Source organism: Rhinolophus ferrumequinum, chromosome 17, assembly GCF_004115265.2.
Source record: "Rhinolophus ferrumequinum isolate MPI-CBG mRhiFer1 chromosome 17, mRhiFer1_v1.p, whole genome shotgun sequence".
In the NCBI taxonomy this organism is placed as follows: Eukaryota; Metazoa; Chordata; class Mammalia; order Chiroptera; family Rhinolophidae; genus Rhinolophus; species Rhinolophus ferrumequinum.
This window is the reverse complement of record NC_046300.1, coordinates 37,501,089-37,561,209: the sequence shown is the minus strand read 5'-3', so window position 1 is coordinate 37,561,209 and position 60,121 is coordinate 37,501,089. Positions and strand designations below refer to the sequence as shown.

Here is a 60,121-nt window from a genome sequence, read left to right as displayed (position 1 = left end):
GTCATCAGCCAGCAGCATAGCTGCAGTACCCGTGCCCTCACCAGTGCCCCACACAACCTCTGTGCGCCAAAAACACCAGAATTGCAGCAATGCCAACCACAAAGACAGAACAAAAAGTCTGGACTTATTTATTTTTTTGATGGGGGGAGGGAAATGTTATATCAACAAAAAACAGTTCTAGTACCCTGCATCGAGCAAAGGCTCCTCCAGGCCTCCTTCCAAGTGAGTAGGGCCAAGGTGGGGGTCCCTGAGTGTGGGGTGCTCCCCTAGGCAGGAGGCCAAAGGCCCCCAGAATGCACATGCCGCCTCTGGGGTCTCACCCACTCTGCTAACTGCTGGGCTGGCCTGGCCTGCCTCAGAAAGAGGCTGGAAGACAGCAGCAGGAGGGCCAGGACTGGAGGTTGTGCCCCTGGGAGGAGGCCCAGTACAGAAGCTCCAGAAAATGACAGAGCTAGGTTCAAAGTGCTGCTGTGAGTCACCAGGGGAAGTGAATGTGCATTTAGCTCCCTGGAGGGAGGCGGAAGGAGGCCGGGATGTGGGAGATGCTTTGAGAGATTTTCCTCCCACAAGTTAAAATGAGAAAGGGTGGGGTAGCTAGCTGGGGTGAGCTAATGCTCAGTGGGGTGGGCGTGGAGGTGGTACACTGAGCACGGCTGTGGAGACGATAGAACTGGGTGCAAGTTCAGTCTCAGTACCAGCTGTCCCTGGATCTTATTTTCCTTTCTCTAAAACAATCACCATCACACCTACCCCACAGCGTTCCTGCCCTTGAGGATTAAAGGAGGTAATATGTATAAAGAGCATTGTGCTTGGTTTACAAAACAGTCTCTGGTCACTGGTATTTGCTGTGCATCCCTCCATGCCAAGCCCTCTGCTGAATGTGTAACGTGGATTAGCTAATTCGGGGTTCACAAAGCGTGGCACCTGACCAGCAACATCACAGCCCCGAGTAGCTGTGTACGTGCAAATTCTCGGGCCCCACCCCAAACCTGCTGAATCAGAAAATCCAGCATTTTAACCAGCTTCTCGGGTGATTATGATGGTTGATAACATTTGAGAACCACCACCTATTTATAGTGATCAGTACAGTCATAGAACAAGGGGAACATTTTTATTTTTAGTAGGAGGATGACTAACTGTCCTGGTTCGCCCGGGACCGTCCAGGTGTTAGCACTGAAAGTCCCACGTCTCAGGAAACCCCTCGGCCCCGAGCAAACTGGAAACTTTGGTCAACAGTTAGAACCGTACTTCAGCCTAGGAAGAGATCATGGGATTGTGGCAAAAGAAAGCCAACCAGCCGGGGTGAGAGAATCTGAGGGGGAGGAGTGGAGAGGTAGAGGCTCTAGTTTGGCAGGGGGTGAAGGCCAATCAGAGGCCATGGTTGCAAAGTGGGGGGGCCATCCCTGGGACTCCCAGACCTCAGCAAAGCTCAAGGATAGCTATGGCGAGTGGGCTTTCTTTGTGGAAACTGAGGAAGGAGCTGAACTTCAGAGTAGCAAGGCCATGGAACAGAGACAGACGTGTAAGTCACTGTGAGAACCTGACCTTCGGGAACTATTTGAAGCCTGCAGCTGGCCTTGGGACTGCCATAGGCCATGGGGTTGGGGGTTGGAGCCATTTTGACTTAGGTTTTAAGGCAGGAGGCTCCTGCTGATATCTGTAATAATTATTAATTCACTCAATAAACATTATGTTACCTTTATACCACCAGGCCCTCTCCTGGTCCCGGAGATATAAAACTGGAAGGAAGGTGAACAAAGAAGTATCATGATAGAGTGTGACTAGATGAATCAATAACTCAAGCCAAGCTCCGAGATGACCTGCTGTAATGAAAAGAGAAGACGCCTTGTGGTCAAGTATTCACTTACAAAGGGCTGGGAAACTAGAGTCCTCCAGTAACGTCAGACATGCGCTCCTCCAGGCAGCTCTTTCTTTTATTAACCAATCATCAGTGAGAAGCCATAGTATTCAAGGGACCAGAATAACAAGGAACCCGCTAGTGGTCGCAGCCCTGGCTGTAGAGTTGAATCACCTGGGGAGTTTAAAAAGAATTCATACTTAGGCCCCAACCCAGGCTGATGGCACCGGATTCTGTAGGGGTGTACCCCTACGGGGTAGGGGTGAGATTTCCCCTACCCCGAACCTCCAGCAGTGACTCTAATACTAATACACAGTCCTTTGGAATCACTGGCCGACCTAGGTGGTTACAAATTCAAGGCGATGGCTTTGGACCTTGGGTGCCTTTGCTACATGCCTCACATCCCTCCTCTGTCCCTGTTTCCCAGCCAGGCTCCCACCTAGTGGTGGGTTGCCAAGTCGTCCCCAGGCTGTCGCAGCATCTCAAATTTCCTCTCTCCTTTTGCTAATTCTGGACCAGGGTGTTGGGGCCTGAGCGGCAAGTGGTGCTAACCATGGTGGGGGAGGTGGTGGGTGAGTCATATACTTAGTCATGAGGGGGATTTGGGAGAAGAATGGCGGCTGGTCCCCTCCCTCAGTATGTTGTAGGGGCGAGTTCAGGGATGTGTTAACCAAGTGAAGAATGTTGTCAGAGCTTCTTAGAAGAGTAGAGGTATCTTTGCTCCTTTCATTTCCTCTTCCCGCTCACAGTGGCTGTGAAACTACCAGAAGGATCTGAGGTCAGAAAAGGAGGTTCAGGAGCCAGTTCATTTTTTTCTCTGGGTAACACACAGTGGTACAAGATCTGATCAAATGTGATTATCCCCCCGGAAGAATGCATGTATTTGCTCAATTTTGCATATGATTTCAGGGGGAGGGTGTCAGCCACCCTTCCTGTCACCCCACAGAGCCAAGGTTAATTTACCCTGTCCTGGGGTCCCTGGCTTCCTGACCTTGAGGGACCTTCCTTAATGAGATGCAGGAAGGAGAGGTGTAGGACCTGGGCAACTTTGCTCAGAGAGCCAGCTGCTGTCTTGCAGATGAGAACAATTCAAGCTGCCATTTACCTTTGTGTGGTAGGAACTTTTATTTTTACCTACATGTAGTAATTCAGGGGTTCTCAAACCTTAGGGAGCATCAGAATCTCCTGGAGGGCTTGTTAGCCTTCCTCCACTCAGAATTTCTGGCTCAGTGGGTCTGAGATGGTGCCAGGTAATTTGCTTTTCTAACAAGTTCTCAGGTGACAATGAAGCTGCTGGTCTGGAGACCAAACTTTGAGAACCACTTATCCAGTTATTTTACTCTGCTCATCAGCCCAGGCACAGATCCCATGACGGACTAGGAAGCTGGATTTGAGTCAGTTAATGGTTTACATCATGGCCAGGAGGTACATTCTACTGAAAGCTTCCATCAGTTCTTGGCTTCGCATGAACTCAGCTTTTTGTTTAAATTTTCACATTACCACGATAATGAGCTATTTGGCATGATGTTGGAGCCCAGAAGTGAAAAGTCCTGGGGAATGAGAGTATCTCCAGCTTGCACAGAACATCAGATTTTTAGTGTGCCTGAAGAACAGAGCCTTTAAGTGTTCTCAGCTCAGATTGTTGAGTTCTTGTCCTTTACATTGAACACAGTTGTCCACATTTTAAGAAAAATGCTAGAGTGTTTGAGAAGCAAACTGGGAGCCCACTTACCTTTGCGTAAATACTTCTCATAATTAAGGCAACCACTTGCTGACTGTGGGGATACTTCTGAGCTCACTGCCTTGCCAGGCAGAACTGAGCAGCCGTTGCAGACAGAGGAGCAAACTAATTGCTGAGATGAATGCCCATGAGGCTTCCTCTGGTTGGATAAGGTTGAACTGGGCCCTGACGCACAGTGAGTCCAGGGCTGGATTTCATTCTGATGTTGAGTTGGTGTTCTAGGGTAATGATGCTCGAACTTCACTGCATACAGGAATCACCTGAGGATCTTGTTAAAATGCAGATTCGGATTGAGTAGGTTGGGACAGGGCCCAAGAGTCTTCATCTCCAACAAGCTCCTAGGTAATGCTGATTCTGTGATGATGACATAGGTGACACCTGGGAACTTTTATCCACTGCAAAAGTGTGTGGACATGGAGGTGGAGTTTATTTTAAATAGTCCTCGTATGGACAGGGGAACCTTTAGAGTGAAACCTTTCATCTTCAAAAGTAATGGAATTAGTGGGCCCCATAAGTGACTGAAATGTCCATCTAGTTAGTGAAAAACCTCCTCATACAACTGGGTACAAGGTCTATGATAGTCCCCTTTCAGTTCCCCCAGGTTAAGGGATTCCTTTTTTTTTGTTTTTTTTTAACAGGATTTTATTGGGGAACAGTGTGTACTTCCAGGACTTTTTCCAAGTCAAGTTGTTGTCCTTTCAATCTTAGTTGTGGAGGGTGCAGCTCAGCTCCAGGTCCAGTTGCTGTTGTTAGTTGCAAGGGACGCAGCCCACCATCCCTTGCGGGAGGTGAACCGGCAACCTTGTGGTTGAGAGGATGCGCTCCAACCAACTGAGCCATCCGGGAGCTCAGCAGCAGCTCAGCTCAAGGTGCCGTGTTCAATCTTAGTTGCAGGGGGCGGAGCCCACCATCTCTTGCGGGACTTGAGGAGTCAAACTGTCATTCTTGTGGTTGAGAGCCTGCGCTCCAACCGAGCCATCTGGCACTGGCCCATGTGGGAATCAAACCGGCAGCCTTCGGCGTTAGGAGCACGGAGCTCCAACCGCCTGAGCCACCAGGTCGGCCCAAAAGGACTCCTTTTAATGCAGATCATAATGGTTCATCATCTCTGTTAGGCTGTCCTTGTGACACAGTGACTGGGTTTTAGTGTCCTCTGTTGTCCTGATGTGTGGCTCAGAGCTCAGTTTTGTTGCCTAAATGAATAGACATATTTGGCTTCCCTTCTCTTGTGGGTAATGAACACCAGCCCATTACTCAGAGTTCAGTGGCATAGTCCACTTTGACATGTCTTAAATATGAGAGGGGGAGCCATGGGGGTGGGGAGGTTTGAACAGAGTGGAGACATAATTTGACTTCCATCTTACCAAAGTGTCTCTGGTTATTGTGTTGAGAATGAAGTGCAAGGGGACTAGATAGAGTGAAACAGGCATGGATGATGGTGCGTTGGGCTAGAATGTTAGCAGTGGAAGTGATGAGAAATGGGTGAGTTCTGCATATATTTTGCAGGTAGAGTCGGCAGGATTTACTGACAGATTGGGTGTGAGGAGTGAGAGAAAGAGAGGAACTAAGGATGACTCCAAGGCTTTTGGCCAGGGCAACTGGAAGCATGGAGCTGACATCAACTGAACTGGCGAAGGCTAAGATAAAGCAGTCACGCGAGGCTGATGATCAGGAACTCAGATTTGGACAAATTAACTCTGAAACACTCTACTTGAGATATCCAAGTGGAGATATCAAGTAGACAGTTAGGTATATGTGTAGGCTTTGGGAGTTTCAAGCTGGAGATATACCTTTGGGAGTCACCAGCACATAAAAGATAGTTAAGTCTCAAGACTGGATGAGATCACTAAGAGAGTGAGTTTAGGTAGAGAAGAGGGCCACGGTCTGAGCTCTGGGGTGCTCCAAAGTTAACAGGTTAGATAGAAGAGTAGCAACCAGTCAAGGGGATCAGGGAGTGACTAGAGAAAGGAGAAAAAACAAGAGATGGCATCATCCTAGAAGACACTGGAAGAAAGTTTAAGAAAGAGGAAGTGATCAGCTGTGTCAATACTGCAAGAAGATCAAATATGAGAAGACTGGGAAGCAACCACTGACTTCAGCATGATGGAAGCCATCGGTGACCTGGAGAAGAAGGGTGGTGGTGATAGAATGATGGGTGAAAGCCTATTTGGAGCAATTTAGAGAGAAAGAAATGAGAGGAGTTCATAGCAGCGAGTACACATTACTCTTTTAAGAAGCAAGCGGTATCTAGCAGAGGTGGGTCAAAGGAAGGTTTTGTTCTCGTTTGTTTTAAGATGGGAAAGATCCAGTAGAGAGAGAACTGATCATGCAGAAGAGGGAGGCTCAGCTTGGTCAGGTACCCACCAGGTTCAATCAGTAGAGAAACAAACTCACATTGGACAAAAGGCTGTAAGCTCGTGGAGGCGGGCAGAGGGCAGTTTCCATGAGAAGCAATGCCAGACAAGCCAGTAGGCATCTATAAAAAGCACCGTTTCAGGGCTCATTACCCTGAGCTCCCATGCTTAGTGTTAGCCCTCAGTGTGTTTCGAAGGTGAACCCTACTGTGCCATTTACAGGCCAGGCGGACGCTGAATATCAAAGCAGGTAACTTGCTCAAAGGCACAGAAAGGTCGGTGGCAGAGCTCGAATACAGGGCTGCTTGAACATCAAGAGGCTGTGCTCTCTAAACGCTGTGCTCACCTGCCTTCCTCCTCTGGCTGCGCGTGGGAAGGAGACACCCACAGGGCCCCTGGTGGTCTCCTCCTTACTGCAGGTCTGCCTGTCAGAGGGGATGCCCTGGGCCACACACTGTCAACCTTCAATATTCTCAGCAAAACTTCAGGGCTATCTGAATAAGAGCAAATAAGACAGGCAAGTGCTCCTCTTCTTTTCTTTATTAATGAGTTGAGATACACAAAGACTTAATAAAAAGTTACATAAAAGGCTCAAGCATCATGGAGATCTTCAGGCATCACTCTCGTTTCACGACAATGGCCACCTGTTAATTCTGTGTAACAGAATCTGGGCGCTCACAGGCGCGCCATAATTCAAGTATCTTTCCTTCTGAGTAAACCCGCCATGGAATTTCTAATCCAGTGGGCTGCTAGTGGAGGGAGCCTGTCCATGGCTCTGGATTTACTGTAACACATGAAGGGTTTCTGGGTTAGAGCTGCCACGTGTTAGGGGTTCACATCTCCTGGCAAAGTGAGACAGGCCATACTAGGCTACCAGGCACTCTCCACAGCAAGCGCCCCAGGAAGGTAGGGGGCAGAGTCCAAAGAGAAACCACCCTGTGTCTGTCCCTGTGTGGTGAAGTGCAGAGGAAGTCAGTGGCCACAGCCGCAGGCTGTGTTGGGGAGAGAGGATGGCTAGGATTACCTATTGGGGAGAAAAGGAGCCCTCAAGGGGCGGGGGTAGAATTTTAGAAGAAATCTGAGCACAGTGGCAAAGGCATGGAGGGGAGTTCAGGAAGTGTATACTCCAAGGGATGTGAAGGTAGCATTATTCACGTGAGCTGGAAAACCAGTGGGAATACCAGGATGTCACCAAAGACTGAAGTCCCATTGAGCTCCTCCGTCATGGAGTAGCACGGCCACTGGTTCCCCAGATTGCCCCTGCCAGGTACCCATGGAGAAAACTATTGGGGATGTCCCAGGGCACATTCCATTCTGACCTCTCTGGAAGCCGCCACTGCCACAAAGGCCCCTGGTTCCCCAAAACATAAAGAACTGACTTTTACAAGTGTTATTTACCCATCTCACCTATGGAAAAATGAGGTCACGGGAGAGGAAGGCTGACCACTGGCTCAGCAGCAGGGGCTGCAGAAGCCCATTCCTTAACCAGTTCCTCTCTCAGGCACCGTGGATTTACGCTGAGGCTGCGTGCCAGACAGAGGCCCTGGAAGAGGGGGCACTGCCCCTGTTGGGTGGTGGTGGGGGAGACTAGAAGCGGTTGGAACCCCTTTTCTGGTACCTTCATGGCTGAGGGCTTCGATCTAGGTCAGCTGATCTGCTTCCAACCAGACTCCCCATGCAGTGACCTCAGGGCGTTGCCAGCTCCACAGCGGGCAGGGGTGTGCTGGCACGACTCATGCCCGGTAGAAGTGTGCCAGCAGTGGACGCTGCCCTGTGTGCCGGGCTTCTTGTCCCACTCCGCCACTCCCTCAACACAGAGCATCTCCATCCTTACTTCTTCCCACCTGCCTTGCCTCTTCCTCGTCTCCAGCCTTCAAACTGCCCTTGGGCTGCTGCGATGTGGCTCAGAGGAGCCTAAAGGTTGGAAAGAGCCTTGTTCTCTTAGTGTTTAAAACGCCCATGAACATTACAGGATCGTGGGAAGCTCTGAGGTGCCTGATCTGGAATGTTTCTTGTTATCCTTCCCTTTAGGGTGAGAAAAAAGAGCCATTTAGACAAATAAAGAAGTTTGATTTCCAACTAACGAAAGTCCCCAAGTTTCATCCTGCAGCAGAGTCACTCTTCAGCTGGGCCCCTCTGGGCTGGTGATCTTGCAGAGCTAGGAACTCAGCACACTTTCAAAACTGGAGAAGGATCCAGGTGTCCCAATGTCCAGTTGGACACTCACTTTCCCCAGGGTTCTTTCTGCAAACAGTGGCCAGGCCACCTGCTGGGTATGTTCTAGTTTGCCTAGTGGCCGGATAACTAACCTGTGGAAAATGAGGTCACTAGTCATGCCACGTCATCTTCTGCCCTTCTCTCAGAGGTGCACGGATGTCCTACTGCCCTTCCACCCCCACCTTGGCCCCCCAAATCCAGTCTTTGGCTCCCACCAGCAACACTTGAGAGGAAGATGGGCACTGTCAGGGAGCTGGGGGACTGTCCCCTGGTAGAAACTGGTGTATGAGAGCTATGGCATCACCCCAACCTTCCTTTCTCCTCTAATCCGAGAGGTTAATAAAAGTGTGCGCCGGAAAGGCAGCCTAATGCTCAGTTTGCAAATGCTTAAGGGGGTTGTCCCTTTGCTGGGCTTACGAAGTGGTCATCCGTTGACTCAGGGAAGATGGCTTCAGTCTTGGTGCGGTTTTAGTAATAACAGTATTGGATTACTTTTGGTTAAGACTCAGCACGAACTAGAATGTCCTGATGGTGTTTCCAGCAGCTGACTCTGACGTGGAGAAACATACATGCCTGTGTCAGTGTGTCTGTTTCAGGGAGGTACCAGGCCGCCCAGGTGATGTGTGGAATTCCTCTCACCCAGCCGGGAAGAACAGAACTGAACCCACACTGTCTGAAAAAGAAATGAACACTTCCACAAAGCCAATCTGCTTACTTTATACCTTTTCAGGATCATGAAAACCCCTTTTAGAACTGACATCCTCACGCCAGCCTCTCCCCTCAGCAAAATACAATTGTTTCCTAATATCTGTAATAAAACCCTCCAGGTAAACACATCTCTCTCCTCTCTAGATTATAGGCCATGAGCAGGGTCTGTTTCTCAGGAGGCCTCCAGCAACCGTCCTCATTAATTTCCCGTCGCTCAGTCACTGTGGGTTCATATTGAGCTGAGTTTTGGCACCGCTGGGGAAACTCAGTTGAAAAACAACCACCACCACCACAATATTCCAGACATGTTATCAGAGAGGTCTGCTGAAGCGTTGAAACTTCACCAGGCAGTGGATACAGACCCCTATGATGCAATTACAATCACTAAAATAATTTAAAAATCTACAAAAGACACCCGAGCTCAGACGCCATGGACTGGAGACGAGGGGGGAGCTTGATCATGGCTTGTTTTGCTCTCTGCACGTGGATATACACGTCCACACCAAACCAACACTATGCAGCTCAAACAAACAATACAGCCACCAGGAGAGCGGGAGGAACTGGGCTGACAACACGAGGGTCTTGGAGGCTACTTCTCTTGAGCGTTGGTTCCTTGTGTCTGATAAGACGTGGGAAAGCCTGCGCCCTTTCGGCAAAGCCAGACCTTATTTCCACCCCGCCTACCCTCCCTTTCTGCCTTCCTGTGCCAAGTCCTCGGGTCCAGGGTCGTGGTTAGAAATGGTTTTCAGTGAGGTCAGGCGGTGGGGATGCCGAGGGCTGGCCAGTTCACCGTCACAATATCACGCACTGCAGTCTGTGGGTGCCAGTGGCCCGGTCTCCCCGCCATTTGGTTTTCTTCTTCTTCTTCTGGCTTTTTTCCGGAATCTGTTGCCTTTGGAAACAATGAAAGGCAGAAAAACAAAGTCAGAATGGGCTCTGCTTCTCCCTGCCTTTCTTCTCCCTGCCCCTGTGCCTGAGGCAGGGAGGCTTGGGGGGGTCCCAGATGCTGGAGGGGGGTCTCGCCTGGGCAGCCTCTCTGAGGCAAGCGGGGAGGGCGAAGGGCAGGGCACGCCCTGTCATGCTGCTGGTGAGAATTCCTGCCATGATGCTGCAACTACATTCATTTAAATTGTAAGCTACGTTATGTGTTATAGAGCGTTGGCCTCTATTTCCATGTTTCCGATTTTAAATAAAATGACAGGTCAACTGAGTACAAAAGCTTTTTACATGTTTTCTGTTAATTCTTCTTATGTCAAAAACCTGCCCTTTGTTATTACAGGTCTGTAATTAAGACCTTACCACTTCCTGGTGATAGCATATCCTAACTGGGGGCAAACTGCCCACAAGAAAATAATTTCAAGAAAATAATTTCAAGAGTGCAGAACTGCCAGGTACAGCGTGAGGTGAAGGCTGCAACGTCACAGTCCCTGTTGGGGAATAACGAAAAAAGGAGGCTGTTGAGCGTACATGTGTGTATGCCTGTCTGGGTGTGTGTTCTGTGGGGGCAGGAAGGACCCTGAAAGAGCCCTGTATGTGATTTCATAACTAACCAGCAGACCAACAGCTCCCCAGAGTAACGCAACACACTAAATGCATGGTGTTGAGAACCACGGGTTAGGCTGCGCTGTATGTGGAAGACTTTGGAAATGGGAAAGGTGGGTGACAGGGAGACCAGCCAAGACGCTGTCTCAGTCATCTAAGCATGAGGTGATGAAGGTCTGAACGCTGAAGGTGCAAAGGAACGCACAGGAGACTGCTGATCGGGACTTCCGACAAGCCCTGGAGACTGACAGCGTGTGGGGTCTGGAAAGGAGGCACGTGTAGTGCCTCGGAAATTTGAGCCTGGGAATCAGAATGTTGTTTGTTCAGGTAAAATGTCAAAGGACACTCTGCATCAGAGCACAGAAGAGGAGAGGGCCCTCCTTTTTACCGTGTTGACTTCTGCCGTGTTAGGCGAACACCAAGAGCAGGATGGAGGGGGCTGCCTCAGGGAGGGCAAGCTGCAAAACTGAGGGAGGCTGAGCTGCTGCCTCCGGCAGGAAGGCACTTCCCTTTAGCTAATGATGGGCTTCACTCACAGGTAGTAGGGCCAGCAAAGGTAGGTAGGAAGGGCAAGGGAAAGAAATGAATGGAGGTATAAGAAATCCAAAAGCAGGCCCAGGAGCATCCGGCCCTGGCCTCGGATCGAGGGGCTGTGTTCCCCCCAGCACTCCCACTGCCCGTCGTGGGGCAGAGGGCCCCTTTCTAGGGAGGCAGTGCTCACCTGATTACTCTAACCAGGTCATGGAAGGCTTTGTCGACGTTGAGAGGTGGGTCCTTGGCACTGGTTTCTATGTACGGAATCTGGAAGGCAAAGCTCACTTGGTAAAAGTGGCCCTGAGATCCACAAAGTCTTGTTCCCTAAAAATGCAAATTCTCAGCGACTCTGAGTAGCCCTGTGCTTTTAAAGCCCCCACAGAGCCGTGGCTCCAACAACCCATATCCCTCGGTGGCTTCTCACTTTTTAAGGTTGGAAAGTTTTACTGACAGCTTTTCCAATTCCCTCTTGTTCTCTAGTCACAGTGATATTTAATAGCTCCCTAAAAATAGAATTAAAATGATCTTTTTTACATACTTGAAGACGTTCATTTATCAAACTAAAATATGTTCTGATGCTACTCATTTTTCTTTCTGAAGTCTATTTCTTTGCCTTGGGGGAATTTCTGCCCCTCTTTCCAGTCCCTCCAGAGGGGACTCCGGTGGGAAAGGCTGAGGCAACGCTGGGCCATGGCAGGACTGTGCACCTTGGTGTCCCCTGGCCAGTCTGTGCCTCCCACCCACAACAAGCCTGCCCTGCCCAGCTCCTGTTTGCTCTACATCCACAACCTCCGAGCTCAGCTGTGTTTACAGAAGGCTTGTGTCTGTACTTTCAATGCCCAGTAATCATCACCGGGCTGAAAGGCAGCAGCAGCACATGGGAAGATTCCGCAAAGGTGACCCTGTAGGGTGGGGGGGGGGGGACGTGTCCACACCAAGACGCACAGGGAAGAGAACAAATGCTCCACGAGGTCAGGACATGATCCTGTGCTCTCGTCTTCTCATAACAGAGACCCTGCAAAGCCGGGACTCCATGGGTGGAGATCGTGTGGGATTCACACAACTCCCTAGAGGAGGTGGAGGTAAGCCAGTTATGACCGGGCTGAAGAACTTTGGTATTTTTTACAACTTTTTCCTCATTACAAAATTAAGCCATTTCATAACAACACATTTGAAAAAGAAAAGCACAGTGAATACAACAAAAATGATCAATACTTTAAATGGACTGGGGGGTGGGGAACAGTAAGTTGTTATTTTAGAGGCGTCTGTTGTAAACATTGCTCAGAACACATCATAAGGGATCTTCCCACTGGTTGTTATCACGAGAGGTCAGATGTTCGCGTGTTGGTGTGGCTTCAAGCAGGGGACTTGTTGGAGCTGAGCAAACACAACCGGCAAAGCACAAGGGGCAGGTTCGGGCCTCTGAAATACTCATGCAACAGATACCTGAGCCTGTGATAACCCTGAGGAAACTGCCCTCCACTGCAGACTATGAGACTGTAGGCTGTTCATCGAGATGACTGGGCTGTTTGGCCTCTAAGGCCTTCACAGCCCTGACTGCCCTTACTCTTCACGTTAATCCTCTGAGGTAAGCAGCTGGGGAAACTGAGCTTGAAGCGGTGTGCCCAAGGCCACACAGTAGAGAATCAAGGTTTGACCAGTTGCACGCCCCATTTCCTGCCTGCTCTCCCCTGGACTGGTGCGGGTTCTGAGGTCAGCTTTGGAGCCTCTTCCAGATGAGGCAGATGTGCCCAGAGTCCTGTGTGACCTTGTGAGGCCAGGACAACATGCTTCCCTGTGCTCACCCAGAGGGGAACTGGGAAGGCACGTGCGCCTGGGTCCAGGAACTAGCTGGGTCCCTCATGTCCTGTAAGCCAGCTCAGTAAGGCCTGGGTTCCAGGGCCTCAGACCTCTCCTGCCTTCCTATGCACTGCTCAGAAGGACGTGAGTTATAGTATCCCCCAGGTCCCCAGACATCCTCCACCTTCTTCCTGGGGGGGTCCTGCCTCTACCACTGAAGAAATGCCAGTGTGCTTTATCTGAGTTCTTAGAATTCTAGGCTTTCGGTAACAACAAGACTTAAACCAAGGGGAACCCTGCAGCAAACAATATAGCATTGGACTCCACCAAAGGGCTGGGAAATGCCATCTCCCCGCCTTGGAGGGAGGCAACCTGCCTTGGTCGCCTAGGGAGGAACTTGCCTTATGAGCTCTAAAATCAGGACGTTGTCGATAGTAGCTTGCAGAGTATTTGGTCAAATAATAAATGAGGTGGCAGTGTCGGCTACAGAAGATGCATCGACTGAGAGACTGGTGACCTGGGTTCCAGTGGGGCTGGGGGTGGGGCACTACGCAGCAGCGTGACGCCCCTGGAAGCCACCTAACCTCCTGTGTCTCGTTCACTTTTATTTGCAGAACTGGGCTAGTGCTGCCCTCGCAGCACCCTGCGCCCCTCCCCACTCACGCAGCCGAGGCTGCCGGGAGGGAGTGAGAAGGTGTTTGTGAAAGCCCTTAGCAAGGCCTCTGCGGATGATTCTACAGAGTCCAAGGCCGTGAAGAGGAAATGGCTCCATGGGCCTCTCCTGGTTAGGCTGCTGGGCCAGGCAGGAGGCCTGTGTGTAATGCTAAACCCAGTGGTAGTTCTTGGGCCCCATCTACTTCTGAGCAGCTTGGCTGGTGCTCCCTCCTCCTCGAGGCATTTCCTTTTCCTGGCTCCACGACACCCCACGCTGGTCGTCACCGCTCAGTCCTTCCTACTGCTTCCTCCTCGTCTCCCCAGATCACAGCACTGGCCTGGCCCCGGCCTCAATCCCGAGGCCCTTCCCCTACGGACACCTACCCTGGTGGGTTTCACGATTTTAAATTCTATCTGCTCGCTGCTGATTTCCACTACCGGCCTCCAGACTGGTATAAGTGACTGCTGTCTTGACGTCCCCACTGGATTATCTCCTCGGCTCCTCAAACTAAAGATCTAAAACCAAGCCCCTGATCTCCCCACACACTTGCTCCCAGACTCTTCCTCTGCCCAGTTACTGGAACCCCCATCTGAAAGTGGCTCATGTCCCAAGCTTTGGAATCACCCTCGATTCCTTTCTTTCTCTCTCACCCCACACCCAGTCTGTGAACACATCTTGTTGGCTCTCTTAGAAATATATCCAGAATCCAACCACTTCTCGTTACCTTCACGAGCACGACACGGGTCCCCGTCCACGTGCACCTGGGTCAGTACAGCAGCCCCTAACTGGTCTCTCTGCTCCCACCCTTGTCCCTGCAGACCATTCTCAACACGGCCACCAGAGAGAAGCCCTTCAGCCATCAGTCAGCCCACATCACTCCTCACTCAACCCTCCAAAGGTTTCCCCTCTCCCTCTCAGTAAAACTCCTTGAGGCCTCTCTGACCTCACTCCTACTACTCACCCTCCTACTCCTTCTGCTCCAGCTACGCTGGCCTCTTTGCTGTTCCTCAAACTGCCGCCCCCGGGCCTCTGCACTGATTATTCCCGCTGCGGGAACATTCTTTCCCCTGACATCTTTCCCTCACCTCCTGGAAGTCCTCATAAATATGCACCCTTCCCAGTAAGGCCTTCCTTGACCACCTTATTTGGAAAAGCACCCCGTCCACCCTACATTCCTGACCCCCTTCCCTGATTTACTTTTTTGCCACAGCACATGTCACCTTCTGACACTCTAACTTGCTTTGTTTCCTGTCTGTCTCCTGTCACTAGAAGGAAGCACCATGAGGCAAGGAGTTGTGTTTCCCAGGGCCGAGGACTCCACAAGGCAGGGCTCAGTGAGTGGCAGCTGATCCAACGATTCTGAACATAATCAGGAGGCTGGCTCAGAGAAGGGGACAGAAGCCCGTCCTCTGCACAGCCCAGCGATGAATCTGCTGTGTCAGGGGCCAGGAGGTGGCCTCTATGCCATAGCTTGCACCACTGTGAAGGTACCTTCTCCCCTCAGAGGAGATACGACTGACTGGCAAGAGGGTGCTTTCTCTCTGGTCTGTTGTCTTGTTTCACAAAACATCCTACATTGCAGGTGCCCACTATCTAGGAGGCCTGAGTTCCATTCCCACAGACCAAGACTGCAGACACAGACACACTGACACACACACACACACACACACACACACACACACACACAACCTACATTGTGTTTGGTCGCCATTTCTTTTCCTTGCTCCCTGGTGATTTTCCTCAAATGCATCAAATCGACTTTGTTGGCCACGAGGATCATGGGGAATGATTCCCTGGGAAATAAAGAAGAGCAGTTCATGAGATTTCGCTGTCCTCGCCCCTAGTGAAGGCAATACAGCCACACCTCACCCACGACACAGCGCACAGTGCCTCCCCAGTCGCCTGGGGCTGACTTAAGAGTCCTTTTCTCCGCATCTCCAGGAATGGGAAGGGGCATGGAGGCTGGCTGCTGGCTGTCTTGGTTTGACGTCTTAAGCCTGTTGCAAGGTGAGCGAGGGGCCCTTCAGAGAACCCCCTGGCTCAGCACTGTCAGTGAGGGCCCTGGGGGGGGAGAGGTGAACTGCTGGGCCAGGGGCTCGGTTTCCAGACCTGCTTCCTCCCATCTCTTGGTCACCCTGATGTACGACCACGCAGGGTTGCTGTGGCCCTCAGCAATGACACGTGAAGAGCGCCAGGGCCAGGGTCTGGCCCATAGTTGGCACTGACTAAATGGCAGCTGTAAAATCAGGATGGCACTGCAGACAGGAAGGGCGGCATCAGGAGGCCTATACCTTAAAGGTTCCCACTGACACATGTGGCCATACTGCTGTCCCAAAAGGAACGCAAAGCTAGGCTCCCAGCATCCCTGTCAGCATTGGCTGTTTTCATTAAGGAAATTATCACTGGACAGGTGAAAACTGGTACTTTATTCTTTCTCCTTGTACTTCTTTGATTAGCAAGAAGGTTCAATATTTTCCCACATCTGAGTCATTTTTCTCTTGTGAGATTCCTATAGTCACGGGGGGAGTCAGTCAGAGCCTCACACTGAGGTGTCTGAGGCCCCACATTTCTTTCTTGGGTGTGTGTGTGTGTGTGTGTGTGTGTGTGTGTGTGTGTGGTGTATCCCTTTACCTTGTAAAGTTGTTAACACTTGGCCTTTGGAATAGGCGTTAACCGGATTTTTTGAATTTATTGAGATTTGCTCAAAGCTTGCTGTTTTCCTATTAGTTTGTCCTTTTACTTCCTTTATATTGCTTCTTTAAGATCCAATTAACTGAAAAGAACAGCTAGGCTTAAAACAGACTCCAAATTATTTAAATACTCCATATAATGCTAAGGAAAAAACATGAGCCTTTAATTAGGGGATTGTTAACGCTCATAGACAAATGACATTTAACCATTTATAGCATATACTGGAGAGAAAATTCACTTTTTACTTTTAACAAACATTTGCTTAAATTGGGGCTGAAAGACAAAGATGTTACTTATGATTCCTTGTTCACTCATGGGGACATTTTAGGAGAGATGGGAGGGAGGTGACCCTTTGAGGCCCTGGGAGTCACTGAACCCCATAGAATGAACTAGGGTAGGAGTCAGAGGGCCCAAGGTCTGAATTCAGCTCTGTCCCTCTGAGCTTCAGCTTTCACCTGAAAAATCTGAGAGAACTAGACTGAGAGAGACAGACAAACAGACAGAGCCTGCTGTGAACCAGGAGCCAGGGAGGTTCCTGGCCTGGCTGTGCTCACCTGTCCTTGACACGCAGGATGAGCTGATGGAAGCGGTCCACGTGCTCGAAGCTGGCCTTGTCTGTGACCGAGTAGACGATAAGGAAGCCGTCCCCTGTGCGCATGTACTGCTCCCGCATGGCACTGAACTCCTCCTGCCCGGCCGTGTCCAGAACTGGGATGGGATGGGGCCAATCAGGGGCTGTCGCCCCCACCCTGGAGCCCCTGCGGCCTACAGACCCCCACGCTGCTTCTGTCCCCTCTGTGGCTCAGTCTGAACTGTCCCCACGAGAGCCACACATGCTCCCTGGGCTGTGCTGTGAGGGTCCCGGTGGGGCCTCGACACCTCAGCGTGAGGCTCTGACTGACTCATTTGTGGGCCCACTGATTCCAACCCACGGTGCTCCCTGGGCCTTAATTCTCAGTCTCCAGAAAAGCCTCATAAAGTCTGTGATCAACTCTCCTTCAAAGTCCCTCTGGTGAGCGCCGGGGCCTGAGCGTGGGTCCCTGCTGCAGCCCTTCCAAACTGATTCTCGGGGAAGTTACCTGACTCTCTGAGCCTCCTTTCCTCCTTTGTAAATGGAGACAGTACCTCTACCTTGCAGCCCCTAGGGTGGAGAGCTCATTTGTGGACATGTCTGGGGGAAGCTCTGAAGAGGCCATCTGGGTTAGAAGGCTCCTCAGCCCGTGTGGACAGAGGCCAGGCAGGCAAAGGGGAAGGAATGACCCTTGAGAGCCAGGGTCACTCACCTCCTAGATGGGGCTGTTCCAAGGTGGTGGGAGGAGGGAGGAGCTGGGGCTGGAAGCAGGAGCAGGAAGCTGGGGAGAACCATTTCAGCAAAGGCTCTCCCCACCCCCCAACCCATCCACCCCTCTCACCCTCCTACCCCATGGACTCCTGGTGCCTGCTCTCCTTCTGAGATAAAATATATGCCCCTGCCTGTGTCAGAGAAGTCACAGCCACAGCTGGGGTGGAGGGGTGGGGGTCCCACTTTCAAAGTGCAAGCCCGACCCCCTCAGGTGGTGCCAAAGCCCTGTGGGTGGCATGACGTCGGACTCCTCAGCGTCATGGGAGGCAGCTACTCACCGGCTAGCCTCTCCCCATTCTCCCCCCATTCTCCCAGCTCACCTTCTTCTCTGACCAGACCCAAATGTCCCTCCCTGGAGGCAATGGAGTGGCTGGTTACAGATTTTGGAGCCAGATTCTGGGCTGAGTCTGGCTTCTCATTCCCAGAGTGTGACCCTGGGGAGGTCACTTCTCTGTGCCTCTGTTCCCTAAAATGGGGATCAGGCTTTTTCGAGTTAATTTACTAAGGCTCTTGATGCTGTGCCTGGCACGAAGAAGTCCTTCAGGAGGGTCTGCTGTGAGCTTGGTGTCCCCACCTGGGGGGTTCTCCCCACCTCTGGGCCTGGACTCCCTTTTCCCCCAAACCCCAAGCCCCCACACCCCTTTCCTTGGAGGCTGACTGTAACCCACAGCATCATGCTGCCTGAGCCCCCACGCCTCTCTCACCCCAATACGGACCCTCTTGGCATCGTTCTTGTTGCCTATTTAATCTGCCCGCAGCTGGACTGTCAGCTCCCAGAGGCAGGGATCTGGTCTGTGTGAGTCTGTCTGCCTAGAGCCTGGCACAAACTGTACCCAAATAGTAGCTGAATGAGTAAGTAAATGTGAACTCTATCCATTTTGCTCATCCATTTATTGATTTAGGAAATATTTGAGAGCCTACTACTACGCGCTAGGCAGTGTTCTAGGCACTATGGATACAGGCTGAATGAGGCAAAATCCTTGCTCCCCTGGGACTTATAATCTAGTAGGAAGACAGATGAACAAATGAATGGATACTTTCTGGTAGAGATGAATACATAGTATGAAAAACAATTAGCCAGTTGGAGGTAACTGGCAGAAGTTGGTGTTGTTTTGGATAGGGAAGGAGGGCATCTCTCAGGAGGTGATATCTGAGCAGTGACTAAATGACCCCCACACCTAGAGGGACAGCATCCCAGGCAGAGGGAACACAGGGAGTAGAGGTGTGCAAGGACAGGCCTGATGGCCTGGGGGAGCGGAGGGAAGGGTGAGCAGAGGACGGAGAGGAGGAGAGGGCAGGTCTGGCACCCTGCTGCCCTGGGGTAAGGCTTACTTCATGCTAACCAAGACAGGGGCCACTGGAGAATCTGGACAAAAGAGTCACATGATCTGTAGGACATCTGTGCCCTGGTTGCTGGGAAATCACAGACCAAGAGTAGAAGCAGGGGCACTAGGTAGGAGGTTAGTGCAATAATCCAAGCGAGACATGATGGAGGGTCAAATAAGGAGGGCGAGGGTGGATGCTGTGAGAAGTGGCCCGATTCTAAGAGACAGCCAAGAGGAGCAGGGCTCTCAGGAGGAAAATGTGGGGATGTGGGTGGGGGATGAGGGAGAACGACACCGAACACAGTGACTGATGAGTCACTGAATGAATGAGAAATAAATGATGGTGTCATATACTGAGGGGGGAAGACTGAGTGAAAAACAGGGTTTGGGGGGTGCTCAGCTCTTGACACAGGCTTCAGAACCTCTCAGGCACCTATGTGGGACTTCAAATAGGCATTTGAAGACTTAAGTCAGAAACTGAGAAGAGGGGCAGGAGTGACAGACGTGAGAGTTACCAGTGTACGGGTGGCAAGGAAAGCCACAGGACGCGTTATCAGGGCACCCAGGAATCCACATCTCCTCAAGCTGGCACCTGTACATAGTGCCCGAGAAAGTGACCTTGTCCCACAGCCTGTCATCACCCCTGCGCCTCCTCCTGAGTCACTTGGCATGTCAGAGGGGCCAGGCTTGGTGGATACAGGACCCGCAACGTGCTCCAGACACAGGGCTACTCTTGCCTTGTTCTCCTCACGTGAGACAGAGGGGCAAGGGTCCTGGAACTTCAGGTCCTTCCAGCTCTGAAATAATCCTAGAATGATTTGATCTGGACATAAAATGGACAGGCTAAGAAAATGGGATCTATAGCTGAGGACCAGTGTGGAAACTGAGGCAGTTTCTCCAGTGTTTCCCGGGGAGGGGGTAGGAAAACTGCACCTTCACCTGGAGGGAATGGAGCCCTTTTTCCTAAATAAATCCCACTCAGAACTGCAATCAACAAAACAGATAAAATGGCGTGGATTTGGCTGAAGTGGGGATGAGAAGGCCTGCATTGAACAGGAGAAGATAGTAAGGTAACATTGTAATTAATATACTCCCAGATTTTGTGTGTATTATCCAAAATAAAAACTACAGACCTAGGATACTGAAAAATATGATCATTCAGAATAAAAAAACAACAACTCAGTAGGGAGCTGAATATCAAAATGGACCTCTGGAAAGCAAAAATAGTCATTTCAAACATTTAAGGTCTTAGAAATTATATTACCCATGCTTTCTAAAAGAATTCCTGGAGGATATACTCCAGAAAAGTGAAACATGAATCCATAAAAGAGAAAGATGAGTATTATAAACAATGGTTTATATAAAGCAAACAGCAAAGCATAAGAGTTAACTTTAAATAAATACTGTTATACAATGGGAAGAAAATGAATGACAATTTGCAACTATAATCTATGATGATCCATATGTGACGGTGGGGGCTGAGAAAAAGAAAATTACTACTAAAGTTCTTGACTCATTTGTGAAAAGGCTAAAGATAAGATTACATCCAGATGCTGATAGAAAAAATGTAAGTATACATATACACATGTATATATATAAATAGAAATAAAACTCAAAACTTTCTAATCATCAGAGGAAAGAAAAACAGAACAAAGTAAATGGGACCAATCCAATGAAAAGCAAAAATAAACAAAACAAAAATAAGAAAGTTAAAACAGTATACATGAAATAAGAGGGCAGAAATAAATCTGTGACTAACAACAATAAATGCAAATGGGTTAAATTCACCTGTTAAAAGCAGATACTTTGTATCTATGAGCTCAGGTTTTTTTCCGTTTCCTTTTGTTCTTTTTAGGTTCCATATGTAAGTGAGATCATATGGTATTTGTCCTTCTGTGTCTGACTTATTTCACTTAATGCCCTCAAGATCCATCCACGTTGCTGCAAATGGCAAGATTTCATTCTTTTTATGGCTGAATAATATTCCATTATATGTATATATTACATTTTCTTTATCCATTCACCATTGATGGACAATTAGGTTGTTGCCATGTCTTGGCTACTGTAAATAACGCTGCAATGGGGTGTGTATATTTTTTCGAATTAAGGTTTTCCTTTTCTTTGGGTAAATACCCAGAAGTGGAATTGCTGGATCATATGGTAGTTCTATTTTTAATTTCTTGAGGAACCTCCATATTGTTTTCCACAGTGGCTGCACTAATTTACATTCCCACCAACAGGGCACAAGGGTTCCCTTTTCTCCACATCCTCATCAACACTTGTTATTGCTTGTCTGTATAATAGCCATTCTAACAGGTGTGAGGTGATATCTCACTGTAGTTTTGATTTGCATTTCCCTGATGATTGAGCATCTTTTCATGCACCTGTTGGCCGTACTGTACAACTGAAACTAATATAATGTTATATGTCAATTATTACCTCAAAAAACGCAAATACTTAATCCAAAAAATCCATTTGTCTAGTAATACAAAATGACACAGAAAGATTAAAGAATGAAAGAATAAAATAGAATATGCCAGCCACATGCATCCACAAACAGAATTCAAGGCCAAAGCATCAAATAGTACAAACCACAGAATGTATAATGGGAAAAGGTATTAGTGTCAAGAAGTGCCAAAGTCACAAATCATAAGCATCGAAGAATGTTGCCTAAAAATATATGTATAAAAAAATGGTTTTTAAAAACAGGAATTGACAAACCTCATAATCATTGTGGGAGAACTGAACAGGCTTCTCTTAGAGATAGAGAGACAAGTGGACAAGAAACAGAGAAAACAAACTTTACACTCAAAGAGGAAATAAGTATTTTTAAATGCACATGAAATCATCACAAGAACTGGCCATATGTTAGGCCATAAATAAAAATTTCAACAAATTCCAGAGAGCAGAAATCATATGAACCATCTTTTGCCTATACTGCAATAAGATCAGAAATTAACAGAAACGTAAGTATAAAAGAATCTATCCACGTGAAAATTTAAAAGGTTATATTGCTCTATAACTCTCCAGTCAAAGAGAAAAGCAAACTAGAAATTATAAACAATTTAGAATTGAACAAGAAGCAGTAATAAAACCTCTGATTTAAGGCCAATGTGACATTCAGAGGAAAATTATAGCTTTAAATGCACTTCAGAAAACAAGAAACACTGAAAATTAAATAAGCACGTAAATCAAGAGGCTAGAAAAGGAAAAATAAAATAAAACCAAAGAAAGAAGAAATCATCTTCAAAGTAGAAATTAAGAAAATGGGAGGAAGGAAAAAGTATTGCTATCTAAAAATAAAAAGCTGACTCGTTGAAAGGACCAATTAGAAAAAAACACACAAACACAAACTTTTAGCAATCCTTATCAGAGAAAAAAAGACAAATAAGCATTTGCAAAGAGAAAAGGCCTATGACTATGGATATAGATATATACTTAACTATGAGAAAACTATATACCGTTTTATAGCAATAAAGTTTCAATTCTTGATGAAAGGGATGATTTAAGAAAATATAAAGGAGCAAAACTGGTTCAAGAAAATATATAAAATCTGAATAGGCCAAAAATTATCGATGAAATTAAAGAGAGAAAACTTATCCCCCAAATAGCACAAAGCTATTCTTGTAATCTTCAAATTGTTCCAGAGCACAGAAAATATAGGAATTTTCCAGCTCATTGTAAGATCCCAGCATAATCCTAAAACTGGACAGGGGTAGCATATGGGGGTGTGGTGACTGCAAGGCCCGTACCACTTTGGGGGGGCAGAAGTAACCTGCATGTGGGACCCTAAGAGGTGTTTTAGTTACGCGTTTGCCAATTATTTTCTAAATACTACTCTATACCAACCACTCTGCTTGGTACTTTGGGCGGTTAAAGACTAAGATGCATCAGTCTATCAAGGAACTTAGAGGTCAGTTGGATTGATACTTAAAGAAAAATAATAACAGTGTGGAATAGCATGTGATACATACTATGGCAGATCTAGGGAAACGCGGGGATGGTGGAAGGTTTCAGCAAAGACAGGACATTTAATCCTGCGCTTGAAGAAAGAATAGAATTTGACATAAACAGATGGGGCCCGGGAAAGGTCTTCCAGGCAGAGAAACAGCAGGAGCCAGGGCTTGGAGCCTGGAAAGAAGAGGGTAGTGAGGATGCTGGGTGCTGGGGTCAAAGGTTTTGACAGTGAACAAGAGGGGCAAAGAGGAAACAGGGAGACCAGAGGCTGGTGACCCAGGGTCCTAGACTCTGTGGGCACTGGGGAGCTATTGAAGGTGCAGAGAGGGGAGAGGGACAGTCAGAGGAGGCTGAGTTTGGCAGCCAGAGAGGAGGGCCCTGGAGGCAGGGAGGCCTGTGAGGAGGTGTAGGAGGGACCTGGGCAGCTGCGACCAGGGCATAAGCGCACGTGGGTGTTTGAGACGGAGAAGAAAGACTGGGGACACTGAGGACAGAGAACACAGGGAAGAGCTGTAGGAACCGAGGAGAGGAAAGTGGAGGGCACCTTGGAGACTCCAACTTTGGCCTCTGGGAGAGCAGGTACAACCAGGGAGGACGAGGAGGGAGCCGAGCTGGGCCCAGTCTGGTGAGGGGTCCCATCCCTTGTCCAGCCCGCCCCTCCACACACATATACCTGGCAATGGCTGCTCACGGGCCCCTGTCAGCAGCTCTGCCTCCAAGACCTCCTGGGGGAGGCTGAAGACAACGGGCAGCTAAGCTTCTAAGAAATTATGATTCTGCCTGTGCTACCCCTGATGTCATGAAGGTAGGAGCCCCCGGGAGACGGAAAGGATTAGTCGAGGTGGGAGAAGAGGTGTTCTGCCTGTGTGTGTGTGTGTGTGTGTGTGTGTGTGTGTGTGTGTGTGTGTGTGTGAGAGAGAGAGAGAGAGAGAGACAGAGAGAGAGAGACAGAGAGAGAGAGACAGAGAGAGAGAGACAGAGAGAGAGAGAGAGAGAGAGAGAGACAGAGAGAGACAGAGACAGAGAGAGAGAGACACAGAGAGAGAGAGAGAGAGAGAGAGAGAGAGAGAGAGAGAGAGAGAGAGAGAGAGAGAGAGAGAAAGGAGGAAAAGTGTAACATTCTGGAGACAGAGGGGGGTGCGTGGGCCTCCCTGGCCTGCTCCAGCCCTCCCATCCGAAGGTTGGGGCCAGCATTGTTGCTGAGGAGGATTTAAGCGTAAATCCTGGGGCTGCTGTTGGGTCTTGGGGATTTCAGAAGCTAAGCCCGACCTGCGGGTGTGGCATGGGGCTCCAGGCAGGGAGAAGGGGCACCAGCCTGGGTCCCTACTGAGCCCTCCTCTCTTCCCCTCCCCTTTCCCTTTCTTCTCTCATTCTCTGTCCTTCTTGCTCTCCCTTCCTTTCCTCCTCCCCAACCCTCCTCCAGGGCGTCCAGAGGGAAGCAAACCCTGGCATGGAGGGTACAGCCCAAGTGCTTGGGCTAAAAGTGGTCCCACCCAGTATTCCTGCTGGCAGCACGCACTGTGCCAGGGCTTTATACACTCGCCCTCTCAGCACTCCTCACGGAGGTGGAAAGAAGGTACAACTGGACACTAGTACAGATGAGAAAACTGAGGCCCAGGGAGTTAGAGGGATCTGCTCAAGGCTACATGCTGTGAAGACGGGCACTCCGGTGTCCCCAACTGTCCCAGCCAGGCCAGTCTTCTTTCTTCAACCAGAGGGTGTGGGTATGGCCACCCAGAACCAAGCCAGGCTGTGTCTCGATTCCCAGCTTTTGCCCAATCCATGACCTCTAACGAGAGTGCCCTCCAATTAGCCGCAGTCTGTCTACCTCCTCTCCTGAGGGCCCCGCCTGTGACCTCAGTCCCTGAGCCCTTCCCTCTGTGTGTGCCATCGCAACTTCCAAGTCCTGGCTTAGCTCCCCACCATGGGTGGAGCCCCAAAGGGCAGAGCCCAGCTTTCCTTTATCTGGGTCCCCCAAAAGCTTCAGCACCCAGTGAGAGCTCAAAAGGTACCTGTAGGATGACTGGACAAATTACATGAATGCTATACGAAGTGCGGTTATTGTGTTCAAACAGCCCCCACCAGCGTTAAGGGCAATCCCTACAAACGGACTCTTTAACTTCTCTTACACACTCTTCAGGGTGAAGTAAGAGTTCTGGATATAAAACAGTAGAGATGGTAATTTCTAGAGACAACATGCCTCCGAGGACCATGCTTGCTGTTGTCTACGTCTCTAATCCACAGACCCACATGGGGGGCAGAGGGGTTGTGTCCATTTTACGGGGAACTCGGGGGGGAAGCCTGTGTCCTTCCTAGGAAAAGACTTCAGTAAAGTAATGCTGCCACCGCATGGAGCATCAGCAGTGATGAGGGCTCCTCCCCACTGTAACCTGTGCTCCGCTTTCTGGATAAGGGCGTGAATGGACTGGGCCGGGTGCCAGGCAGAAGGGCTGGCTGCATCGACCATGCACGGTTCCCAGAAAAAAGGCTGCTTTCTTCTTCTTCAAGGTGCGGGCAGGCCATGGAAAGCCAGGCCTCTTGGGACTCTCGAAGGAGTGGAAGCTAAAAACCCTGTGGCAGGTGAGGCTGGCTCCCTGGCGAGGAGGGAAGATTCCCTCTGGCAGTGGTCCCAACCTCCCAACCTGACTTCAGAAGACAATCAGGAGAGAAGTACTGACCACCTGCCCCAGGGGGCACAGCCGCGGGAGCAGGTGAGAGCGTCTCGGGATATGTTTTCATGAGATGCATGAGATCCACCTCATAACTATTCGGGGAGGCCAGTATTTTACAGATGAGGAAACTGAGGCAGGGCAAGGTTAGTGACCCACCTGCTCAGGTTCATACTGCTAATGAGTACAAGAGGCATGACTGGAAGCCAAGCCTGTTTGGGTCCAAGCCTTGCTGAGCTCCTGGCACTCGCCTGTCTTTGAATGGGAAGCCAGCAGCAGCACCCCAAGGCCTATGAAGAGGAGCAAGTCTAAAAGGAGGGGTGAGGACAGAAGGCCTGAAGTTTGCAGAGATGGAAGACAAAGGCCTGGAGCCTATGCATCCTACAGCCGCGTCCCCGAGGTTACTCTCCACCTACTTCACACCTGCCCGGGCAGTCACACGTGGCTGAGGGGGAGGACTCATAGCTGTGCTGGCTTGGCTCCCTTTAAAGACCTGAGCACCCACATACAGGGCCTTTAGAGCACCCGACAATGCTAAACACATTCCTTTCCCACCACTCTCCCCCTCCTGCGGTCACCATGTCCCACTGCCTCCTCTCTCCACACGCCTCCACTCCCAGCTGAGGTCTGAAACAGAGAAAATCATGAACTCAACCTCACATGCTTCCAACCCCAATCCAACCCACCTCGGAGACAGCGGAGGCCTCACACATACACTGCTGTTGAGAAGGTGAAATGGTGCAGCCACTTTAGAAAACAGTTTGTTAGTTACTCAAAATGTTAAACATACCAGACTTACCCTATGACCCAGCAATTCCACTCCTGGGGCTAGACCCCCGATGAAAACACATGTCCACACAAACGCTTGCACCTCAGTGTTCAGAGCAGCAGTATTCATAACAGACAAACAGTGGAAACAACCCAAATGTCCACCAACTGCTGGAAGGATAAAACGTGGTGTACCCATATACTAGAATATTATTCACACATACAAAGGAATGAAATTCTGATGCATGCTACGATACATATGAACCTTGAAAACTGTATGCTAAGTGAAAAAAGCCAGTCACAAAAGGCCACGTACCAAATGATTCTGTTTACATGAAATATCCAGAATAGGCAAATCCGTAAAGACGGGAAGCAGGTTAGTGGTTTCAGGGGCTGGGGGTAGCGGGGAATGGAGAATGACTGCTGCTAATGGGTATGAATTTTTGTGGGGGGAGGTGATGAAAATGTTGAGGAAATTAGGTAGTGTTGATTCTAATGACTGCTGATTTGTGAACCAATCAGCAAGTCGTGATTGCACAACTGTGTGTATTTACTAAAAACCACGGAATTATACATTTTAAAAGGGGAAACTTTACATGTAAATTACATCTCAATCTAAAAACTGTATGGGAAAAGAAACCCCACCTCCCTCTCTCTGAAACACATGCTCTGCTTGCTGTCACTCCAGGACATGACCTACTCCTGCTCCTACCCACGACCATCCCCTCCTGCTGGGCACTACATGCTGTCCCCTGTCAGCGATTGTCCCCTCTGTCTCCTACATATCATCCGTTTTACTCCCTATTGGTTCATTTCCATCAGTATGTAAATATGCTGTGATTTCTCTCACCTTAAAAAAATCGAACAAAAATATCATAGAGCCAAAAAATACAAATAAAAACACCCTCCCCTTGACCTCACAGCTCCTTCTAGCTGCTGTCCATTCCTCTATTCCTCTCTACAGCCATACTCTTTGACTTGTCTATTCCCACTGCCTGCTCTTCTTCCCCGCCAATCCCTCCTGAACCCACTATAATCAGACTTACATCCCCACTACTCTATCAAAATTGATCTTGTCAAGTCGCCAGTGACCTCCATGTCACTAAAGCCAGTGGGCACTTTCAGTGCTCATCCCACTGGACCACTTGCCGGCATTGGATGCAGTTCATGGTTCCCCTCTTTTGGAAGAGTCTTCTTCACTAGGCCCTGGGATGTCACTCTCTCAATCCTTCCTTATTGCAGTGACTGGTCCTTCTCTGTCCCCCAATCACCCTCTAAACACTGGTGGGTCCTCATGCTCAGTCCTGGGACCCCTTCTCTAACCACATTTGCTTCTCAGTGACCTCTCATTTCATGGCTTTACATGTCAACTCCAAAATTTCCATCTCAAGCCTACACGCCTCTCCTTACTCCTGACTCAGACATCCAGCTGCCGGTTTGACTTCTATTTCTATGTGTGAAAGGCGTCTCAGATTTAACATGTCCAAAATTAGACTCTTGATTTCCCCCCAAAGCTTGCTTCCCACCAGTCTTGCTAATCTTGATAAACATCGCTCTATTGTACTAGTTGTACAGGCCGAAGACTCTTCCCTCTTTACCCCCACCCATCCATATACCACATCAACAAATCCTGTTGTTTCCTCCTTAAAATACATCCAGAATCTAACTCCTTCTCACTCCTCCTTCTGCAGTGCCCTATTCTACCATCAGGAGCCTCTTAACTGGACTTCTTGGCTGAAGAGCAGCTGTGCTCACCTGTGAAGTGGAGATACTCATTTCAATTGAGCAGCTTGTTACAAGCATGAAATAAAACAATCCTTGTAAAGCCCTTAGCTCTGGGTCTGGCCTTCAGCTACAGCCTGGTCAGCAGTAACTACTAATGCTGCTGGAAAGACAGAAGCAGCAACAGGGAAAGAGGGCTTGGGAGGCAGATCTGACTTCAATGTCTAGAAGGGCTTTCTACCAGCGCTGCCCCAGGCACCTTGGAAATTGGTGAGCTCCATGTTCCTGAAAGCATTCAAGCAGTCAGTGATGGCTGATGGGACCGGGATAAAGGGTCACGCAGGGGACTACAGGGCTGGATTTCATCATCTCAGGCCAGTAGCCACGTTCCCTTATAAAGGAAAAGAGGAAAATTCCTCCCACAGCACTGCCGGCAGGAAAAGGGGAGCATGGGTAGAAGGGCAGGCCAGCTCTGCCTGAACCCCACGCTTAGTGGGGGCCATGGAGAAATGCCTCCTCTGAAGTTGACCTAAGGGCTGCTGAGCATACAAGCCCACCGTGTAAAGCCCCTAGATGAGAAAAAAGCTCTCAATAAATGTTCCTTTTCCTCTCCCTGACCTTCCAACGTCCTCCTCCCCTTCCCCTTCCCAGAAAGAATGTGGATTCAAGTGTTCAGGGAAAAGCCAGGTCCAGGCCCCTCTGAGAAGACAACAGCACTTGTGTCTGAGGTTTGGGAAGCAGCCAGGGTGGAAACGTCCCAGCTTCTGAGGGTGCAGGAGAAGAGCCAGGGCTTTTGCTCTCTGTAAAGACTGAGCCCCTGCTTGGGATAGAGGGGACAGAGTGGCTTCAGAGCTGGGCCCAAGAGCCCTGAGGTGGGATGGGGTGTCTGGAGACTCCAGGTTCACTGCTGTTCTCTGTTGATGCAAGAAAGATGCAAGATTCCAAAGGCTGGCCAGGCAGAGGGTGGGGCTGGGGGCCACGTGAGTGGGAGGCCCAGAAACACCTGTGCTTATTATAAGCGGGCAGAGGATTTGATCAACATCCTATGATGCAGGCTTGAGACTTGGGCCAATGTAGGAGGCAGCATGGCAGGATGGAGAGCCTGCTTGGCAGAGTCAAGAGGCGCTCGACCTGGCTCTGCCTCTAGCTAGGTCTGACCACAGGCAAGTCCCTTCTCCACCTGCACCACAGTTTCCTCAGGTGTAAAGTGAGGGGGCTGACACCACAGAGCTCAGGCGCCTTCCAGCCCCAACCCAACAGAAAAAATAGGCACACAGGACTCCAAGCCAAAGCAACTGAAAGCAGGGACTGGAACAGGTACCTGTACACCCACAGGCACAGCAGCATCATTCACAATAGCTAGCCAAAAGGTGCTAATGAGCTGCGTGTCCACTGCTGGATGAATGGATAAACAAAATGTGGTACACACATACAGAGAAATAGTATTCAGTCTTAAAAAGGAAGAAAATTCTGGCACATATCACAACATGACGAAACTTAATGTCACAGTGCTGAGTGAAATAAGCCATTCGCAAAAGGACAAATACGTTATGATTCCACTTACAGAAGGTACCTAGAGCGGCCAAATTCATAGAGACAGAAAGTGAATGATGGTCGCCGGGGGTGGGGGACAGGGGAGGGGGACTTATTATTTAATGTGCAGGGAGTTTCAGTTGGGGAAAATGAAAAAGTTATGGAGACGGAGGGTGGTGGGGTTGAAGAACAGTGAGAATGTATTTAATGCCACACTGTACACTTAAAAATGACTAAGATGGTACATTTTATGAATATTTTGTTTATTTCACCACACACACACACACACACACACACACACCCCTCCAGGGCTCTGCTAAGGCTCGGGTCTTCCTGCTTCATCAAGCCTGAGAACTGGGGTATGGTGAGTCACACAGCCAAAAGCCAGAGAAGGTGGGGTCAAAAGTCAGAGACCAGAAGAGAGGGCTGGAGAGCTGGGAGATGGGGGTGCTGACGCAAGCACACAGCAGAGGTCAGGACCTGGCGGTGGTGACATGTTCCCAAAGTGGGGCCCTTAACAATGAAAGGTGAGACAAGGATCCCAAGTCCCTGTGGGAAAGAACTCCGGCGGGCTTGGGGGGCCCACAGGCACTGGAGAGCCTGGCTGCTGGCCCCTGAGGTCAGCCATCTCCTGCCTCTCGGATTCTGGGAGGACAAGGGCAACGAGGCCTTGAAAGAAAACAAGCACCAGGCTTGGAATTCTCACAGAGGCTGTGAGAATCCTGTGTGGAAACCACAGCGGAGGCTTCCCGAGCGAGCTTCTGAATCTCTGATCTGAGACTCGGGTCAGGACTGGAGCACCTGACCCTCTGAAGGGCGTTGGGCAAGGAGGAAGAAGGGCAGGTGAGTGTGTCTGCTGACCCTGATAATCCAAGCCACACCCCCGTCGCCCCAGCCAACCCCACATTTCAACTCCCATTCCCAGAGGCTCAGGGAGCAGCTGTGTGTGGTGGAAAAAGATGGACAGGCTGACAGCACAGGAGACAAAGGGGCGTTCAAACCATTGCTAGCTGTGTGAATCTGTGCTGTATTTTCTCCATCTACAAATGGAGCGAACAACAGAGGCGACCACAACAGGGTCTGTAAGAATTAAAAGAGCACATGCAAAGTGCGTAGCGTGGGCCTTCCGCACCGTAACTGCCCAATGAATACCAGTATTGTCATCGTAATTATCATTCTCCTCTTCATCATCATTGTCACCATCGTTACCATTGTCATGCTGCCATGTTTCTGTGCTTTCTGAGTTGGAAGAAGAGAAACCCCGATATTCAGAGCACTTGGAAGGAAACCCTTGCTTAGCACCTCCCTCCTACCCACCATGGTGCGGCTGCTAAGGAAGCAGGACCTCAGGGCTCTGGATGCCCAGGGAAAGTCCTGTCCATCCCAGGGCTGCAAACTACCCCAGAAGGGCTCAGCCCCAGAAGGTGGCAGAGTTACACTGGAGCCTAAACCAACCAGTCTTTGATTGAAGTTCCCAAAATATGGGACATCCTTTTAAATGCCAGACTAATTAATATTTAGCTGTAATGTTTTAAGCCTTCCTTTTCTTAATACAAGACCTAATAGAGTGGGAATCTCAGATCTGCCCCTGAGGCAGTCCTGGGTAGGCAATGCTCTAAATCAAACCTGCCCCTTGTGACTACAGGATTCGAGGCATGGCACCTCGGGGAAGCCCACAAGCTTCAGAACACAGGCTTTGCAAATTCACGATTACACAGTAGGGCTCCCTTTCGCTGCTGTTACTGTTATAAATGTTATCATAAAATCTTTCTCAAAACCACCCTTGAGGAAAACTTTCTTCCCCTCAGAAATGAATCTAATACCTAAAGTTACTTTTTAAAAAGTTTGAAAAGTTTATATGGCTGTAGAGGGAAATAATATTTATTGAGCTCCGACTACATATCAGGCATGGTGTGACTCTCTTATACGCATTATGCAATGTTTTTCAGAATGTGTTCTGTGGAAATTGCCCAGAATGAAGTGCAAGAAATCGTCCTTTTAGGAAATCCTAAAGACAATATGGTTTACAAATACGCTTCCAATGTATGTTCATAGATATTGAAGTTCTTTTAAGTCCTGCAGTAAAGAAAACTGTTTATATTCCTTTAACTCAGTATATCACAAAGTATATATTCAAATGCGTGATATATGAGATGATTTTAGAACTTTCATACATGTAAATTTTTAATTTTAATAGTTATATGTATTTATTTTAATGTACGTTAGAAAAATATAGCTAGCATATCAAACCTGTAACTGCACATATATTGTTCAGGATTCATTTATTCATTCATTCATCATTCATTCATTCCACAAAGATTTACTGAGGATTTACTATGAGCCAAGCAGTATTCTAGATGCTGAGAACACAGCAGTAAATAAGGTCCCTGCTGTCATATATTTATATTTTATTGGGGAGTGACAAATAAACAAACAAGTAGATAGATTAAACAAATATATGTTCAACAGTAAAAGGTAAAATAAAGAAAAAGAGTTGGGCAGGCAGACAGGAATGACAGCGGTGGGGTGGGTACTAGTGTAGGTGGTTTGCTCAGGGAAGACCTCTTAGATAGGGTAGCAGTTGAGTGGAGACCCAAATGAAGTGAGAATGTATTTCTGCATTAATAACATTCTAGACAGAGAGAACACCAAATCAAAGTCCCTGAGGTGGGAACATACTTGATACCTGATGTAACTGTTCAAAGTTCCAGGGCTGCAGACAAGCCCCTGAAGGATGGTGCCCTGTAAAATTAAGATATAATTCAAATACCATAATATTCACCCTTTAAAAGTGTTTTTCATTTTAAAATTCAATTTAAAATTCAGTGGTTTTTAGTATACACACAAAGTTGTATTTTTTTTTTAAGTGATGATATGGTTCTGGTTCTGGCCAAGATGGAGGAACAAGGTCCAGATTTACCTTCTTACCTACAACAACCAAAACCAGATAAAATATAGAAAACAATGGTTTTCAAGACACTGGACACCAGGCAACAAAGGATGGTGACCCCTAGGTGATGGGATATAAAAAGAAGTGAGGGCACCTATGAATGTTCTGCTTACTGCCTTGAGTTTGTTTCTAGGCCACAGTGTAGGGAGGGAAAACCCAGGGATAAAGAATGTCATTTTACAATAATAAAAGGGTCAGCTCATCAAGAAGATGTATCAGTACCAAACATTTATGCACTTCATAATAGAGTGTCAAAATACATGCAGCAGAAACTGATAGGAAAAAACAGGCAATTCCCCCATTATACTCTGAAATTCAACACCCCCTCTCAATAGTTAACAGAACAAGTAGACAGAAAATCAATAAGGATACAGAAGACTTAGACAACACTATCAACCAACTTGATCTAATTGACATTCATAGAACACTCCATCCAATAACAGCAGAACTTTTCATGTGCACATGGAACATTTACCAAGATAGACCATATCCTGGGCCGTAAAACAAGCCTCAATATGTCTTAAAGAATTCAAATCATATACTGTACATTCTCTGACAAAATGAAATTAAAATAGAAATCAATGACAGAAAGATCTCTGGGGAATTCCTAAAGATTTGAGAACTAAATAATATATTTCTAACTGACCAATGGGTCAAAAAAGAAATCGAAGGGGAAATTAGCAAGCATTTTGAATTCAATGAAAATGAAAGCATAACTGATTACACTCTGTGGGATGCAGCTAAATGAGCAGTAGGGGAGATTAATAGCACCAAATTAGTACCTTAAAAAAAGAAAAAAAGAAAGAAGTGTTCAAATCAATGACATCAGCTTCCACTTTAAGAAGTTAGAAAAAGAAGAGCAAATTAAATCCAAAGTAAGGCAGACAAAAGGAAATAATAAAGAGTGGAAACCAGTGGAGTCAAATCAATAGACTTAAAAGTTGGTTCTTTGAGAAAATCAATGATATTCATAAATATCTAGCCAGCCTGATCAGGAAAAAAAGAAAAGACATAAATTACCAATGTCTGGAATGAAAGAGATAACATCACTGCAGATTCTACAGATATTAAAAGAACAATAAGAGAATATTATGAACAACTTTATGCCAACAAATTTGATAATGTGGATGAACTGAACAAAATTTTGAGACACAAACTACCAAAGCTCACTAAAGAAGAAATGGATCATCTGAATTGCCCTGTATTTATTAAAGACACTGAATTTGTAGTTTAAAATCTTCCTGTAAAGAAAACCTCAGGCCCTCACCAAAGATGTCCTCTTAGGTGAATTCTCCTAAACATTTAAGGAAGAAGTAATACCAATTTTGTTCAGAGTCTTCTAGAATATTGAAGAAGGGGCATACTTCCCCATTCATTCTATAAAGCCAGCATTACTAGAACATTACAAGAAAACTATAGAATAATATCCCTCAAGAACATAAAAACAAAAATTCTAAACAAAGCTTTAGCAAATCAAAGCCAATAATATAGATAAGGACAATTCATCGTAACCAAGGGGGGAGTATATCCCAGGGATGCAATAGTGTTTTAACATTAGAAAAATCAACCAATGTGATTTGCCATATTTACAAACTAAAAAAGAAAAACCGTATGATTATCTCAGTGCACATTTTTATGATTATCTCAGAAAAAGCATGTGATAAATCGAACATCCACTCCTGATAAAAATTCTCAGCAAACTAGGAATAGAAAGGGCATCAACCTGATAAAGGGTATCTATGTTAAAAAAACAAAACAAAACCTACAGCTAACATCATACTTCATGCAGAAAGTGAAAGCTTTCTCTTTAAGATCAAGAACAAGACAAGTATGTCTTTAGTCAGTGAAATAAGGCAAGAAAAAAGAAATAGAAGCCATCCAGACTGGAAAGGAAGAAGTAAAACTATCTTTACTCACAGACATGATCATCTATGCAGAAAATCCAATGGAACCTACAAAAAAAGCTAGAATAAGTGAGTTTAGCAAGGTTGCAGGTTATAAGATTAATATACAAAATTCTATAGTATTCCTATATACTAGCAACAAAAGATTGAAAACTGAAATAAAAACCAGTATCATTTATAATACAGATGTAGATATAAATCTGACAAAATATATCCAAGACCTGTGCACTCCAAACTACAAAACAATTGATGAGAGAATGAAAGACTGAAATGGAGAGAGAAACTGCGGCCATAGGTAAGGAGACTCAACAATGTTAAGATGTCAATTCTTCTCAAACTGATCTATAGGTTCAACACAATTCCAATCAAAATCTCAAATTTTAGAATTTAATGAATTCTAAAATTAATATGGAAATTGAAAAAAAACAAAGTTGGAGATTTACCAATACCTGATTTCAAGACTCATCATTAAGCTACAGTTATCAAGACAGTGTTGTATTCGTGTTAAGACAGACATACAGATCAAAGAAATAGAATATATGTATAACCAATTTTCATCACAGGTACAAAGGCAATTCAGTGGGGGAAAGAACAACCTTTTCAACAAATAGTGCTGGAACAATTGCATATCCATATATAAAAAATGAACTTTGTTCCACACCTCACACCACAAACAAAAATTTACTCAAGACAGATCATAAATCTAAATGGAAAACCTAATACCATTAAACTTCTGGAAGAAAATATAGGAGAAAACCTTTGTGACTTTGGGTTAGGTGATGATTTCTAAGGTACAACACCAAAAGTACAATCTAGGAAAAAACAAACTGATAAGTGGGACATCATGAAAATGAAAAACTCTGGTCTTTGACAGATACTGTTAAGAGAATGAAAAACAAGCCACGGGCTGGCAGAAAATATTTACAAATCACATATCTGACAGAGGACTTGTATCCCAGTGGTTTTCAAAGCTTCCCTCCTAGCATGACATTCTATGATTAATGGCTTCTTGTTTAAGAGAGACTCAGAGTATAAAGTAACAATTGGGAAGAATCTAGAGCAGTGGTTCTCTCACTTCAGCATCACGTGGAAGGCTTGTTAAAACACAGATTGCTGGGCCTCACCCTCGGAGTTTCTGCCTCAGAAGTACCTGAGGGTTTTCATTGCCTATAAGTTCCCAGGTTATGCTTCATGCTGCTGGCCTGGCCACCACACTCTGAGAACTCCTAATCTAGATCAATTTAGACTAAACTAGATATACAATGTCAGATGCAAGTTTTTTCCCCTCCAAGGTACGACTACTAAATAAACTATGCTTATTAAGAAATAATTTATTTCCCCCATTTTCATTAGCTCGACACCTGTAAATGTTCATCAGAGCTTCTGATCAGCAAGAAATAACAAACATGACATTATTGAGTTGGCATGATTTTAGCCCTGTCTCTTTGTTGAATATATATTTTGGTGTCCACAAACTGTTCAGAATTCACCCTGGAAACCATACACGGCCTGTACCAACTGTCTCATAAAGGCAACTTGAAGGAAACCATCATGCCCCACTGAAGCCTGTCAACTTTCCCTGACTCCCGCATCTAACGTCCCAGCCCCATACAGGGCTGCCCCCAGGTCTCACCGTCCAAGATGGCCCACTGATTGTCAATCTCTGTATGTTTCAGGTAGGAGTCTTCGATAGTGGGGTCGTAGTCAGGCACAAAGATCTTCTGGAAAAACTGGATGGTGAGGGCACTCTTGCCCACACCCCCGTCTCCCACCACCACCAGCTTGTAGGTGGGGAGGTTGTCACTGGGGACAGCGCTGGTTGCCATGTTTCTGGTGGGTCAGACCTGGGGAGGCAAGACATGCGGAATGAGGCAGGGGGCTTTTCCTCTCTGACTTAGGAGAGAATATTCATGGGTTTTCCTGCCTTTTTTGTGGAGTAATAAACACTCCCGATTATAGAAAGTTTTGAAAATGAAGAAATGCAAAACAAAGTAACAATGTTACCCCTGGTTCCACCACCCAGAGACAATCACTGTTAAAATGATTTATTCAATCATTTACTGAATACCAACTATGTGCCAGGCCTGGTCTTGGGGACACAGTACTACGAGATGCCAGGTGGTCTTTAACAAGTACAGCCAAAAGTCCTGTCAAAGAAGCTTTCCCACCACTGAACTTTGCCCTATACCTGGACAGGTAAACATGAGGGCGTTAGTCTGAGCAGGGATACGTTCACCTTTCACATCAGCTCTGACCACTGGACTGCAGAGCCGAGAAGGATTTGAGGCTGCCTTTGCTTAAAGGGCTTAGCTACCTGAGCTCATGGTCTCGGGGGGTCCCCAACAGCTTAGCCACCTGAGCTCAGGGTCTCGGGGGGGCCCTTCCAACTCTCAGAATTCTGTGATCCTGGCTCCTCAGTCTTCTTGACCTTTATTATGCACAAAGTCATGCTAGAATCTCGTGGCATCGAGTCAACTCTGTTCTAGTTGGGGAGCAGGAAGGGAAGGAGGAGGGCTAAGTTTTGTTTCGATGATGTTGAGTCCGGCTAAGGCCATAGTTCTCAGCCAGGGGCAATCCCCCCAACCCCTAAACACAGGGATATTTGCAATGTCTGCAGGTATTTTTGGTTATCACAACCAAGTGGGTGCGACTGGCATCTAGTCAGCAGAGCCAGGGATAGTGCTAAACATCCTATAATGCACAGGACAGTCCCGATAACAAAGAATTGTCCACCCTAACATGTCCATAGTGCCAAGGACAAGAAACCTTGAGTTAAAATGACTAGGAAGGAGCTGGAAATGTGGGGCCAGGATCCTAAAGAAAAATTGGGCCTTAAGAGAAGGACAGATTGTGAAGAGGCAACAGCAGAGAAGTAAATAGCGACTTTTGGGGGAAACAGTGTCACAAATTACAACAAGGAGAGGCAGGCAGGGAGCATGGAAGGAGCATTAAGAAAAATAGGAGGGAAACCAGGATCTGTGATAATTATGACAGAAGCCCATAGTTACCAGAGGAAGAGGTTGACAGCATCGAATGGGAGGGGAGAGTCACTTTAAGAACAATTTCAGGGTTGTTGGCAGGGACCTAAGCTGCTAACTGTGGGTCCTGCCAGGGAGAAGCAATGCCACCTCCTGGCAGGACATTCCTGGGTAGCATGACAACTGACCCTGAGCCGAGGGGTGAAAGCTTGATCCTACTTCAATGTACTAGAAAAGGAAGAATCTGTGCAAGTTGGGAGGGGGACAGGCATGGCGTATGTGTGACTGGGGAACATAAGGTCTTGTCGTAGGGGGTGAGGAGCATTGCCCAGGAGGACACGGTCTGGTGTCCTGCGTACATCGCTGCTGCGTGAGGAGCCACTGACCTCCCTGAACCATAATCTCCTTACCTGTCAGATTAAACGGCTGAATTTTACAGTTATTTTCAGCTCGAAAGGAGTCCTCCAGACTAGATTTCAGCAGGAAGGGTGTTAGACACGAATGTGGGTTATGTGGCCACACTGATTTGCATGGGGCTGCGGGCAAGAGTCATTGCGTAATCTTTTGCAGTTACCGAAGCTTGATGTTGACATTTAGGATTTCCCTGCAGTGTGGGGAAGTAAGGGCTTTAATACACTGCGGGTGAAAGTGCAAATTTGTCAAAACTGGACTGAGAATTACACTTACATAAATATATCAAAATTTCAAATGGATGTACCCTCTCTCGCAGCGATACCACATGTGAAAATTTACTTTAAGGAGATACTCAGACACCTGTACAAAGATGTTAAGAATCAGGAAAAAATGAAAATAACTTAAATGTTGGGGGAAGAGGATAAAGAAAAAGTTTATTTGCACAATGGAATACTATGCAGCCATGAAAAGGGATGCTACTCACTAACCTAGAAAGTGTATATTATGTATGAAACAAAAAGGCTGTAAAACAGCAAGTAAATATGATTGCACTTCCATGAAGTTACCCATCTATGAACCTACATGTCTAAGATGTGCATCCAGGCATAGAGAGGATTAGCAGGTGGCTGTCTATAATATAGATTTCAGGGACTTTCTTGATTTTTCTATTTTCTACAACAAGCATGTATTATATTTGTACACTAAGAAAGGTTAATAACATTAAAATATTCCCAACAAAATAAAATGTTCAGGCCACCAGAAAACATGCGATTCCCTTTCCTTTGAGTGGGGATTTAAGCTCCTTTGCTGCAGGAGAGAAGGCTAGGTACCAGCTGCAGCCCCAACATCTGGTTCCACCTCTCCCTGTATGGGGATAAGCTGAGGCTTCAATGAACTGAGTTCTCTCACCTGACAGAGATAGTGGTCTGAAGGGGCCAGAGAGGAGTTGGAGGGAAACAGAAATGGGGAGAGGAGGGTAAGGGCCAGCTCCATCTCCCCCTTGCCTCTCAGGTCTTGGAAGCGTGGTGTCAGCTCCTCACTGGCCCTCCTGAAGCGCGGTCCTTGCCTGGGGTGGATTGTGACACCGAGCCAGGATAAACACGTTTGTCTGTGAAAGAGGCTGTTTTTAAAGCTCCCTTCCATTCTCTGCCGGCAGTGACATGAATAAAAAATACTAAGTGGGTGGGAAGGTATCAGGAAGGAAAATTGTTTCTCTTGATTTTCTTCTCAAAATAAAACAAGATAAGAAATACATTAATAAATATGCTAGAGGACATGAACTGAACCTGAGTCTGTGCTCAGACCACCCACAGCAGAATCACCCGGGCACTTGCTAAAAATTGCCCTCTGTGTGCCATGCGAGGCAGCTGGCAGGAAACGTTCAGATGAGGACCCCCTTCCTTTTACAGTGCCCTGCACTCAGGGGTTGAGCCCCCGAGATACCACAAAGAGCCAACTCAGGGTTCCCTCCCGACTCAGACTCAACGGAACAAAGTTGGAATGCAGTTAACGTAAAAGTTGGACTGGGTCCCTCATGGTGAAAACCCTTCAGTGCTGCCCATCGCTGATGGGTCAAGTCTGGGCTCCTTTACCAGACATTCAGGGCTGTCATCACCGGCCGCCATCAGTGGCCTCTCTAGTGGTGCCTGTGCTGCAGCTTCTCACACTCGGATCTCTCCCTTGAGCAGCTCTGTGTTCTCCCAGTGCTGAGTCCTCAGTTCTCCCACACTGAGTCCTCAGCTGCCCCCAGGACCCACAGGAAAGCACACTCCCTTTCACAGGTCAAGCCTGGGCCCCAGAATCGCCTCCCCTGGGAGGGGCTGCCTCTACCATGGGTTTGAGCCCTGAAGTTCCTGGTTCAGAGACCACCATCACACCTAAAATCTCCTATAGGTTTATTATGCACAAGGGCAGAGAACGCATCTTGTCGCTACCTGTAGCACCAGAGTCCAGCACAGCACCAGCATGGACCAACAGATGCTTGCTGAAGGAGCTGGAAGGTCAACACTGGCACTGCTAAACCACCATCAGACAACTGACTAGCCACAGCACCAGCCCTCACCATGCAGAAGGCTAAGGGGCAACTCTCCCAAACAGACATTGGGACTGTATCCCTTCCTTTACCAAGTCAGACCAATCACACAGATAAGATCTTTCTGGAAGCAATGGTGAGCCCAGGAAGAAAATAGGGGTTGCCACGGTAGGAGAATGAGTCCAGAAAATCTCCCAATTCATAAAGGCTTTTGGCTGGATCTTCTGATGGACATGTTTTCCCAGTCTTCAAACTCCCCCAAATAATCCCTGACTAAATGATGTCTTTGTAAATGGGGAGGGCAGTCAAAATACCAGGCTAGTCTCACGTGGTGTAAAGAAAGATCTTTTTAAAGTCACCACAGGCTCTGATGAAAGCCACCACAGGACAAAAGTTGGTTGGTGGTTAGGAGCAAACTGCTCACATTCACAATGCCCCTCTCTTCTCCAGCTATTCAACTAGAAAGCCCCTTAGAGATCACTCTAGAATGTTGGTTCTTCACCACGTGGGGGTCATGGATGGCCCCTTTGAGGTGGGAGGGTGGTACAGGTGGACCTGAGGTTCTTCAAGTTTCTGGAGTCTCTCCTACTGACCAGTTGAGGGATCTTGGACAAGTTACCAGTCACAGCCTCAGTGTCTTATTTGTAAGGTGGGGTTGGTTAGAAAACCATAATTTGCAGGATTGCCCTGAGCATAACATTTACATGAATGAAATTTGCCCAGCTTGGAGAAGGCGCTCAAACGTTTGTTCTCTATCTAGCCTTGTTTAGTGTGTGTGTGTGTGTGTGTATGTGTGTGTGTGTGTGAGAAAGAGAGAGAGACAGAGACAGAAACAGAGAGAGAGAGAGAGAGAGAGAGAGAGAGAGAGAGAGAGAGAGAGTCTGACTCGCCGTGGTGGCTGCACCGTGAGGCTCACGAATTCTCAGCCTCCGCCCGGCTGCCATCTCAGCTCCACTGCAATCAGATTCCACAGGCCTGCGCGGGAACATCGCCCATCACTCAGAACACGGTTTCCATGGGAAATGGCTCTGAGATTGCAGACAGCCCCCTCCACTCAGAAACCAACTTTTGGAACAGCAGCCGTTTGGCTACTGAGTGCGGGTTCCCATGGCAACCACTGCTCTGAGAGCCCCTCCCAGTCCATGGGCAACCCAAACGCTCACTCCTCCTGGAAATTTCTTCCTGAAAGGCAATATCGCCGCCTCAACAACCTTAATAATGTGTGTACAAAACTGTTATGCATCTTTAAGCCAAGAAACAAGCTTGGGGGGCTGTCTTTGCTCCCTTTCTCTCCCCATGGTTAGCACCATCATGCATAGTTTGAAGTTGTTCTCTGAAGGGCAGATTCGCCTCCTCAAGCAGCTGGGAAGTTCCACGAGGACAAGAGCCCTATCTCCTCATTCCCTCGCGTCTCCCAGAGCCAGGCGGGGCCAAACACATGGAAGGCTCGGGCTCTGTACAGTGACTCCACACCGCCCCAGTGCAGCCTTCCACGCCCCCAGCCTCCCCGTGGGCCAAGAAGCAGGATGTGATGCCCATTCTTCTGACAGGGGCAGGGTTGACTGATGACCCCAAAATAACTTTTTCACAGACATTTTCAAAGTGTTTTTAGGGGTTCTGAGACGTCCTGGGAGCAGTCTTGTGCAAAGCCCCTCTCAGTTCTTAGGGGGAACAGCCTGGAGGGGTCAGGAATAGCCTTGAACTCTACAGTCAGGCAGCTCGACATGGACTCCCTGGGTGACCTGGAGCAAGTTTTCTTAATTTCCAGGAGCTTTAGTTTCTTCATCTACAAAGCAGGAGAACAGGATACTCAAGAATGTATAAAGCCCCAGTAAACAAACAAACTAACAAACAAAAACTGGAGGGTTCCCCAGCAAGGGCCGATTTGCACTGATATGCAAAGTAGTTGCGCTCCTGGTCTCCCTCCAATCTGGGTGACCCCAGTGATTTGGACCGCTTACCTGCCCCAGGCACACCTCCTAGGGCTGCCAGTGATCCCAATACTATATCAGATATAAATGCCTCGGACAGCAGTGGGCCCTAGCAGCTCCCCCAAACAGCAGTGCTCAGTGGTTAGACCACTGAATCTGCCCCTTTCTCTCCAGGTTCCCAGTTTCTAGAGCTTCTACAGAGCTTATTTCCCAAAGAATACCCCCAAACGCTGCCCATTTTTCTAAGCAGGCACATGTGAAAGAAATGGCTTCAGCTGCAGACATTGTCAAGGGGTCCATAGGTTTCCTGGCCTCTCCATGTACCCCAACCCCCAGCGACCACTACTTCCTAAGCAGTGTCATGTAGTCCTGACCAGAACACATCGTAGCCCAGGAGCGGCTCAGAGCAGTCACACCCCCACCACCTAGAGGACATCTGCGCTGGATTGGTCGGACACCAAAGGTCATGCTACTGCCTTGAATTCTTTTGGTAACGAGTTTTGCATCCCAGGACTTTTCTTTGTCATTGTGATTCCCTCATCCATAGGGCACTCTTCATCCTTGTGGCTGCTTCTGTGGCCCTGACTATGCGACCACAGATTCTCAGAGCTGGGGCAGTGGCCAACCCAGGGCCTCTCCCAAAGATGTTGCCAAGTTTATTGAAGGTCTAGTTTCAACTGCTTTTTGCTTCTCTATTTCTATACTAATTATTTTAAAGATTCTCCTGAGCTCCCAGTTGAACTACAAGTTGTCTAGGTAAATAAGGCTGGAAGAGGGGGACACATTCATCATTACTGGAGCTCTCGGGAGAGGGAAGAGACTTCCATTCACATTAAGCTGAATCAGCCCTGGGAAGCTAATCTCATCTCTATGATATCTGGGTGTGCCCAGTTCAGGGGGATGAGGACACATTGGGGGGGCATGACCCCACCCATATGGAGGAAATGGCTCTGCATTCCAAGAGCTGCCCTTCCCCTCTGCACAATTCCCAGAAATGGGCAGCTTCCCCAGGGCTGCTGATTTGTAGGCTGTACAGAAATGGTATGCAGTCCTGCCAGGGTCTAGGCCACGTGGCAACCCTTGGGGCTTCACTCTCCCTTCCCCACGACTTTGCTCCAGCCCTTTGTTTCACACCTTTGTTAATCCAAGCCCAGCACTGTCACTGTACCACCCAACCCCTTCAGGAAGCCCCCAGTGCATTCAGCTCACTCCATTACTAAGACTAACCACCCACCCAACCATGTGCGTTATTCTATGCTGTAGAGGACCTTAAACATCATTGGGTCTAGATGGTGAGTATGTGGCATGAGTGCTACGCCTCCTACTCCCAGAGCCATAGCAGACGTCACTAATTAATCACGGTCCTCTTTCCTGTCAGTCTTAGAACTCTTTTCAATGCAGCACTCTTGGCAGCCAGAACCAGGTGATTGGTCCCGAGAGGAAACTTGTTTGCCATCCCTGACCTAACCCACTACTCATCTGGTTCCTTTTAAAACATCACACATCATCACATCTCGTGGCCATCGTGTGCCATGGGAAGGGCTCGGCACCTTTAGGGGTAGCCTGCTTGCTCGTTTCTGGATATAACCTGTAAGGCTTCACTCTCCCCTCCTGAAGACTGTGCTCCAGCCCTTTGTCTCACACCTTTGCTCACCCAAGCCCAGCACTGTCACTGCATCACTGCTTATCTAGCGATAACCAGGTCTTCTGTTAATACCATTAATAGATTGTATGACCTAAGTCTTCTGTTAATACAGCAGCCCCTGCTTTTCTAACCCATCAAATCCAAACTCCTCTGCCACGATCACACCTGGACCACTGGCAGCAGGGCATAATGATCAGACAGGAGTCCAGAGATCCAGGTGAATGCAAATGTTTGAAGGAAGCCAGCTGAGGGACACAACGCTCTTGGGCTGACTCACGACCCCCAAATACCACGTGTTTCCTTACATCACAACTGTTAACACTTGGGTTTTACCTGCCAGTGTGAGAGTGCCTCCTGGACAGGGCCTGGAGCTTAGCCATCTATGTATGACCCAGCACTATGAGTCCCAGAGCAGGTATGCAGAAACCACCTGGCATAAGAATTACAATAGTGATCATGTAAAAAAAATAGCAACACTTAATTATGGAAGCAATGTGTCTGATGCTATTAGAAGATTTCACCAAATCCACTCATTTAATTCTCACAACCCTATGAGGTGTGACTTTGATTATCCCCATTTTACAGTTGAAGAAACTGAGACACAAAGAAGTAAAATAACTCTCCTTAGGTCACCCAGCTAGAAGGTGACAGTGCCGAGATCCGAAACCACGCAGTGTGGCTCCGGAGTCCATGGCCAGCCTGTCATGCTAGGCATTCTCTCGTGGCTGGCAGAGTGGGTAGGGGTGGAGCCAGGCCAGGCCAGGCTGCAGATCCAGGAGTGCGGGGAAGAGGTCAGCAGTGAGCCAGGGAGGCGGTGTCAGCAGGGAGGCCTCCATGGATGGCTGGCTGCCCCTGCGGGAGGAGCAGCAGAGGAGGTCAGGGCGCAAGAGGCAAATACTAACCGGTGGGAATGGACGTGCTCCTCATCTTGACTGGGACAAAGTCTGCCAAACAGGACACAGGTGTGAGACGGCCAGGTGGCCTCCTGCCCTGAGGAGCAGGGAGGAAGCTGTGGGGATCAGGCAGCTGCCCAGCATATGGGAATACCAGGTGGCTGGAGACCTCCATGGTCCAGCCCCAGCCTGTGTCCTATGCCCAGCTGTTCCCTGCCCAGCGTGGGGCCGGCCCCTCACCGGGAACCCCTTACCAAGGAGCTTGAGCTATGGACTAACTCAAGACAGCCTGCAACCTTAGGCAAATTTACCTCTGTGCCTTGGTTGCCTCTTCTGTAGAAGTGGGGACAGTGGCAGCATTTATCTCATGGTGGTCATGAAAGGGTGCATTTGCTTGGCCCTGTGTCTGCCCCGAGTGCTCAATAAACAAACCGTCGTCAGCGTCTTTCCAAGTCCATCCCAAGTCCGCCTCCTGCAGGCAGCCTTCCGCTTCTCCAGAGTCCTTCCTGAGTTCACACCTGCAAACTGTCAGGTTCCACAGAGGGGCAGGGCTCACCTCCCCCACCTCTGTGAGAGCCTGGCTCACAGCTTCCTTGAGTGGCAGCCAGGGGCAGAAAGGAGGAAGTAGCTTCATGTTTAAAGTCTTATGCTCAGTCCTGGGGGCCTATCAATATTTCCCTAGGGCTGGGGCAGTCTCAGCCACAGCTAAGGAGGACTTACACAGAAATCTGCATGCCCACTGGAAAGGTCATGCTGGTGGGCACCCCACAGGGAGGTCTAGCTTCAGGACACTCTGGGGATCCCCAAAATGAGAGCCCTCAGGCTCCCCAAAGCCTGGTAGGCTGCTGTCCTACCTGCCTCCCCATTCTGATTCAGCTGCCCCCTCAGTGCAAAGCGGGGGCGGGGGGCGGCTCCTGTGAGTCCCTTGTCTCCTCACAGTACCTCTTTGGGTGACTCAGGCTCAACCCTTCATAAACTAGACTCAGTGGCCCTCCAAGGGCCCGTGGCTCCCAGACCCCCCTCCCGCCTTCGTGCCTGGTACTCTTCCTCTCCCCGCACCCCTAGCAGCTCCAACATCCCTTTACTCAAATCCAGGCCAAGGCCTAGCGATTCTGCTGCATGTGGCCTGCCCACTCCAGGGGCTTGGCTCTGCTCTCGGCCTGGGCCCCCCTTCACCAGCACTGCCCTCCCCACATTCCAGCGTTATCCCCTCAACCAACCCGAGCACACGGCTCCTGCTGGGAAAAACACCCATGGGTGCCTGAAGCTCTCCTCACTGACATGGCACGTGGGCCCTCCTTGAGGTGCCCCCAGCACCCCGCCCCCTCGTGCAGACTCTGCTCCTGCTGATTCCTCGTACAACACCCTGAGGACAGGGATGGCACCTGATTTGTCAGGGCTCCAGCCCCTGGCAGGGCACTATGAGGTCTGCCAAAGAATGTTCCCGGGTTGTACTCCCTTTTCTCCGCCTGTGAAAACAACCCCTCTAAGGAGCAGCCAGGGAACCCTTCTTAGACCCAGCCTCCCAAACTGATCCCTCCATCCTGGCCCTCTCCTACCGCGAGGAGCTTCCTCTCCGAGCCACCTTGTTGTCAGCTGTATGGAGCGCCGACCCGACCCGGTGGCAGGTGGCATGCAGCCAGAGGACTCTGCAGCCATCATTCCATGTGACTCCACATGGCCACCTCCCCAACGAGGCACTGTTTAGCCTGGCAGCGATGAGGAACCCTGAGGCCACAGAAGCTCTGTGGCTTGTGCAAGCCCACACATCTTTCTACAAGCGACCACAGAGCTCCTAGCTCGGCCACGTGGCCACTCTGCCTCTTCTCGGATTGTGCCCCTCTTCTTCTCCCCCCAACTCTAGGAGCTGGGAGCTATTTCATCACCACATTTCCAGTGCTAGGGTGGGGCAGAGGGGCTGAGGACTGGACCTCGTCTTCTCTATCTCGGGATCCCACCAGAGTCCTGGCACAACGTTCTGCAGGAGACACTCCAAGTGTCTGCTATCTGCATTTCCAAAGCGCAGGGTTCACACTTGGGAGCCGGCTAGGAGCCTGGCTTGGGTGGAGGGTAGGGCGGAGGTCGTGTGGGCCACACAGAGCCCAGAGGACTGGGGTAGTGGCCCTCCTAAGGGAGGTACCATGGGAGGAGTTCCACTAGACACACATGGGCACCAGCCCAGCAGGAGGAGCAGGTGACAACGAAGAGCTCCTTCCCTGCCCCCTCACCCCCCAATACTGAGTCCCCTGCAGCTCCCTGACCATCTCTGCCTTCTGGGCGGGGGACACCACCCCCCACCCCCAGAGTCTCCTCACAGCAGCAAGGCAACTTCTCATGCTATGTTTCTCCCAAGTGGGGGTGTGTGGACTTAACCAAAACACAACCTCACAGGGTGTCCCTCAAGACTGCCCCAGCCCAGAGCTTCCTGTGCCATGGACTCCAAGGCCTCCCAGCGGCCCCCTTTGGTAAGCGGCCCAGGAGAAGAGCAGAGGGGGGGACAGAGAGCGGAGGGAAAGCCTGGGTGCCAGGGGCAGGCATCCCTCAGCATCACGGGCCCCTGCCTGTCAGATGGACGCTTTTTGTCAGGGCTGACTATGGCTTAACACTAGCCCTCCAAGAACTGGCTGACCAACATCTTAATTGTTTTATGCTGCAGCAGCAGAAAGAGGGATTCAGGAAACCAATGGACATCCTGAACTCACGTGTTGGCTGAGGCCAGGTCGATAAACGACAGAAGGGGGCAGGGACAGGCAATAGGGAAAGGTGAGGCCTGTGGCCAGTAAGAGACTGCTGCTACCCTCACCAGCTGAGGGCTGCAAGAGGAGCGTATCTGCAACAAGACTGCCAGATAGTCTAAAAATTTAAAGGGCAGCCAGAAATCTGAATTTTTATGTGAAATTGATTTTTTTAATGTTGGCTGCCAATTTAAAAGTTGTACACACTACATGCTAAACAAAGGCACCTACCGCCAGCTCTGGCCACCTGGAGCATGCTTCTTAGCATGCACACGTCCGGTGGCGTGGCCACTCCAAGGCAGAGCACTCTGCACTGCCTGGGCTTGGTCTGGCTATGGCCACAGTAAAGTGTGGTGAGGTTAAAGGAAGTGGGAAGGACACTGGGGGGGAGCAGCAGGGGGCTTACCCGCCCTGAGGGAGACTTCCAGTCCAGCAGCCGTTAGGGGGTGGGCTCAGTCCACTCCGGGAGTGCGTCAGAACCCAGAGGCCGGGGAGAAGGGGGGCAGAAAGGCACATTCAAAACTGACGGTTGCTTTAATTTGTTTCCATCATTTATATTCAAATTGTTAAACACCGTTAATGAAAAACTTGACAGTTTTTATGTTTAACCCAAAATGAGAAGAAACAGGGTCTAGGCTCTACCCTGACGTGAGGGCAGCCAATCCAATCTCCACTTTAGAAGAGTAACGGGACTTAGAGAGCTGAACAGGAGCAAAATAAGAGGGAAACTTCCTGAAAACGAGGCAGGTATGGTGATGAGCAGCCTGAGGGGTGTGGGAGCTTTCTCACAAAGGCTGGGAAGCAGGCGTCAGGAGGAGGGAGGCTCTGGCTGCTGGAGGTGGGGCGGGAAGACTTCTCAGGGACCCTTCTAAGCTCTGGATTTTAAGCCCATTAAGCTCTCTTCCCAAGCTCTAAACAGCTGCTGCAGTTTCCCTGCCCTCCTAAGCAGCCTGGCCAGGCTGGGTGGCTAGCCGTAGAGGGCAGAGGGCGGCAAAGGGCAGAGCTGGCAGACCAGCTCCATTCCTAAGGGGTAGGACCCATCCAGAAGCCACTATTGCGGGGGCGGGGGGAGCAGCCTCCCACCCCTCATTTTGGCACTTTTGTAAAAAGTCATGCATCAAAGCATTTGCCCCCTCTGCTGGGTTTGTGACCTTAGGCATATTGCTCAATCCATTTCTGCTTCAGTTTTCTCACCTGTTAATAACAGTAGCCACCTCACAGGATTGTTATAAGGACAGAATGAGCTAGTACATGCAAGCACTTAGAACAGTGCCTGGCACTTGAAGTGTTTGCTAGTATTATATTATTACCATCGTCAGTATGTTGTAGGAAGTCTTGCCAGTGGCCCCGTCCACCAAACTAGCCAGAAGGGTGACTGGGGCTCCAAGGAGCTGTTTTCCAGGTTGTCCCAAAGCGCTCAGGGCAGAGGGAGGAGTGGGAGGTGAGTGTTCCTTTTGAATCACTTTGTACAGCCGTATCTACAGGGAGACCCCAGCCACTCAGCTGGACTGAAGTATTACTGCTGGGTTACCCCAGTGTTCAATGAGGAAGTTCTGACGACTAGAGGAATGATCACCACCCACAATCTGTACTGGCTTGTTTCAGGGGTGCAGAGAAAGGGGAAAGCTATGCCCCATCTAACATGGACCATCACTGGGTGGTAAAGCAGGAGGCAGAGGGATGTCAGGAACATGGAAATGCATATGACAGGCCCAGTTCTGAATCCTGCTTGTGCCACAGCCACTTACTAGCTGTGTGACCTTGGAAAAACTATAAACCTCTCTGGGCAAAACTACTGTTGGTGGATGGTAACAGCAACCAGCTGGAGGTAGAATCAGGCTGAGTCCTGTGGCCAGGGCTGATCATTATGGTACCAGTTTATTAAGTCCAGACCCTGTGCTTTACATCTACTTCCCTCGCCACCCCCATCACCCCACACCAGACGAGGTGAGATTACTGTTATACTCTTCCAAAACACCCAGCCGTCTGTCTTGACAGTACTTTGCATGCTGGAACTCAGATGCTTAATTGTTATGATGGAATGCGTCATCCCAACTAAACTGGCAGCTCCAGGAGGGCAGGGCCCGTCCTCTGTTTTCGTCTCCACTGTATCTCCGATCTCTAGCATGGGCCTTGCACAAAGGAGGTGGTCAATAAATATTTGTCGATCTACATCAGCTCTAATCCTCACAGCTACTCTGCAAAATGTTCTGACCAGAAGAAAAAAAAATATTAACACTTGGGTTTGCTCTAGTCATTGGGAAAAAAGGCTACCTTAAGAATTTGATCTGGCCATACTAATGACAGGGATAATCCCAGAGCTCCTACTAGTTCTTCCTGCATGGAAAGGTGTTGGACTAGGGTATATAATTCTTGTTTAGACAAGCTCTTAGGTGGCCGTTTTCAGATGTAAAAAGGTAGGTCCACAGCCTCGTCTAGAATAAATGTCGTTATTGCTCTGCAATCAAAAGTAATGGAAAGTTGGAGTTTTCCAAAGTCCTGGGGGAAAGTGTCCAGGAAAATTGGCCCCTGGAAAATGGCAGTAAACTAGACTTGAAGAAACAGACAGCCAGGGAGAAATTCTCCATGAGCAGGCAAGAAGCTGTCTGAATAGTTTTAACTTCTGCCCTGTTCTGAGCAATGGGTAAGCCCCTTTCTTATAAGGCCTTGGTGAAAGCCTGTTCTATACAACAGCCTGGCTTAGTGAGGCTTAGGAAATGAGGGAGCCAAGATGACGCAGGCAGAGTGTGGCAGCTGAGCCCGACCAGAGGCCATGGGCCAGCGGGCACAGTCCCTACTCCGAAATCCCCAGAAATACTGCAGATGGGAAGGCTTTTCATTGATGCATGGGTAATTTTTAAAGAAAAATAAATGATATACTCAGAGATCTTCTACAAGAAGAGATCCTTTGGGGAGAATGAAGAAACATTGCGGGGAACACCTCCCCATTTCTACACATGTGGGATGAGGGCCTGACCCCATATAACTGGACTAGACCAAAAAGAGAGACAGGGTGGCGGGGCCATCTGCGTGACAGCAGCACTGTTCCATTATAAACATGGCAAAGGCGGCTCACGGCAGTGGGGGACTCGCCCAAGGTCACACAGATAACAGGAAGGGGGCAGAAACTGGCCCATGCCCATTCTCCTGAGGAAGGAAGGGAAGACTGAGAGCTCCCCCAGCTCCCTCTGGCTGCCAATTCTGTAGTCCTGCTGGTGGGCGCAGACCCCTGCCGGAGACCTTGCCTGGGGCCGTCTCCTTCCACACAGAGGCCCTCCCAGCCCTCCGCCCAGCTTTCCTATTCATTCACACCAACCCAAAATAGAAAAAAATCCCTGTTCAATGCTTTATTAGAATGGTTATTTTGTTGAAGTGCCAAGTGACCTGCTCCTGCTCCCCCTTTCCATCCCTCCAGCTGTCCCCAGTTTGAGTCCAGAAGTAAAACAAAAGCTTTGTTCCTTTATTTTGATTTCCTCTGTAAAATCTCAAACATGCAGGAAACACCCACCCAGGCCCAGAGAAGTGGACTCAAGCCTCTGTCCACTGCGGGCGGCTGGGGTCGGGGGTCAGGGAATGGTGGTGCACGGGAAGGCTCTGATGCCAGCTGACATTAGCCCCTGGGAGTGCCACCAGGGCACCTGGGGCCTGGCTTCCTTAGCAGGAAAAGAAGGGCTTGGGTGTGAGGAGAGTGTGAAGAGCACAGGGCCTTCGTAGCTCTGGGGCCCGAGAGATCCCAACCTGAGGAATGTGGGTGTGGCGGGACGGCTGAGAAGACAGAGTTCATACAAATTATTTTCTCATATATGCCCCAAGGCTTGGCGACAGTGGTTCCACCCTTTTCCATCATCTCCGGTTACAATAAAGCAGGCATTGAAAGAACATGATAGAGGCTATTTTGGGCTGCTGAGTCTACTTGTGAGAGAGTGGTACCCACCAAGAAAGATGGGTTTGCCTCTTTGTCTTCCTTTCGACCTCATTTCCAGTGGAATGAAAATATAAAGGGGTAAATACGTGGGTAATCTAAAAGGGGGGCGTTTTCAAAACGGAGTTTTGAAATTCGAAAGCACAAAAAGAAAAAAAAATCTAAAACTAATTAAAATTAATTTTGCTTTTGAAATGAATATATAATGCTTTGGGGAGACAAGAAACTGTCCCTAAGACCCCCCAAAATGGTCGGTCGGCACTTAAGGGGTGAGTGGGCCTCCCCAACTCCACCCCACTTTCAGCAACCTCCACACAGCTCCATATACCTAGAAGTACTTTTACGGAGGTCTGACAATTAAGTTCGAGAACTTGTTGCAATGATGTTGCTAACCTTTTTTGATATCAGAGGGGTTATCCATTATGAATTTGTACCAACTGGACAAACAGTTAACCAAGTTTACTATTTGGAAGTGCTGAAAAGGCTGTGTGAAAAAGTTAGAGACCTGAACTTTTCGCCAACAATTCATGGCTCTTGTATCACGACAATGCACCAGCTCACACGGCACTGTCTGTGAGGGAGCTTTAGCCAGTAAACAAATAATTGTATTGGAGCACCCCCCCTACTCACCTGATCTGGCTCCCAATGACTTATTTACTTACGTGAAGACAAAGGAAATATTGAAAAGAAGACATTTTGATGACATTCAGGACATCAAGGGTAATGCAACGACAGCTCTGATGGCCATTCCAGAAAAAGAGTTCCAGAATTGCTTTGAAGGGTGGACTAGGTGCTGGCGTCGGTGCATAGCTTCCCAAGGGGAGTACTTCTAAGGTGACCACAATGACATTCAGCAATGAGGTATGCAGCACTTTTTCTAGGATGAGTTCGCGAACTTAATTGTCAGACCTTGTACTTTTAATATGAGCAGCCTAACACACAGTATGTAGAGCAGATTCTTTTAAAATTAGAACTTTTTTTTAAAAAGTGGGCCTAGGGCATCGTTTCCCATAAAAAGATTTGCGGGGGGGGGGGGCGCACTTTGGAGGAGGCACTCTCTTCTGTTTCACTGACCTGTGTATTCCTATGACAGAGTGACACTATAATTCTTCCAGTTTTGTGTTTCAATATCTGTGTGTTTTAATATCTAGTAGGACTAGTCCCTTCTCCCTACTCATTAAAGGGTCTACAAGTAAGGGAGTAAAATGCTCCAAGTTGATTTGGAGATATTTCATTTTGGTCGATTTTAGGATGAATTTAGAGAGGGCAAAATTAGAGATGGCTCTTGTATCACGACGATACACCAGCTCAGTGCACTAGAGACAGCGAAACAATTGCAAGTCTACGGCAGTGTTCTAAGCGAGAGATGTTAAGACTGGAGCCAACGAAGACACGTTAGAAATCAGGGGAGGAGCTTAAGAAGAAATAACCCAAACCATCAGGGTTTGAAAAACAAAAAAGTGGGCCAATAAACGTAACATACATGTGTAGTTCTGTATAATCAAATTGGAACTGGTTTTATAATATGTTTAACTGCCTTCACTGGTACAGCTTCTCATCGCTTCCTTGGAGAGACAAACCCTAACCAAGCAGGTTCTCCTGAGGTCTGCAGGCTCCCTGCCCTCGCTGGCTTTGCAGCATCTCCATCAGAGTGAGGGAAAACGACACAGGCGGCGCCGATCTTTGTTGGCAACTCCAGGACAGAAAAACATTTCAACTCATTCTCCCTACCTAGGAGGAATTGGGGACCACCTCGGGTCCCCATGTTCTATTATGAAACTCATTTAAATCTTTGCCCCCAGTTGTGCATGACTCCCTGAAAATGGGATCTGCCTGGGTGTGGAAGGCTTCTCTAGAGTGTTTGAATCTTTTCTGCCCAGCTTTTAAAAGCACTACTCAGCTACTGTTCTAATTCAAGCCCCAGCTCCAGGCAAGAGGGATGGTGTCAGGTTCCAGCTGGAGAGTCAGTCAGGGGGTGCAGAGGAGAAGGCTGCAAAGAGTTGGGTGAGAAACCATCATGGAGCACTCCCCGCTCTGCAGCTGGAGAGTGGCCTCTCTCCCCCACACCCCCACCCCCAACTGGGGACCAAGCTCCTGGAAGTTCTTTCTGGGAAAGCTGAGTAAAGGGATAGCTAGAAAGGCAAAGTTAGAGATTAGCAAGGTTCTACATTGTACTGTAGTCTTCTTTCCTTTAAAGTAGTTCTATACTTTAGAAGAGAAAATGTATTTGTTAAAGATCGTGTAAGATGAACTGCTTGACAAATTGTCATCTAATTATAAAAAGAAAATCGTGGCTTTTTTCTCTCTCTTTTCCAAATATATACATCTACCATTTAAATGACAGTTCAGTTGGGGCAGCTGTGACTAAATTATGCTCTGCAGCCGGGCCCACAGATGTTTTTAGATGATGAATCAACTGTTTTGAAAAGGGTTAAATCCAAAAATGCATATTCATCCTGCTCTCTGGTAGTTTCTCCCCAGCGTGGTCATAAGCAGCAAAAGGATCTATCAACAACCTGGATGGACACCTACGTGGCATTTTCATTGAATTAGCTGGGGACATTAGCTAAAAGAGCCAACACATGGAAACTCAGGAGCAAAGCTCCAAAAGTCCACCATAGGCTGAGGACAGGCCCAGACCAAGCGGGCCTCAGGATGAGGGATACGTTTTAAGTCCTGCCCTCCCAGGAAAGGATCAAGTGCAAACAAAATGGTTGTATCTGTTCATTTTGGGTAAGGGGTACATGGTGTTTGTTACATTATCCCTTATATTTTTCCTTTGCTTATTTTTCAAAATTAAAAAAAGGTACCATGTGCACAAATGATTTAGGGGTTCATTGCTGACTGTAAGATTAAGAGAGTCAGTGAAAACCATTCCATCTAGGCTCTCGGCCTCTCTGCCAACCAGCTGCTTCTGCACCCCTGTGGTTTCTGCTGCCTCCTAACGACCCTGTGCACGGGCTGCCCCGTCTCCTGTCCGCTTGAGGCCTTTGCTCCAATGCAGCTCTCATGTATGGTCATGTCCCCACAGTACATGTCCCATGAGCACCAGGAGAGACGAGATGGGTCATTTTTGGTCACCCAGTTCTGGGAGCAGTGCAGTGTGACAGGAGGCTGTGCTTCGGGAGCAGGCAGACCTGGTCAGATTGCTTCTCAGACTAGGCCGATGGGTGGTCTATGTAACCTCCCTGAGCCTCAGTTCCCATATCTGTAAAAGGCGAACAGCAAAAGTGTCGAGACGTTTAGAGATGGTGAATATAGAGTGGCTAGCCCACAAGGCTTTGCTGAAGGAAAGACGGCAGGGAGGGAGGGAGAGAGAGGGAAAGGCTGCCGGACATACAAAGAGGCTGTCTTTAAAAGCATGCCATTTGAGGAGCAGTTGAAGAAAAGTAGAGCTGCTCATGCCTGAGAGAAGCATGACTGTCAAAGGTTCATGTGGGCAGATCCAGTAGACAGCGTAAGGGGAGAAAGGAAAGAACTCTGCAAGGATGAGAATCCCCAAATGGAGTAGACTGGTTGAGGGGCAGCAATCTTCCCATCTCTAGAAGGGTCCAGCTGAAGCCTCACAGGCTGCAAGGAAGGGACTCCCCTATTGAAAGTGTCTCAGCCTTCACTTCAGGAGTCACTTAAAAATCTTTCTTTAGCCTTAGTCTGAGCTAAATACCCATTAAAAAACAAAACAAAAAAACAGATTTGGTGTGATGCCTGCATTTTTTATAATACCTATAAACAGATATATAACTAATAAAATAAAGGATTTTATATGGGTCCCACCTAAAATTGTCTCCCTCGCCACTAGGAGAAATGTGTGCTATTGGGTCTGAATCCAAACTACCCAGGCTCCAGGGGCCCCTCTGGGGCTATGATTCTGTTATCTGAAGGGTGCTTGAATGCTGATAATGCTCTTCATTTGTGTAACCCTTTCTGGTTTCCTAGGCATGTTCTCATCTGTGTATTTCATCTAATCCCCATGACAAGCCTGAGGGCGGGGCAGAGAAGTCCCAGATGGTGCCTGGGCCCCTGCAGCACAGGACCCATCCAAGGGCCGGTAGATAGTCACAGAGGACCGGAATCAGAGCTCAGAGCTGCCACCTCTCCACCCCACCCTCCTTCATTCTGCCACTACCCGCTGCACAGCCAAATCCTCTCCCGATACTCTCAAAACCCTCATTAGCAATATAATGCGCATGTGAATCAAGATGTTTTATCCATCTGGGTGGCCGGATGCCAGGCTCTCTTGATGAGCATATGCCCCTGTGAGACTCAGGATGTCACCTCAGCAACCAGTAAAGACCCACATTGTCATTTGGCCTTTGGCCACCAACAGGCCCCACCGAGTAAAGCAACCAAGAATACTAAACGACAATGACAGGGACATTAAGAAGCTAAATACACATTGCTACTTCATGACCCCTACAAGACGGGTGGCTTCAGAAAGCTGCCTTGGATCATGCAAACATCTAAAAGGGGGAAAGGGCTCAGTGGTGGGGGAGAGCAAGGAGAGCCAGGGGGTGGAGTCTCTGGCAATAGGCAGGACAACCTCATCACACGCAGCAGGAATGCTACCTAACAGACTGGAAATGGGCACCAAGGGATGCATGGCAGGCAGCAAGCACTGCAATGTGGCTGTCATCTTGGCCTGTCTGAAGGCAGCAGCATTGCCCTCTTAGCGTTGTCATGAGGTAGCAGCAGCATTGCCCTCTTAGTCAGAGTTCCATAAGACACCCCCGCTGCCTGACTGTACAGACTTCAACACAGGCTGAGAACTGACAACCGTCCCACTCTATTTTCATTCCTGACATCTGTCTCTAAAACGATGGCATGCTGGCCTAGTGGGCAGAGCGACACAATAGGTCCCAGGTAAACAGTGAAGTAATGTGGCTTAGACCAGGGGATCTAACCTGGGATCCAGGACCCGTTTTCAGAGATCCATGAATCCCTGGAATGTATGCCCAATTTTGTAGCACCAAGCAACTTTTCTCTGGGCATCTTATTGGCATTTTAAAGAGGCTGTGACCCAAGAAGGTAAAATCCATTGCTCTGCACAGCTCAGCTACCTGTCCCATGCAAGAACTTGCTATAAGTGGCACTAGTATCCCATCCCAGTGTGCAGAGACCTCACATGAGCTGAGAGCATCTTTGGGAGATCTAAACTCTGCTCAGCCCACCATTACTTGGGCATTGTCATTTGTAGTCAAAAGCATCCCCACTATCCAGTACCATAGGGCCCAGGGGCATCACCCAACACTACGAGTGTTGACAAAGCCTCAGAGTCCACCAACAAAATTCCTGTCAAAGCCTGAATTCTCTGCTCAGTCTCTAGACACTGGGCACCTGCCAGATGCCCCAGGGCACACAGGGTGCTCACTCAGCTTCTTTTTTCTCATCCCCAGACAAAGGTAACTAACTGTACCTTACGGCCAGCTGGATGCCTGCCCTGGGCCTGGCAGATACAGAGCTTCTGGAACTCAGTGCACACCCTCTGGACACTTGAGACCATCCCAGCTTTGCAGAAGAATGTGTTCCCACTTAGTTCACATGAGTATGGTTTGTATAAATGACACAATGCTCACGAGCAGGTATGTTTTCAATCACTTGCAGGGAGGCATACTCCCTTTGGGGCATTTCATGGGTAGAACAACGATTATACCAGATGTGAAATATAAAATGGAGGTCACATTTCCCTGAGAACTCACTCGATCCAGCAGGCTGGTCACCATGCAGTTCCAACTGATGTTAGAGCCACTCACCCCAGGAGCTAGTTCAGTTCGTCAGAGCCCAGAGGTTCTCCCTGGTTCCAGGTGATCAATCAAGCTCAGGAACCAACCCCAGGGATAACTGACTTGTCGATTTATAAGCAGCTCAGATAACTGAAAGCATGAAATACCTGTGGTTAGAGCTAATAATAAAAGTTATACCTGTCACAAATATGTCTTGTGTAGGTAAAAACATTAGTAGTGGAAAAATACAAATTGCCTTACCCCGGAGCAAAGCTGGCAACCGTGGAAGACTGCTGCTTGCCTCAGCAGGGCTTAGCAGAGGGCCTTGACTCCCCTTCTCCATGAGGAAATGTTGAGGCCACTACGGGGAGGGGCAGTTTCCACCAGAGCACCCGGCTTACTCAACACCCCCTCCACCCCAGAAAGGCTGGCAGACCCTGCAGCCTTGAAAACCCAGAGCGTCCAAACCCCATGCCTCTTGCCCTGGCAGAAAAAGGACAAAGTACACCATAAACCACAGAGAGAGAATCTAACCGCTGGGCAGTGAGAACAGACCCAAGGGTGAAAACCATGGCCTGAAACATTTTCAACCCCAGTCAGCAGGGACATGCGATTTACAGGAAATTAGGAGAGTTATAAAACGTTAGCCAGCTCAAGTTTCTTCCCCCAGAAGAGAAGCAGGAGAAACTCTAAGAACTGTCTCAGTAAAGTGCTTTGTTCACAGCAAAGTCCCTGACACGTGTCACTAACAGCTCACCACCCCACACTTCAACCCACCAGTGAATGTTAATAGAGCAAAAGCATAACTCAGGCTGCACCGAGAGCCTTCAAGCCCAGGACAGCCCAACCCTCTCAAGAGGGGCCTGAACTGCTAGCTACATGGTCTAAAGCAGGTCTCTAGGATTTCCAGCATATTACGGACCCTTTTAGCCCCAGTCCCCTACCTGCATATGGGGAAAATAAGAAAACCTTTGAAGGAGGCTTGTCAAATGATGAGCAAGCACATCCAAGTCTGCTCCTTGTAAGCCCTGTTGGCTTTTGTTATTACAGTGGCGCTTCAGGGTTTTTAAAGTCAGGTTTCCTTATTACTTCTGTTGGCAGAGAGGTCATCTTTTGAGGCCACAATTCCGAGCCTTATCAGTCACCCTCTCTTGCCAGGTCCAGGACAGAGTTGAGTTCTGGAGGGGCAAGAACCATTCTAGCCCAAGGAGGTTAGATACCAGCAGGGGCCCAAGTGGGAAAGAGGGGCAAGCCCAGAGCTCTGTGGTCAGGACCTCAATGAAGTGGCCCTTCTCCTCCTCTCCTGACTCAGCTTTGTCCCCCACAGCCAGCACAGACCTCCATCCTAGCCAGAGTCTAACTGGGTGTCCAGTGGCCACGCTCCGTCTGGCATCACCTCCTCTAGGAGGCCTTCCCTGACTTTCCACGTTGTCTGCTCCCACAACCTGAGCTGCCTTGGAGCAGGAGTTGGCACTGTACCCCATACACACGGTGGGCGCCCCAACCAAGTCGGGTCACTGAGAACAGGGCTCTGGTCACGGGCCCTTGTCGTGACCAGAGCCCTGAGCCTCGGGGCAGTGAAGGGTTGTTTATGAAGCAGGCTGCTTTTTGTTATTCAACTGAATTTGACAACTCCCCCGGCGGCGGAGTTCTGAGCTTGTTAACGCCATTTTAAAAGGAGAGAAAGCACCCCCCTCCCCGAGTTAGGCTGCCCAGCTCCCCGCGGGTCCTCGCCCGGGCAGACAAGGAACCCAAGGGCGGTTATCACAACAGGGGCTTTTTGGGCGGTGGGCAGGCCCTCCCTACTGGAGCCTCGGTCGTGGCCGATTTCTCAATCGCACACCGTTATGCCGGAGCCTGCTGCGGGGGCAAAAGGCCACTCATCGCCACTTCCCGAGCGCATTCATTCCGCTAGAAGCGCGGCCCCGGGCCGGGGGCGGCCACACCTCCGGCCCCGGAACAAAGCGCCAGCCTGGGCGGGGGGCAGCGCGGCCAGGCCTCTTCCCCCTCCTCCCGTCCTGTCCTCTGCTGCCCCGATCACTCACCGCGCGCTCCAGCCCGGTCTGGGCTCTGGCCCTCAGGCCGCCTCCTCCATGCTCGCGCCGGACTGACGGCTCCCGGCCCGCGGGCCCGCCGGTCGCTCTGGCCCGTCCCCACCCCGGCGCCTCCTTAAAGCGGCCGCGCAGCCGCGCGCGCCGGGAGTGCCCGGCGCGCGGCGCATTCCTTATATTGCAACAGCGCCTGCTAAAAATAGAGCGCTGCGGGGGCGCGGGAGGAGCCCGGCCCCACGCCGCGACACCCCCCCCGCCCCTGCCTGCACCCCGGCTCCAGCACGCGGCATGCAGAGTCCCAGTCACCCGCTCCGAGTCTCCCAACCGGGCCGGGCGTGTGAGCCCAGCCAGGGAGCAGGGCTGGCGCCGCTGCCTCCCCCGCGGCCCCGATCACTTACCCGGGTCCGACCCGTGGCGCCCTGGAGCTGGCTTTAAGGTGGACGCAGAATGGGAATTTACCCCGGCCTCTTTAAGAGCCTCTGTGCTCCAACCTTTAAATCGCCGCTTGGCCTGGCCAACTTCTGAGCCTACGGACGCCTCCCCAGTCCTAAGCGTTGGGGAACAGCCACCTTAACCACGTTCCCTTAGAATCCTGGGACGTGTTTCTTCCTAGGTCCTGCCTCCAGAGTCGCTTCCCCAAGCCCTCTTGCTGCACCATTCCTGGGCCCAAATTTCGTTCAGATGGATGCAACCGGGACAGGCGACACTCACGCTCCATTTCATTGTTTCAGTTCCCCTAACTCCTCCATTGGCGTCATTTTTCCCTTTTTTAAAAATAGAGCTATAATTCACATACCATAAAATTCCACATTAGGGTATACAATTCAGTGGTTTTTAGTGTATTCACTAGTTTGTGCAGCCCTCACCATCATCTAATCCCAGAGTATTTTCATAACCTGCCCTCCCCCGCAAATGTACCCATTTGTCGTGACTCCTCCTCCCCACCTTCCCCACAGCCTCTGGAAACCACTAATCTATTTTCTGTCTCTAAAGCTCTACCTGTTCAGGACATTTCATATAAATGGAATCATACAACACGCAGTCTTTTGTGACCAGCGTCTTACATTTTGCACAATGTTTTCAAGGTTTACCCATGTTGCAGCCCTTCACTCCTTTTCATGACTGAATAATATTCCATTGCATGTGTGCACCACACTTTGTTTATCCATTCATCAGCAGGTAGACAGTTAGGTTGTACTTTTTTTGGTATTATGAATAAAACTGCTAAGAACATTTATGTACAGTCTTTGTATGAACATGTTTTCATTTCCCTTGGATATATACTTAGGAGTAGAATTGTGGGTCCTATGCTAACTAGGTTTAACATTTTGAGGATCCCCAAACTGTTTTCCAAAGTGGCTGCACTGTGTTACATTCCCACCAACAATGTATGAGAGTTCCAGTGTCTCCACATTTTCACTAACTCTTGTTATTGTCTGTCATTTTTTTTTTATAGCCATCCTACTGGGGGGTGAAGTGGTATCTCACTGTAGTTTTGATTAGCAGTGTCACTTTTGAGGATGTTCTTTT

The 60,121-nt window shown here is 48.8% G+C and overlaps 1 protein-coding gene and 1 long non-coding RNA gene across 5 annotated transcripts; one reads left to right on the top strand and one right to left on the bottom strand.

Moving 5' to 3' along the window:
- Nucleotides 1–6,477: 6,477 nt before the first annotated feature.
- On the bottom strand, nucleotides 6,478–59,141 carry MRAS (muscle RAS oncogene homolog). 4 transcript variants are annotated; one of them, XM_033132184.1, is made up of 7 exons: nucleotides 58,586–58,911; nucleotides 56,517–56,690; nucleotides 35,904–36,114; nucleotides 16,655–16,808; nucleotides 15,103–15,202; nucleotides 11,142–11,221; nucleotides 6,478–9,770 (listed from the first exon to the last, which is right to left on the bottom strand). In XM_033132184.1, exons 3-7 carry the CDS (start codon nucleotides 36,094–36,096, stop codon nucleotides 9,671–9,673), a joined length of 627 nt encoding a protein of 208 aa, XP_032988075.1. In that variant the 5' UTR covers nucleotides 36,097–36,114; nucleotides 56,517–56,690; nucleotides 58,586–58,911; the 3' UTR covers nucleotides 6,478–9,670. The 4 variants fall into 4 exon arrangements, with proteins under 4 accessions (XP_032988075.1, XP_032988076.1, XP_032988078.1 ...); XM_033132185.1 differs by having other exon boundaries at nucleotides 56,571–56,690; XM_033132187.1 differs by lacking the exons at nucleotides 56,517–56,690; nucleotides 58,586–58,911 and adding an exon at nucleotides 58,990–59,141.
- LOC117036847 (uncharacterized) lies at nucleotides 12,080–28,517 on the top strand. The gene is made up of 3 exons (XR_004425448.1): nucleotides 12,080–12,542; nucleotides 25,233–25,435; nucleotides 27,853–28,517. It is a non-coding gene; the product is annotated as an uncharacterized LOC117036847 (long non-coding RNA).
- Nucleotides 59,142–60,121: the final 980 nt, after the last annotated feature.

Bases quoted from the DNA above. Each gene is read 5' to 3' on its own strand.
- MRAS (XM_033132187.1), bottom strand. From the start codon at position 36,096: ATGGCAACCAGCGCTGTCCCCAGTGACAACCTCCCCACCTACAAGCTG. The intron at 16,809-35,903 runs GTGAGACCTGGG...ATCCCATCCCAG, and splicing joins TCAGTGGGCCATCTTGGACG to TTCTGGACACGGCCGGGCAG. The intron at 9,771-11,141 runs GTGAGCACTGCC...TTGTTTCCAAAG, and splicing joins GACCTGGTTAGAGTAATCAG to GCAACAGATTCCGGAAAAAA.